The sequence below is a fragment of the Vulpes lagopus genome, chromosome 24 (assembly GCF_018345385.1).
Source record: "Vulpes lagopus strain Blue_001 chromosome 24, ASM1834538v1, whole genome shotgun sequence".
Lineage (NCBI taxonomy): Eukaryota > Metazoa > Chordata > Mammalia > Carnivora > Canidae > Vulpes > Vulpes lagopus.
Genome location: NC_054847.1, coordinates 6,948,855 through 7,020,943, shown reverse-complemented (window position 1 = coordinate 7,020,943; position 72,089 = coordinate 6,948,855). Strand labels below are relative to the sequence as shown.

At 35.9% G+C, this 72,089-nt stretch overlaps 1 protein-coding gene across 1 annotated transcript; it reads right to left on the bottom strand.

The window, feature by feature from the left end:
* Positions 1 to 13,434: 13,434 nt before the first annotated feature.
* LOC121482114 (synaptosomal-associated protein 23-like) lies at positions 13,435 to 49,848 on the bottom strand. The gene is made up of 2 exons (XM_041739951.1): positions 49,528 to 49,848; positions 13,435 to 13,797 (listed from the first exon to the last, which is right to left on the bottom strand). Exons 1-2 carry the CDS (start codon positions 49,846 to 49,848, stop codon positions 13,435 to 13,437), a joined length of 684 nt encoding a protein of 227 aa, XP_041595885.1.
* Between the last annotated feature and the right edge of the window lie 22,241 nt (positions 49,849 to 72,089).

Here is a 72,089-nt window from a genome sequence, read left to right as displayed (position 1 = left end):
AGTACAATACCTGGCAATTAGTAAGGCAGAGATTAAATTCTTAATGAATGCATAGAGAAGTGATAATTCCTGATAAAACTTATTTGTTGAAACTCAGCTCAGAAACCAAGATTAGCTTTAGCTCTCGAGTGGAAAGTCTTTGAACATTTATTTGATGGAGCTTACATGGGACAGGAAGTTGGGGGGAACTGCTTAAAGTTTGAAGCAGTCATAAATAAAAAACATTTTAGTATGAATATGATGAGTAGTTATATAAACACCTTAAATTTGTGCTGTCCCTTTTAAACAATTAATTAGCAAATATATTTGTTGAATACCTGCTTTGATAAGTCACTAGTAGCACATTCACTGCAGGTTATGGGCTAATTTTGTACTGGTCAAATAGCTTTTGTATTGTTTTTTCTTGCACATTAAGTCCCTTGCATCTTCTAACATTGACTCCTCTGGCTACATACCTCTGCAGACAAAAATAATCATATTTCCAAAATCGTGCTGATAATGTAGTGGTTGTAATGTACTTAATAGCCTCTGATTTAAACATGTAGAGCATTAAATGGACAAATAAAAATTCACATGCTAGGAGATCACTGTAGAAAAAGCAGGAGAAAAGATTAAAACAGAATTAGGTAATAGAAATTGCCTTTGGTGTGTGACTATCCCAAGGAAAGATGGGGATGGGGAGGTGCCTACTTATCAGAAGATATTCTACATGCTTTGTAAACATGTGCATGCATTGCTTTGATTATAAAAATACAAAAATAAGGGTGTCTGGGGGGGCGGGGCTCATTCAGTTAAGCAACTGCCTTCGGCTCAAGTCATGATCTCAGGGTCCTGGAATCGAGCCCTGCAATGGGCTCCCTGGTTAGTGGAGAGTCTGCTTCTCTCTCTCGTCCCTAGCTAATGCTCTCTCTCACTGTCTCTGTCTCTCAAATAAATAAAATCTTTTAAAAAGTATAAAAATAGATACATTCAAAAACATTAGACACATATAAATAATTATGCCAATTTTCACCTACTTTGGAGGTTCTATGACCACTTTCTTTGTGGAAAACCGATATGTTCATTAATATTTACCACTTAATCACAATTTATCTTGTCATTTCATTTTCACTAATGTACATTTTTAAGATTTTTAGCTCCTTTACTAATATAGAGAAATATTTAGAAATCTTTATTAATATAGAAATTCTAAAGAATAGGACAACAAATACCCATTTAGAGCAGGTCGGGTGGCTCAGTGGTATAGCGCCGCCTTCAGCACAGGGCATGATCCTGGCGACCCCAGATCGAGTCCCACATCCGGTCTCTGCATGGAGCCTGCTTCTCCCTCTGCCTGTGTCTCTGCCTCTCTCTCTCCCTGTGTCTCTCATGAATAAATAAGTAAAATCTTAAAAAAAAAAAAAAAAAACAAATACCCATTTATCAGTAACCTAGATTCACCAATTGTAAAGTTTTACCACACTTAATTTTCTTCCCCTTCTTGGGATCCCTGGGTGGCTCAGTGGTTTAGTGCCTGCCTTTGACCCAGGGCATGATCCTGGAGTCCTGGGATCAAGTCCCACATCAGGCTTCCTGCATGAAGCCTGCTTCTCCCTCTGCCTCTCTCTCTCTGTGTCTCTCATGAATACATAAATAAAATCTTAAAAAAAAAATTCTTCTCCATCTTTACACATATAATTTGGTTTTGGTGTGTGTGTGTGTGTGTGTGTGTGTGTGTGTATGGTGCTTTTTCTAAGTCATAGATAATTACAATTCACCTTTCATACTTCCTCATGTGCCTTTTAAGAATAATTTCCTACATAATCACAATAGTATTATACCTCTGACATTACAGTAAAATTCTGTTATCACCAAATATAAAGTTCATGTTCAAATCCCCTCAATTGCTCCTTTCAGAGCTTTTATTATCTTTTTTATTTTGAAAATTCATCCGGTTAGGTTTACATATTGTACTTGATTATTGTCTGTTTAATATCATTAAATCTAGAACTCTCCTCATAACCTTTCTCTTAATATTGACTCTTTTAAGGTATTTAGGACCATTATTTTGTGTAACTGATCATTTTCTGAGTTTTCTATGAATATTCATTTCATAGAAAATCATTTCATATTAAACATTTTTTGGCCAGAAAACTATACCAATGATAAAGAATGTTTTTTTTGTTTTGTGCCGGAGATATGTAATTTGAAAATGTCCCAAAACTATGATGCTAAATTTAATGTTAGTTAACTTAGTAAACGCCAAATATCTTCATTTTATTTTGTTTTATTTATTTATTTATTTTAAAGATTTTATTTATTCATTCATGAGGGACACACAGAGAGAGAGGCAGAGACACAGGCAGAGGAAGAAGCAGGCTCCATGCAGGGAGGCCAATGTGGGACTTGATCATGGGTCTCCAGGATCAGGGCCTGGGCTGAAGGCAGGCGCTAAACCACTGAGCCACCCAGGGATCTCCTTCATTTTAAAAGTATATTGTCCCTTTATCATTCAATTTGTTAGCAATTTGTGATGTGACATTTTGAGACAATGTGTTTTATTCCCTATTTTCACCAAATGATTTTGCATATATTATGATTCTTGCTAAAATATTACTTTAGTGATAACAAAATGATGATTTTCTTATGACAGTATGTTTTCCTTTTAGGCATAACTGCATCAGTCTTTGAGAACCTCCTTGCTTTCTCATAAAACAATGCCCTTTCAGCTGATACTGTATTTTTCCAAACCCAGACTCAAAATAAGTTATTTTTGTAATAGTTCAGTGACTTTTTTTTTTTTTAGTTCAGTGACTTTTAAAGGGAATGGTATTCAGAATAAGCATCTCTGTTAGATGATTGTTCTAAGATGTTTCACTGCTTAGAATTAGAAAAAAACTATGTATTTATATTTATACTTATAAATATTTGAGTTCATGTTGACATTCCCAATTCAGATTTACCACTGAGAAAGTTTCTTTCTTTACTTTAAAAAAATATTTGCAGTGCTTTTCTCTTACAGAGGAAATCTAGGTTCCTACTACTATTAAAATATTTACTTACTTATTTCACATTATAATGCTCATAAAATAATTTCATAATTATAATACCAATATTCTAAAAATAAACAAATTAAAGTTTAATATTTCTTTCTAATTGTGTTTGCCCTTAGAGTATATCCCTCTAAGGATATGAAATTATTTTGCTATTTTAAAATTTTAGTGGAGAGAATGTTTTCACCCCAGAGATGTAGAGAGAGTAAGTGAAAGCATTCCCTTCAACTTACAATAAGAAAAAAGCTGGACAAAATGCAAATCAGTTTCCTTTCTAGAATCCATCAGAAAACTAAGGTTGAAGTATAAACCAGTAACATGAATTCTGAGGAGAATCACTAACCTGCAGGGAGATATAGGGTCTAAGGATTTGTTTTGCTGGGGCAGAATTACATAAGCTAATAAGAAGATTAAGCAGCAATTTTTAATGAGTTGCCAAAGGCCTATTATTCGCTGGCTAGAGACCCTGGACACAGAAGACTCTGACTCTCTAAGCTCTACCTCATAGGGAAAATTGGTGAAAATGTTGAGAAAGTTTCTCCTATGATTAGGGTTGGGAGAGGATTATAGCCCCAAATAATCTTCTCTTTTTTATCTACATAGCAAAAGCCTTACTCTGCCGAGAAAATAAATAAAAACAGCAGCTTTGGAATCTGGTGGAAACCCATTGCAGTTAAGGCATGGGGAATAGGGAAATAAAAATTTTAAAAACTCTACCCATGGGAGCTACAGGAATATATGTTAAGACTAGCACCCCAAACAAAAGGAGGAATGGAACACAAAGAAGTGCCTGCTTCATTCTAAGACTTCATCAAAATACCAAAGAAGGTTTCCCTGTGCCACATCACTATGTGGACAAGGAATACAGAGAATAATAAGAAAAATTTACAGCAAATGCCACATGGAGGGTTAAAAAAGGATAGATTTCATTTGAAAAGAAATACAAAAGAAAAATGATATTACATAATTTTTCAAATGTTTTTACAATTTGTGTTTCCAAAGCAAAGCTAAGGTGCTCAAAGGCAAAAAGGAAAAAACTTTCATAAAAATTTGTAGACCAATTGTCCAGAAACTAAACACAAAGTGAGCATAAGCAGAATCTGACTTGTGGTGCACCCAAGGTAATGTTACCAACCTCAAACTTTATACTCAGCTCAACTGCTGATTATATAAACATAAATTCCCACATAAAGCCCTAAGAGAAAGAAATCCTTGCTCATCTTCAATCGTAAAGGTATCTAATGCTCTATACAACATATCCAGCTTTCAATAAGGAAAGAAATAAAGAAACATTGGGAAAAAAAAAAAAAAACAAGGGAAAGCAGAATGTAAAAAAAAAGCACAATCATCAGAATCAAATTTATAAGAGGAATAGTATTAGAAGGGATAAAAAAGTATAAGAAAGTATATATATGTGTGTATATATACAAAGCCCTATAATGTGATGGTCCTATGACAGGATTTTCAGTAGACTCAAGATAGTCAAGAATAGAATTGTTGAACTTATGGTAGGTCTTTAGAAATAACCCAGCTTGAAAAATAAAGGTAACATTGGTGAAAACAACACACAAGAGCTATTGGACAATAGAAACCATTTTAGAATGCATGTGTTTGAATCCCAAAAGTAGAAAAGGAAATGGAGAAGAAGAAATATTTAAGGAAATTAGGCCAATTTTTTCCCCAAAAGTTAATGACAGGTTTTAAACCAAAAATTCAGTAAGCTAATAGAACACCAAACAAAATAAAGTTTTATTTATTTATTTGTTTGTTTATTTTCACATAGACATATTATATTCAAACTACTGGAAAACATAGAGATTCATGAAAGATAATGGGAGTGGGCCCATGAGCTTCATAGGAAAGAAATAAGAGATGACTCACAGTTACAATTCATGCAAGTGAGAGGAACAAAATAAATGCAGAAAAATACTGTCAATCAGGAATTATATATTCAAAGAAACTAGCTTTCAAAAATGAAGGAAAAATAAGGATTTTATAAATTAAAAAGAAAAAAAAAGACTTCAGGTGTCCACTGCTAACAGGCTACAAAGAATGCCAGAGGAAGTTCTACAATGAGAAGAAATGTGATATAGATCAGACACTTAAACTCACAGAATGGAATGAAATGAAATGAAATGATACATTGATAAGGAAGTAAATTCTCCAGGAATATGTGACAATACTAGGTTATTCTTTATACCTAACAACCAAGCTTTATATATGAGACATACAGATATTAAAAGTGTTATAGATATATGCACAGCTATAGTTGGAGATTTCTTTTTTTTTTTTTAATTTTTATTTATTTATGATAGTCACAGAGAGAGAGAGAGGCAGAGACACAGGCAGAGGGAGAAGCAGGCTCCACGCACCGGGAGCCCGACGTGGGATTCGATCCCGGGTCTCCAGGATCACGCCCTGGGCCAAAGGCAGGCGCCAAACTGCTGCGCCACCCAGGGATCCCTAGTTGGAGATTTCTATACTCTTCTCTGTGTGATTGACAGAACATCTAGGGAGATATACATCTCTGTGTGAACATCTAGGGAGATATACATCTCTGTGTGAACATCTAGGGAGATATACAGTAGATTATACAGACCCACACAAAACTGTTAGCAAAATTGACAGGTATAGAACACTCTACAAAGAACAGAAGAATATAAAATCTCCTTATTTGCACAAGGAACATTGACCCAAACAGCCCATATTGTGGGCCGTAAAATAAATCTTAGCAAATTTTAAATGAATATTAATCATATTAATTACCTTCCAGTTCATAACTATTATTTTTTAATATTTTATTTATTTATTTATGAGAGACACAGAGAGAGGCAGAGACATAGGCAGAGGGAGAAGCAGGCTCCATGCAGGAGCCCAAAGAGGGACTTGATCCTGGACTCCAGGATCATGCCCTGAGTTCCTAACAATATTAAAATAGAAATCTGTTAAGAGAAATATTTCTGGAAAGTGCCCAGATAGTTGGAAATTAGGTTACCATACTTCCAAATAACTCCTAGATCAAAGGGGATGTCTTTAAGGAACTAAAACTTAGTTTGAACTGAATAGGAATGAAAATGCAACATTTCGAGCTTCTTAAGGTTCAGGAAAAGCAGTGCTTTGGGGAAACATAATGTAAGTTATTATAAAAAAAATTAAAATAAACCATGTCTTTAACAAACAAGTGAAAGAAGAACAAATTAAACTCAGAGCAAGCAAAAAATAAAGACAAGCATAAATAAATAAAATTTAAAACAAAACTATAAAATCAACGAAGCAAAGATCTGCTTCTTAATGAGAGTTACAGTACAGAGAATATAGTCAATGGTATTGTAATAGCCTTGCGTGGTAACAGAGGGTAGCTACACATATGTTGAACATAGCACAATGTAGAGAGTTGTTGAATCACTATGCTGTATACCTGAAACTGATGTAACATCTTCTGTCAAATATACTTAAAAAATGGATTCTTTGAAAGAACCAATACCATGTATGAACTCCTATCAATATTGGCCATGAAAAAAGGTAAAGACAGAAATTTCAAATAGTAGAGAAGACAGGAAGTGCTATCTTATCTTTCCAATGTCTGAACCCACAGACATTGGAAAGATAAGAAGTGAATAATGAAACAACTCTTATGTCCATAAATACAATAAGTTCAATGCAATGGACCAGGTCCTTAACATACATGAGCTAAAAAGACTTAGTCAAGAAGAAACAGGTAGGGAAGCCTGGGCAGCTCAGTGGTTGAGTGTCTGCCTTTGGCTCAGGTCATAATCCCGGGGTCCCAGGATCAAGTCCCACATCGGACTCCCTGCAGGAAGCCTGCTTCTCTCTCTGTCTATGTCTCCGCTTCCCTCTCTGTGTCTCTCGTGAATAAATAAATAAAATCTTCTTTTTTAAAAAAAAAAAAAAGAAGAAACAGGTAACGTGAATTGCCCTATAATTATTTTCAAAAGTTGATTTGTAGTTTAAAACATAGCCAAGGCCATATGTTTCACTATCAATTCTACCAAACATGTAAAAACATAATAACATTCGATGCAATATTTGAAAATAACAAAGAGGATTTTTTTTTTAAATGGAGAAATGTACCATATCTATGGAATGGGAGACACAATATTATTACTAGGTCAATTATCTCCAATTTGATCAAAGGAATTAATAGATTCCTATTTAAAGTCTAAAAATTTATCTGTTTTAAAAGGCAAATAAACTACAATTACCAAATAATTATATAAAGAAAAATAAATATTTAGGACTCACACTACCCTGCCACAGGTCTCAATATAAAGCTACCATTGTCAAGACTATGTTTTTGGTGAGAGGGTAGACCCAGAGGTTAAATGGTACAGAATAATGAGCCCAGAAATATACCCATGAAAATATAGTGAATGGATTTATGACAAAGGTACAAAGACAATTTAACAAAGAAAAGATACTATTTTCACCAACTAGAATACAATAATCAAACATCTACAGGCAATGAGCTAATACAAATAAAACAAACAAATATCATTGGCTTATGTCTCACACTTGTGCAAAATGTAACTCATAAATGATCATAGACATAAGTGCAGGACACACAACTATTAAAACTCTCTGAGGAACTATAAGAAATAGTCTGATGATCTTGAGTTTGACAATAAGTTATTATATTAAAGGCATTATCCGTAAAAGAAAAAAATTGTAAGCTAGATTTATCAAACCCAGGAGCTTTTACTCCTTAAAAGAAATTGCTCTAATTGAAAAGAAAAGCCGCAGAATGGGAGAAAATATTTGCAAATCACATATCTTCTAAAAGACATTAAACGGAATAGTTTTTAATCCCTTACATTCCAATAGGAAAGTAAACAACTCAATAAGAAATAGAATATTGGAACAAACAATCTACCAACAATAATACTGGTGCAGAAAATAAGTATGTTAAATGATTCTCAGCATCATCTGTCATTAGAGAAATGCAAATTTAAACCACAGTAAGATGCCATATTACATCTATTAAATGGCAAAAATAAAAGCAAATAAAGCAGACAACAACAACAAAACACTGACAATGTCAAATGCTGGGAAGAATGCAGAGCAGCAAAAACTCTCATTCATTTCTGATTCCAGTGAAAAATGTCACTGTCAACTTAAAAAAATAATCATATATGCACTTACCATAGGATTCAGTAATACTGTCAGTAGATTTTTATCCAAGTGAACTAAAATCCATGACACCAAAGCCTATATAAAAATATTTATAGTATTCATGATCAAAAACTGCAAACAACCTAAATGTCCTTGGATAGTTGTGTAAACAAACTATGGTACACCCATACAATGCAACACCACTTAGCAATATAAAGGAACACATTATTGATTTTTATTCGTCCACATGATGGATTATAAATGCATTTTAATAGGTGAAAGAGCAAGACCCAAAAGCTGTTTACTGTGTGACTCCTTTGATCTCCTGTTCTGAAAAGGTAAGGCCATAAGCAACAGAAACAAAGATCAGTTGTCACCCAGGGTTGGGGCACTGGAAGCTCAGCTGACGAGGAGGGAGGCCACATAAGGAGATGTGAGTGTGATTGAACCATTTTTATGATACCACGGAGGAGGATACATGACCGTTTTTTCCAAACCCATAGAACTGTATATGGAAGGGTGCAGAAAATGTATGCAGATAATTTTAAAATAGGAGCATGCTGTGGAAATCCAGAATGAAATGTGAACTCTGACAAAAGAATGCGCTCTTTTGCAAATGTATAGCTTTTCTGCTCCAAAGGAGATAAGTAAAAAGGGGATGGCCTAATGACTTTGGAAAGCTGCATGTTGGGTCTATTCTGTAAGGCCCACAGCAAAAATAACTGTACATACTCTGCTTAATTAATAACTTAGTTTGCCCCAGGGATTTAATTTAGCAATTTTGGAAATACTTTGCATGATGCTAGAATAGAACACGCAAGTAAATAGATTACAGATAAAAAGGAGGCAGATTTCTTACTACATAGAAAGAAGTTACAAATCAGCATGGAGGAAAAGACTAGAAGAAATACTGTGGTACTGGATTGGAGTTAGACATCAATATGAACTCCAGTTTATTTTATCCATACAGCTAGAGAAATAAATATAGATGAGCATCTACACGGGTTATGACACCTGCATATATTTCGTAGTTCTCTCTGCTCAGATAAACTAGAAACAGGGATGCCACAGTATCAGTGAGCAAAACCCAGTGCACAGATCCAATTTCTGAGCACCATTCAACAATAACAGGAACTGTATATATGTATACACCCTGTCTGATACAATGCAAAGGGTATTTCATATTTGTGGTGTTCTTCCCCAAGTCCATACTCCCAGTTGTATCGTGAAAAGATCTCAGACAAATCTAAATTGAGGCTTACTGTAAGGAAGACCTGACTGGTACTTTCAAACCCAACAGGGTCCTGGAACACAGGGCAAGACAAAGAAACTGCCATATGTTAGTGTCCAATAAATATAGAATTGTGAAGACTATCTGCAATGATATCATGCATTGGATTTTGAGAGAAAAAGGACATTAGCAGAAAAGCCTATGATATTGGAACCAGTTTGTGAATAGTGTTGGGCCACTATGAGTTACATGGGCTTTATATATAAAATAGTTTTGGGCTACTGTGAATTTCATGGGCTTTATACATATAGCATAGTTAGGTAACATTAGGGAAAGTGGGGGACAGATGGTACTGGCTTTGCACTTTCCTATACCTAAAATTAGTTTTAATTTTTGTGTTTAAAATATCAGGGAGACAATGTGGTTGAACTGCTTTTATATTCAGTAGTTCTTTGTCAGCCTTACAGATACAGGTCACCATTTGTAATGTAAGAGTACACTCTAGCTAAAGATTCATTATTTTCATCTTCATGATTATTTATTTATTTTAAAGATTTTATTTATTCATGACAGACAGAGAGAGAGAGAGAGAGAGAGAGAGAGGCAGAGGGAAAAGCAGGCTCCCTGCAGGGAGCCCTATGCAAGACCCAATCCCAGGACTCGAGGAACAAGCCCTGAGCCAAAGGCTGGTGCACAGCCGTTGAGCCACCCAGGCGTCCCTCATCTTCATGATTTAATTTTAATTTTGAAATTATAAATAATTTACAGGCTTCAAAACCCAAAGCTATAAAAAGTAATATTGGATAAATCTTATGTCTAGTTCTCTTTCACCCTGTTTCTACTTGTCCCTGAATGTAATGATTTTTATTACTTTTCAGTTGATCTTTCAAGTATTACTTAAAAAAAAAAGACTTTTGTTTTCTGGGGTTTATTTTTGTATTTAGAAAATCTAAGTTTATAGGCTCATGTTTAATGTTATACTGAACCCCTTATATTATAAAACTAAAGTTTCCCTTGGCCACCTGCTGATGGGAAAGGCCTCTTCTGTTAGACTTCTCAGAATGGGTTAATGAATATAATATCTCACAAGTTCTTGCATGTTTGAAATTGTTTTTTTATAACCTGGATTACTTAACTCAATTTGCCTGGATGTGACATGTATTTTTAATTAACTTCATTTCTTATGCATCTTTCCTCCCAATTTCTTGTTGGTCCTTTAATAGGCAGATCATAAAGTAACACAGTGCAGAGCAATCACTTTCTCCCTGAAAATCATTGAGCTAATTGCCTGCATTTCACTTTTGTTGTACTGAATCATGTGCTGCAGGATGATCTTTTATGTTATTACATGAAAGCATTACATTATGCAAAAAGTTATTATAGACAACTACCATGAGGGGAGGCATTACACCATGTGTCCACCACTCTATCTCTTGTAGTTTTTTTTTTTCTTTCCTTCCTATTTCTCCACATTCTTACTTTAAAAATATATACTTTTCCAAGGCACCTGAGTATCTCAGTAGGTTAAGCCTCCAACTCAATCTCAAACTCCAGTCTTAATCTCATGGGTTCAAGCCCTACATTGGGCTTCACACTGAGCATGGCATAAATATATATATATGCATATATACATACACATATATGTATATATGTTACACATATATATGTGTATATATGTAATAAATTTATTTATATATATATAAATATATATTTATATTCCTTTTGTGTCATTCTCACTTTTTCCTCCTGAATTCCATGGTTAGAAATTTATGTCACCATAGTTTTGTAATGAATTATAATGTTCAAATTATGTTGTTGTTTGATCAGTATTAGTTGTCCTCTGGATGTTTGCTATAGGGATCAAGCAAATGCACAATGATTCAGTTAATCATTCAGTGAATTACTTAATTAAGAAACAAAGGTGGTGGTTAAATAATTCACCTTGTTTTTACTTTAACACATGGATATCCTCCACAGGGACTCAATATGGAGCATCTTACACTTCATTGGTAACTATCAAAAATATCTAGCTAATCTCTTAATTAGTTGATGCATATTTATTCACCTAGTCAATGAAAATTTTATTTTGATTTCTTAATATGTTCTAGACCCAGGGGATATAGCAGCAAATGGAAAGAAAAAAAAAAACAGAACAAAACAACTCTTACTCTACATAGAGAAGCAGCACATCTCAAGAATGGAACCAGGTGAAGTTGGCATTGAGAAGAGATTTAGAGGCACAGACTATATATTAAGTTCCCATACAGGTTCTTGTACACAAAAAAAGTGAAGAGGAGAAATCTCAGAAAAAAAGGACTGGGATTCTGAAATATGAGTGTGTGTGGAAAGTAGACACCATATAGCATAGCACCTTAAAAAAGGATGTAGATATCATGAAGAACTACATGCACTGATTGCACAATAAACAAATATTTAATTACACACTTCTATCTTTATTGATAAGCCAGTGCACTTTAGGTAGGGCCACTGTTTTTGTGTATACACACATATATTCATAAAATTATATGAATTATGACAAATTCATAGAAAGTTACAAATACAGTATAGAGAGTTCTCATGTACTCTTGACCCAATCTCTCCCAAGGGTTACATCTTGCATAATTACAATACAATTTTAAATCCAGGAATTTGACTTTTATATATTGTACATACTTAATTCTATTTTTTATTACATTTGATGTATAGTCACATGACGCCCACCACACTATGCAAATATGCAGAGTTATTTTATCACCAGAAATGTTTCTCTAACTCTCTCTTTATTGCCATATGCACATCTCTTTCCAAATCATCCCACAACTCTGGCAACAACTAATCTGTTTTCCATCTTATAATTTTGTTGTTTTGAGACTATTAAATAAATTGAATTATGCAGTATATGACCACTTTGAGACTGGATTTTTTTCACTCATCACAATGTCTTTCAGATGCTAAGTTGGTAGGTGCGTCAAAAGTTCAGTCTAAAAAAAAAAAGTTCAGTCTATTTTGGGGAGCCTGGGTAGCTCAGTTGGTTAAGTATTGCTCAGGTCATGATCCCAGGGTCCTGGGATTGAACTGTGGGTTGGAGTCCCTGCTAGGCAGGAAGCCTGCTTCTCCCTCTCCCTTTACTCCTCCTCCACCCCACTATGTAAAACTCAAAGCAATCTAACTATTTTTCTACCTGAGATCAAAACAAATTTCTTTTTTTCCTATCTAAACATAATTCTTGGCATTGAGGTAAATCTGAAATTCTCATGTTACTCATGCATATTTACACATTATTCTTCAAAGATTAATGACAAGTTTATGAGGTCAATAGGCATGTAACAGGACCAGGATACCACTAATACTGTGGGGGGAAAAAAGCCATGCATTTATACAAAGAGTTCCTGGTCAGAGCAATATGAAATGGGATCACAGAATCTATGTACATACATGAATCACCAGAAGTTCAGCAATTAAGCTCACTTTAAGAAAATTCATTCTATTATTTGGAACGGAGGTTGCCAAGTTGTTATACATAACAAAAATATTGTATATAACAGACCAAGTATTAGCCTAAATTGACAATAACAGCAACTTAAAAACTAAACCCAACTAGCTCCTTATTGTGGTAATACCCGTTTTACTTTGTGGCCTATAGGCTTTCTTGAAGGAACAGCCTCTTATCTCTTGCCTCTCCTCCTTGTGCTCCCCCTGCCTCCAGCTCCCTTTTGCATGGCTGTCTTTGGCAATACTTCTAAAGAGCAAAAGAACCTGCTGAAGAAAATGAAGAGGATGAAAAATTTCACTATATACAATGTACAAAAACCAATCTAAAAGTCCAAACTGAGAAAAACAAACACTAGAAGGAAAGCAGAGCAGTAGTATACCCTCAAGGGAAAAGAGAACATTCAAAAATAAGGTGTGTGTACTACAAGCCCATCTTGCACATTATCTCCTGGTTCAAAGAGCATGGGATCAAAACATCAAACTCTGAAAGAATAATGACTTTGATGGGGCAACTGGAGAAATGAATACATGATAAGCACAGCTGCAGCTTTAGCTAGCGATGAATTTCTTTGCTCTGGCACTGGCAAAGTCAATACGGTCTTTGTTGATACCAGCCTTTTCTGTGATCCAGTCTATTTGTGGATCTGTAGCCTCAACCCCACTGCCCATGTCCAGAGCCTTATTTTTCCAATGTCCTAGGATACTGCCCACTTGAGTCAGGTTCTCTTCTATTTCATCATCTCTGGCATCATTAGTTCTAAGTTGAATGGATCTGCTGTTGGCTGTTCCAGTAGTTGCTTGTTGAAGCTGACCATTTGTCACTCGACCTGGCTGGCTACATACCACATTACTAAGAGTGTTGTCTTTGCCATCTCCCCATGTTGCCTTGTAGACATTACTGGACTCTGAGTTCTTTGTTCAAGCAGTTCCAGGTACTCCTCTTGTCCCCAGCAGTTCAGATATCTCCAGACCCGACCCAGAACTAACTGGGTCCTCCTAACTCCTGTCTGAGCCCTGGTATTGCATCTTTCCTTTTTTCTTTTCTTTTTTTTTAAAGATTTTATTCATTCATTCATGAAAGAGGCAGAGAGAGAGAGACAGACAGACAGAGACACAGGCAGAGGGAGAAGCAGGCTCCATGCAGGGAGCCTGATGTGGGACTTGACCCGGGGACTCCAGGATCATGACCTGGGCCAAAGGCAGGCGCTAAACAGCTAAGCCACCCAGGCGTCCCCCTGGTATTGTATCTTTTTTCTAGATTCCATATGTTCATTGCTAGCATATAGCAATATAATTAATATTTCTATATTTATTTTATAACTTGGGGCTTTTGCCAGACTCAGTTAATATTCCTTGAGGTCATTTTCTAAAAAATATAGATTCTTTAGGGATTCTTGTGTAGACCACTTTCCAATTTTAGGTCACCACTGATACCATCCTGACCAGGAAGGGCAGAAACACCTCATTATTGCTCCCTGTATAGCCTCCATTGATACCATGGGGAAAGTAGCATTTTCCCCATAAAGCAAGGCGAAAATTTGGACTCTCCACTAGTTCTCCTGATACCACCCTAAGCATCTCTCTGAGCACACAAGCTTCTTGTTCACCATCAAGGACCCTTTTGTGGAATCCACTTCTCTGGACGGAGGGGCAGGCACCTAACTACTCACCAGTGATGAAAGTGCTGGCTCCCTCCTACGCCTTCGCCTTCTCTGACATGACCCTGATTGTGAATCTGGGGGGCCTCGCTGCGCCTTGGTAAATGTGTAATTTCAGCTTTCTACTTAGTTTTTGCTGGTGGAATTGAGAGTGGGGCCTCAATTTTTTCCTGTGGTATTTGAAATAGGGTGGTTATTCCCAGAAATTTCTGTCCTGCTAGGCTGCCTCTTTTCTGGTCCTTTGGATAAGAAAGCAATCTTTTCTGTTTGTCTGTTATTTATTTATTTATTTGTTTGTTTGTTTGTTTGTTTATATTTTTGCTCATATCTCTGCCCAGTGATGTATCTGGATTGCTGGCTTCTCCAGTATTTAGTCTGAGACATATGAGACAAAAAGGGAAACCCAGGTACTTACTACCATGCCATCCTTCAGTTACCAATGGTACTAGCTGGGCTGTCTACTTTTCTCACCATTTAGAGTCTATAAGTCTGTTGTATATATACTATTCAAGACTTGTGCTGCATTTGCCAGGAGAAAGAGGGAAAAACATGTCCTATGCATCTCACCAGAAGTAGAAGTCTCTAATATATTTTTAATCAAACTATTTATATAGACAGAGATCCCAGAAAAAAAATTTGCCTGGAGCCCTGAACAAAATGAGAGATGGCCTTGTCCAGAACTGTGCAATACTGCCATACCTAGCAGCCAGTTGGGCTAGAAGAAAATGTATTTTTAGCAGAGCATAATGCCGCCCCAATTAGAACTAGGGCTCTCTTAGTACAAAGAGAAAACGAGATTTTAATAGGCAACCTGCTGTGTCTGCTATACATTTCTATTGTTTAACAACTTATTTTAAGATAATCAGTGCTGTGGGAGACCCCAATGAGTTTTCAGTTGAAATTTTAAAAAATAAATATATATTTGTGACTAAATATGCTTATATAAAACAGGTTAATGATATGCTGTCATGTGGAAGAAGCCAAACCAAAAATGTTGGGAAAGTTCAACAGGCCTGTTGCTTCTAAGAGAGATCGAAGCAGCAGGAATGCCACAGAGGATCTCAGTCCCAGAGTCCAGATGAGTTAGACGGAGAGATACACATGCTCTGTGCAAGGTCAGTTGGCCTGATAAGCCCCAGAAATCCTCACTTCGTTCAGGTGCAAAATAGTCACAAAGGAAGCAGAGGATATCATTCTATGGGCTTAGCAAGCTATGGGGGAAAATTAAAGAATGTTGGGAATGTCAGAAAGTTGGAGAGCTTGATAAATATATTGGCTTGATTTAGGTCAATAAATTTTTCTGAAACCTTAACAAAGTTATGAAAATTCACCAAGGATTTTGGAAGGCTGATGACAAGATTAATTGACTAATCTTTGGAAAGACCTCCTTAACTAAATGGTATTAACGATCAACTATGTTGCTCAAAAAAAAAAAAAAAAAAAAGATTGGATTACTACTATTATATTACATTTTACACCAAAATATTCTGTCAGTAACATTTTCCCACATTATGCTTTCAATCTCTAAATATGCTATTAAAATTCTAAATAGACAATGTCTATAAGGGGTGGAAAATATTTTTTAAAATTTACAAATCTCCCTTTTATTTATGTACCTTGGCAATTCAGTATCCTTCTTCAAGGGTAAACAATGTTTATTTTTTTCACTAACTTTCCAGAAAAATCATGTATGTGTGTTATGAGTGTGTATTTCATTTTACCCAAATAGCAGTATAATCAGTATGATCATTTGTGTCTCTTATAACTTCATAAACAATGTATCTTGAAGGTTTTTTCTTACCACGACAATGGTAAAGTCTTATTTTTTTAGTACATATCTAAGATAAACTTTATTTATGTAGGTAGTGTAAGATAATACACACAGGGAAATTGCTTTTACTTTCTACCTTTACAACTAGTTGTTTCTGTTATCATACTAATGTTTTAACAATTATTGTGTCATAATTTCATAACCTGGTTATCATGTAATTACATATCATTTTCCCACTAAACTGTCTTTCCACTCAGTTCCTTGAGTGTCAGTACAGTGCTTTTATTGTGGTTTATTTCCCTAGCATCTGACATAATACCTAGAATATAATAATGACATCAATTTCCATTTATTGAGATCATGCACTAGAAACATGGTTATGTGTTTTGTAAATGTTATTGTATGTAACTTGCTGAATGCATCTCACAGAAAAGCAAAGCTATTGTTTTTAGAGCTGATGAAAATAAGGGTTTACATGGGTCAAATCATTCTTTGTATAAATGATGAGTATTTGTATGATGTAGCTTTTTTTCTGTGAAAGTTTAACCCTAAACCCTGTTCTATCTGGAATTACACTGCATATGCTTCCTGCATCATTTAAAAAACAAATGAATAATAAAATAGATTTGTGGAATGGGTAAAATGTGGAAGATCTAGAATCAGTTGTTATCAAATAATAAACATACTATTTAAAACATGGCCTTCATTTATCATATGTATTTTTTAGTAAAGATAATTTAAAAAGGTTATATGTGTTAAATATTATGATAGTAAAATTTACTCTGAAAGTTCAAATAGAAAGTTTTTCCATAGATTCTCATAATATCTAGTTTATCTGTGTCCTAATAATATCATTTCCCAAAAGATTTCCATTTTCTCCAGCACAATGCATTTCAATTTAAATCTCATGTTTTACATTAAATTTATGGAAAGCTTATGTATTTAGTTTACTGCATAAGTACAAAGTCTTGTATGGAACCAAACATGGCATGGACATGAGTTCACAGTTTTTCATTTTGTCACGAGTTTCCTTATCACTACAGGAAAAAGCCACAAAATTATGTTCCTTTCAGCCAGGTATGCCCTCTTCAGCCATCTCTCTTGCAAAATTGACAAGATTAACTAAATAGACAAAATGCAAAAAATAAACTACCTGAGAGCCTCAAAGCAAGTTCTAGGGAAGAGTGAAAACTCAGAGAGTCAACCTGGATGTGGATACAATTCTCATATTTTGTTCATTTGTTTGTTTCTCTTGCAGCTTTATCTTGAAAAAAAACCCTCAAGTCATGAGCCTATGTTAGCTGTAGTTGTGCTCCCAGCTAATCTCCAACTGAAACCCCATCTTTCTAGCAATAGGAATCAGAAAAAGAAGGCTGCATACTCCCAGGGGCAGGAAATATCCATGTATGTTTTCTCTGTCTTCTCCAGGGCATTTCCAAGGGTAAGACTCAGACAGAGAACTCTATGACTTGGGTGGCACAGGTTTGAGTAAATATAAATTTACATAATATTGAATATATAAATAAATGCACATATAATAATTATATAAATATAAATATAATAAATATAAATTGAGTATTGTTTTTGTAGGTTCCTTAACATGTGCATGAATATTTTTTTTTTTTTTTTTTTTTTCATGTGCATGAATATTAACAACAAAAATCGCCATGTTGTCAGAGGGTTTTTGTTGTATATAAATTTAATATATGACAACTACAAAATAAGGGAGCATGGGGATGGTAAAGTCTTAGGTGTTTTAAAGACAGCTAGGTTCAATGTGAAGTACATAAACATTAAACCAAATAGGCTGTAATAGACAAGGCATATACAATTGCAATTCCTGGAGCAACCACTAAAATGATAACACAAAGAAAATAGCCAAAAAGCCAACATATAAATTGAAATGAAATTCTAAAGCTTATTCATATAATCCAAAAGAAGAGGGAACAGAGGGATAAAAACTAGACAGCACAAATAGAAATTGAATAATAAAATGATAGACCTAACTACAATTACATAAATAATTGCATGATATATAAATGGCCTAAAGAGCAGTCTAAAGAGAGATATCTGGTTTGATAAAGAATAAAAACAGTTTGGGGCACCAGGATGGCTCAGTTGGTTAAGCATCCAACTCTTGGTTTTGGCTTTGGTCATGATCTCAGCATTGTGTGATGGAGCCAGCCCTACCTTGGGCTCCCTGCTCAGCATGGAGTCTACTTGTTTCTCTCCCTCTGCTCCTTTCCTTCCGTGCACTCTCTTTCTCTCTCTCTCTCTCTCTCTCTCTCTGATAAATAAAATCTTTAAAAAATAAAAATAATTTGACTACATGCTGTATGAAAGAAACCATTACAATTAAAGGCTTACTGGGTTAAGAGCAAAAATATTTTAAAGATATATAAATAATAATCAAAAGAAAGCTAGAATGGTTATATTAATATGAGACACAGTAGCTTCAAATTAATACTGTCAACCAGTTGAACTAAAAATACAAGAAAAAAATCTAATGTACATGGGACATTTACTAATATAAGTCATATTCTGTACCATAAAACAAAGACTAATAAATTATAAAGACTAGAAACTGTGTAAATTATTTTATCAAATCACGAAGACATTCATGATACCAATAAAAAATGGTATCTGCTATGTACCAAAATATTTGGGAATTAAACAATTCACTTCTAAATCACTGCAAGGTTGAAATGGAGGTCACAAGAGAAATTATAAAGCTTTTAAGAATGAACAAAAATGAAAATTCCGTATTTCAAATACATAGAACATAACAAGAGATCAAAAGGAAATTTATAGCATTAAATGCTTTACTTAGAAAAGAAAAATGAGGTTAAATCATGATTTAAGCTCCCACCTTAAGAAACTAAGAAAAAACTAAATACAAGGAACATAGAAAAGAAAAGAAAAGAAAATATTAAAATAACAGAAAGTAATGAAATTAAAAAAAAAAAAAAACAGAGAAAACTGATGAAATATAAATATGATACTTTGAAAGCCAGGATAAACCAACACTCTTTTATTTTTATTAAAGACATACACTTTAAATAAATTGTTCTCCCAACTTCTATTATCTAAAAAATGTAAAATATTTTTAAAAACTAGACTTATTAATTGTTAATATTTGTTCACTTTTCTCATATTCTCTGTCATACACACACAGGCAGACACACAAATATGCACATGCACACACTTCATTCATTCATTCATCTTTGCTGAACCATTGGAAGTAAGTTGTAGGCATTAGGATGCTTAAAAATGAAACACATCAGTGTATGTCTACTAAATATAAGGCTATCTACATAACTGCAGTTACACTATCACAGTAAAATTTAATTTTAAATAAAATATTATCTGTATTAAATAGATATTTATATGTATATAAAATATTATATATATATAATTCATATTCAAACACTTCTAATTTCCCAATCTTGTCCTTTATAGCTAGTCTATTGGAAGTTCAAAATTTAATCCAGCTCCCACCCCATAGGGTTAATGAGGTTGAGACTAACAAGACATTGCAAACTTAATTTTCAGAGACCTATTGCACCCAATCAGCTCTTATTTCTCTTCAGATCCCACTAACAAATCCATCAGTGATCTGCACAGAAAATTAGACCAACACAGATGAAGGTCACTGATAATGGTTCCAGCCTATGAACACACAAGGTCCTGCATTCCTTATCTGAGATAACCCCCAGGCCCCATCCAGTTTGTACCAGCCCTCAGAACATACCATAGCCTTCTTTCTTGTCCTACAGATACCTCCTGATGTCGGGGCCCAAAATAATAAGTCTCCACCCCAAAGTGAGCATGGGATGTATGTTACTATATGTTTGCTCAATGTGCATGCTTCATCTTTCCTCATGAATAGTCATAAGCTTCCCCACCCTTTTCTTCAGTATGTATGTAATTTCAACCCCTATGATCATAAAAACTTGTAACCTCATTTGGATGAGGCAGATTTGAGGTGACTGGCTTTGCTTTGTGTTGGGCATACAAACTTGGGTCAGTTACAGCCACACGAACGCACCATTGTTCACGCAGCCAGTCTCTCTACATAGCTATTTAGGTTGTTTCCAATATTTTGGATTTTTTATTTTTATTTTTATGGGGATATATTCATGATAAATTCCAAAAAGTGGATATGGTGGGCCAAAGTGTCCTTTGTAAGTGTTGTTAGGTTTTGCCAAATCCTCTCAAATGTATTATATCACTTTGTACCTTCACCAGTAATGTGGAAGAGGTTTTTACTCAGATTTGCCAAAAGAATGTGTGGTCAAGGTTTTGATTGGTGAGAAAGGGTGCCAAATTGTAGTTTCAGTTTATAATTTTCTTATTATCAATAAAGTTCAGCAATGTTTTATATTTTTAAAATTCATTGACTATCATTTTTTAAAGAAACTTTCTATGTATTTTGCCCATTTTTCTATTGGGCTTTTTCTTTGCTGGTTAGTAATTTATTATATGTTAAAATATTATCTTTTATCTGTAACATAACTGTAGCAAATATTTATTTCTGACTTCTTTGGTCAGATTTTGCTTACATGTTTTTTTTATGCAATGCATTAAAAATCTACTTAAATTCGTCAGTCTTTACTTTCCTTGCATTTGAATTTTGAGTTACAGGTAAAGACTTCTCTGTACACAAATAATGAAGAAATTCATTTCTCTTTTCTTCTATTATTTGTGTTGTATCATTTTGTCACATTTGTATCTTATATATTTGGACTTTATTACAATGTATGATATGAGTTATGGACCCAATTTTACCTTTTTCTGAATGGCTATCCAAATACCCTAGCATCATTTACTAAAAGTCCAACTTTCCTCCAGTGCTTTGAAATTTGACATTTATCATATAAGAAATTTGTAATGATTTTGCTTCTAATTCTAGATTTTCTTTCTCTTTCTTTCTTTCTTTCTTTCTTTCTTTCTTTCTTTCTTTCTTTCTTTCTTTCTTTCTTTCTTTTTTTTCTTTCTTTCTTTTTTCCTTTCTTTATTTCTCTTTCTTTCTTTTTTCTTTCTTTCTTTCTTCTTTCTTTCTTTTTTTTAATTCTAGATTTTCTATTCTGTTTCATTACCCTCTCTCTCCAAGCGCAAAACCACACTGTCTTAATGGTGGGGCTCTTTAAGACATTTATTTGTAGTGGGGCCGGGTTTGTTCTAAGTTCAGAGTTTTTGCAGCTATTTTTAAAAGTCTATTCCTCTGAATGAATAGGAGAATCATTTTGTCTCTAGAAACAAACAAAAAATTCCTCATTAAAAATATTTTATTCCTAATTTAGACAAAATGGCATTTCTGTAATGTTTGCTCATCATATTCAAGATTAAAAAATAGTGTCCTTCCATTTAAGTCTCCTTTTGTGTCTTTCAGTAGAGAATGCTCTAAAGTTTTCCTCATATAAATTTAGCAAACTTCTTGTTCAGTTTATTCTACAATACTATATATTTTTTTCTTTTGATGTAGCTATCTTTTTTCTTTTTTTTTTTTGATGTAGCTATCTTAAATGACACTTAATGTTTCATTATGTTCTTTAATTGGTTGTATATATGAATGGTATTGATTTTTGTTAATTTTATGTTCTTTTTTTTTCAATATTTTATTCATTTATTCATGAGAGACACACAGAGGGAGAGGCAGAGATACAGACTGAGAGAGAAGCAAGCTCCCCACAGGGAGCCCGATGTGGGACTCCATCCTGGACTCCAGGATCACTCCCTGTGCCTCTGCTGAGCCACCCAGGCATCCCAGTTTTATGTTCTGTTATCCAACTGAATTGTTTCATTATTGATATCATTCACAAGTGGAGATCATTTTATTTCTCCTTTCCACATTTTAATGTCACCAATTGTTTTCTCTGGTTTAATTGCTCTAATTCATCCAAGAAAAAGTCAAATAGAAATGGCAATATGTGCATCCTTATCATTTTCTTGACTTTTGGGGATGGTTTTGGGGATTCCACATTAGGTAAGATAAAAGCAACATATTTTAATGATTGCTTAATATTTCATGATATGTAGATATAATTTTTTAATCAACCATATCCTTGGAAGCCTGAGGAATTTTTATTCCTAGTTATTGTGGAAATTGCTAAAAGGAAATATTTTCTCATAAGCCATTGGATATTATATGAATATGTATATAGAAGATATAGCTGAAGTGCTGGAACAAGCAATGTCTTCCAAATTTTGGCAAAAGTTTCCAAATTGGTCTCAATATAATTTTGCATTTTTCAAGCAATGTATGAGATTCTCTGCTTTTTCACCCTTGCCTACATGTTGTATTATCCAGTGCTGCTTTTTTTCTTTTTTTCTTTTTATTTATTGATTTGAGAGAGGAAGAATGAGAGAGAGGGTGAGAGAGAGATAGAGAGAGAGAGAGAGTGAGTGGAGGGGAGAGGCAGAGGGAGAGGGAGAGAATCTCAAGTAGACTCCCCACTGAGTGCAGAGCCCCATGCAGAGCTGGGTCCCAGGACCCTGAGATATTTACCTGAGCTGAAATTAAAAGCTGGGCACTAAACCAACTGAGACACTTATGCACTCCTACAGTTTTTTTTCTTTTACCTTTGATTAAGTGATAGATAAAAAAATATAGTATTTTGTTGTAATTTCTCTTTTAATTTAATAGAAAATGTGCAAAGAATGTGAACACTTTACAATAAAAGAAATTGACATGGAGCAAATACCGAAAAAGCATAGTCAATGATCTTCATTAAAATAATGCTTATTTATTTGAGGAAGCACTATATTTATTAAATACTTTTTGCCCTTTACAAAGTATTATCAGTTTAACTTTTTAAAACTTTTTTGTGGTTATTTTGTGATGCACAAAACTTTTTTATTGTGTAATACATTTTGTCATTTTATGTCTGGGTTTTATGGCATAATGGGAACTGTTTTCTACATGCCAAGTTTATTAAAAATAAATAAATACTTCAAATATTTCTACTTGGGAATTTTTTTGATTTATAAACATTTCCTTTTCTCTCTATATCCTCCAGTAATTTAAACAGTGTTATAATATTGTGTTCAGAAAAAGAGTAATAGCTTTTATATATCACTTACTATGTGCCGTAGACTCTTCTAAGACCTCTCATCTAAACACCCGTCATGATAAGCTCTGTTATTATCCTTGTTTCACAGATGAGGAAAGTAGGGCACAGAGTGATTAACAATGTGTCCAAGTTCATCCAATCAGTAGGGATGATGCTAGGATGGAAACTCAGGCACTTCCAGCCTAAAATCTCTAGGTAGGCTTTTTACTACAAGGTAATCACTGAAAGAATTTCCCTGTAAATTTGCTAATGTGCCACTTAGTTTGGAAAGCTGTATTATACGGACTTTCTCTGTGATTTGTAGTTGTAGGATCCTCCCACAGGATTTTTCTTAACCCTCTTTGAACACTGCTTTATTTAGGAACTCTTCTGAACATCTCATCAGGGCTGATGTCATGAGCACTGTGCCTGTCCGAGAGCACAGGTCCCTGAGCTTAAAAGGGTTGGTGTTTGGTTTAGTGCTATTCTGTCATCACAGGGATAATCATTTTCAAAAAGGGTCTCATATTTTCATCTTGCCCTGGACCTCACAAATTATTTAACTGGTCTTGTATATTATGTCTCATGGGTACTCCCAGGTCTTTGTTTTGTGAATGCTAGGAATCTGGTTTTCCACTTTCTTGTTTCTTTTAGATAATTATGGAGATAAAAGAAAAAAGCTGGTAATTCTGCCTTACCATTTTAAATCAAATCCAAAAAGTTTAAATAGTTTTTCTACAGTCGCAAAATCATAAGTGATAATTCAAGCCAGAGTGCTTTATTCCAGAGGCCTTGCTCTTTCCACTTCACTATGAAGCTGCTCTAAAAATAAAGATCTTATAGAATTTTAACAAATGGCCTTTTGGAAACATTAGCCAAATCAAAATAATATATAAAATGGAGTCATGATTTTGGGTCATGACAGTCTGAATAAACATAGATGTCTTTCTGCCCCACAAAACTGAAATATTGAATACATTAAAAGGTCAGAAATGATTACGCTTCTGAGCTTGAAATATAGACAGACAAAATCTTCCTATATACTAGAGAACAGAAGAACTAGCAGCTATGCAAGTAAGTGATACCTGACACTGCCCAGGTTCAGGATGTTGTCAGAATACATAATGAGGCCAGGGAGAGAGACTGGGATCCTACCCCTGGGAGAGGAATCTCAGATGGACTACTTAACATGAGGAAGCTCAGGTGCCTTCTCAGCACCTGGAGCCTCAAACAATATTCAGTTCTCATGGACCACAAAATCCTCATCTCAAAGCTAGGGAATTGGCAAGGAATCTTAACCCTGTTCTAGAGCTTTGTGTAGAAAAACAAAATGCTATCAATAAGAAACAGAAATCTCAAGCAATTTTACATTAAAGTTTGTAATCCCAATTTACAATGATTTTATTATGCATGAATCCTCAGGTCTCCAAATACCCTTAACAGATTTGGTTTAGAAGGAACATATTTCAACATAAGAAAGGTCATATATGACAAACACACAGCTAACATACTTAATGAAGAAAAATAGAAAGCGTTTTTTGTTTTTTATTTTTTGTTTTTTATAATCAAGAACAAGACAAGGGAGCCCACTCTCACCACTCCTACTCAACAAATAGCGTAAGTCCCAGTCAGCACAATTAGGCAAGACAAAGAAATAAAATGCATCCAAATTGCAAAGGAAGAAATAAAAATATCACTATTTGCTTATAATTGGATCCAATGTATAGAAAAATCCCAAAGAACCAGTCAAAAATCTGTTGGATTTAATTAAAATATTTTAGTAAAGTGTCAGGACACACAGAAAAACTGAGGAAACACAAGCAGAAAAATTAAATTGGATCCTTTTCTCACACCACTCACAAAATTTAACTTGAAATAGACCAAAGACTTACTTAAGCAAAGAGACCTGAGAAACAAAAAACCAACCTAGAATTTCACATTTAGCAGTTATCCTGTGAAAGAAACATAAAGATAGCTTTAAAAATTAACCAAAAAAACTGAGGAAATTGGTTGCTAGTGTAATTCTTTTATAAGAAATATTAAAAGAAGTTCTTCTTAGAAAAGGAAATTGTAGACAGGTGAGAAATTTGTATATACATACAGAAAGGAGGAGCGTTAGAAAAGGAATAAATAGGGATCCCTGGGTGGCGCAGCGGTTTAGCGCCTGCTTTTGGCCCAGGGCGTGATCCTGGAGACCCGGGATCGAATCCCACATCGGGCTCCCAGTGCATGGAGCCTGCTTCTCCCTCTGCCTGTGTCTCTGCCTCTCTCTCTCTCTGTGACTATCATAAATAAATAAAAAATTAAAAAAAAAAGAAAAAAAAAGAAAAGGAATAAATAAAGGTAAAATAAAATCTTATTTTTCTTATTCTTCATTAATATAAAAATTAAGTTTTTTCAAATAACAATTATAACAATGTATTTGGTGATTACAGCTTGTGGGCAAGTGAAATGTTTGACAGCAGTGTTATAAGGGATGGGAGAAAGAAATTGGGAATAACATGACATGTATACACTACCTGTGAATTTGTGTGGTGTTATTTGAAAGTGGTTTTAGGTTAGTTATAAATAGATATTGTAAAATCCAAGCCAACCACTAAATATTTTTCTTTCTTTCTTTTTAAAAATATTTTATTCACTTATTCATGAGAGACACGGAGAAAGAGGCAGAGACATAGGCAGAGGGAGAAGGAAGCTCCCTCCAGGGAGCCTGATGTGGGATTTGATCCCAGGACACGGGGATTACAACCTAAGCCAAAGGCAGATGCTCAACCACTGAGCAACGCAGGTGTCCCAAATATTTTTCTTACATGAGAAAAATTTTTATGACAGGAAAGGGAAGAATATTAAATTATATTAAATGGCCAATTAAAACTATAGATGGCATAAAAAAGTGGAAAAGGAAGATGAAGAACAGGGACAACAAACAAAAAATAGTTGTAAACATGATAGGCACTATTTATGAATAATCACTTGAATGTAGCTAGCCTAAATGCATTAATTAAAAGACAGAAACAGTCAAAGTGAATATAAAAAAAATACAAGTTTAACTTTTTCCACTTTAAAGATAGAGACACAGGGACACCTGGGTGTCTCAGTGGTTGAGCTTCTGTCTTTGGCTCACAGCCTGATCCCAGGTGCAGCATCTGGTGCAGGATCCAGTCCTGCATTAGGCTCCCTCTGCCTATGTCTCTGACTCTCTCTCTCTTGGTCTCTCATGATTAAATAAATAAAATATTTTTTTAAAGAGAGAGACACAGAAAAATTAAAAATAAATTGATGTAGAGAGATATACTACACTGTTAATTAAAGGAAAATTGGAATTACTATTTCAGATGAAACTGACTTCTGAGCAAGGAAAAATATCAAGGATAAAGAGGGACATTATCGTGATAGTAAGGTCAATTCTCCATGAAGATACACATCTTTGATGTCTACGTGTTAAACAACAGTATCAAAACATATGGGACAAAAACTAATAGAATTTCAAGATGATGTATACAAATCTAATATGATTAGAGACTTCAATACCCTTCTATCACTAATAGAGGGATTCAGCAGTCAGTAAGGAGAAAATCAGAAGAGATATAACTGAAATGAATGGCATCCTCAATCAATTGAATTTATTTTATATTCATTATATTTATCTAACTACAGTTGACACTCTCATACTCATCAAAATAGACCATAATCTGGCCATTAAAAATAACAACAACAAGACCTTAACAAATCTAAAAGAAAATAATTCATGAAAGTACTCTTAGACTACAGTGGAATGAAACTAGAAATTAATAACAGAAAGATAACAGGAAATTCCCAAAATATTTAGAAATTAAATAACACATTTATAAATGATAACAAATGGGGCAAGAAAGAAGTCTCAAAGATCATTTCAAAATGCATAGAACTTAATAAAAATGAAAATAGATTGAACTAAAATCTATGGGATGCACTGAAATAATGCTTGGAGGGAAATTTATAGCATAGTTACATATATTAGAAAAGAAGAAGATCTAAAATCAATAATCCTGGCTCTCACCTTGGGAAGCTAGACAAAATAGCTAGCAATATTTTAATCCAAAGTAAGCAGAAGAAAGAAAATAATACACAGTAGGCATGAAATCAATAAAATTAAAATAATAAACAATAGAAAAAAGAATCAAAATAAAAACTAGTTCTCAAAAAAACAGTAAAAGTGGTAAATCTCTAATCAGCCTAACCAACAGAAAAAGAGAGAAGACAAAAATTACCAATACTGCCATTGACAGAGGGGTACCACTACTGATGTCACTGACATTAAAATGACAATAAAAATTCAACATTTGAAAATCAATTCATGTAATCTATCAAATAAACAGAAGAAAGAAGAAAATTCATATAAGCATATCAATAAATATGGAAAATGCATTTGACAAAGTTAAAAGCATTGATTCATGTCAAAAAAAGGCTCTCAGTAAACTAGAAATAGGGTGTAAATTCCTCAACTTGATAAAAAAAAATCTACAAAATCTGTATAGCTAGCATCTTATCTAATGGTGAAAAACTAGATTCTTTTTCTTCAAAAGGTCAAGAACAAGGCAAGCTATTCCCTCTCACAACCCGTATTCTGTATCATACTGGAATGTTAGCTAATGTAATAAGAGAAGAAAGAAAATATAATTTATACAGATTTAGAAGGAAGAAATAAAATGGTCTTTGTTCACAGATCACATGGTTGTCTATGTAGAAAATCTGAAAGAATCATCAATGATAATAACCACAGCTCTTGGAACTAATACCAATCATAGTAAGGTTAAAAAATGAAAGGTTAATATATAAAAATCTATTGTTATCCTATATGTACTAGCAATATGCAATTGGAATTTGAAATTGAAATATACAACATCATTTACATTAGCACCAAAAAGTAAAATATTAGGTACAAATCCAATGAAATATGTGTAAAAACTATATGATGAACACTATACAACTCTGGAAATCTGAAAAAAGAAACCAAAGAACCAAATAAATAGATAGTCCATGTTCAGTGATAGGGGGACTCAAAATCGTTTAGTTGTCTGGCCTCCCAGCTTGAGCTATAAATTCAACACAGTCCTAGTCAAAATGCCAGAAAGTTATTTTGTGAATATTGACAAGCTAAATCTAAACATTATACATAAATGCAAAAACCCTGAATAATCAACATAATATTGAAACAGAACAAAAATGAAGGATGTAATTAATCTAAAGACTTATTATAGATAGTGTGTTACTAGTGAAAGAATCAACAAATCGATCAATAGAACAGAATGGAAAGCTCAGAAGTAGACCCACACAAATATACTCAATGAATCTTTGACAAAGGAGCAAAGGCATTTCAATAGAGAAATAATAGTCTTCTTTTTTTAAAAAAAATAAAAATTTTATTTTTCCTTACTCATGAGAGACAAAGAGAGAGTCAGAGACTAGGCATAGGGAGAAGTAGGCTCCTTATGGGGAGTCTGAGGTGGGACTTGATCCCAGGACCCTGGGATCATGACCTGAACCAAAGGCAGGTGCTCAACCATTGGACCACCCAGGTGCCCCCCAAATAACAGTCTTTTAAGTAACAATAGTAGAATATTTTAGATATTCTAGAATACTAGGATATCTTTCTACAAAAAAAAAAATTGATCTAAGCACTGACCTAAAATCTCTCAAAAAATTAATTTAAATGGGCCACAAACCTAAATGTAAAATGTAAAACTAAGAAAAATACTGGAGACAACATATAAGCAAACTTGGGTATGACTTTTAGATACAGTAACCAAAACATTCTCCACAGAAGAAAAAGAATAGTAAGAGTTAATTATAGTTAAAATCTTCTGCTCTGCAAATGTCACTGCTAATGGAATGAAAAGACAAGTTATAGACATGGTAAAATATATGCACAATACATATCTGATAAAGGTTTTTTAAAAAGGTTATATTTATTTATTTGAGAGAGAGAGAGAGAGAGAGCTGGGCAAAGGGGCAGAGAGAGAGAGAGAAAGAGAGAACGAGAGAGAGAAGCTGACTCTGCTCAATGGAGAATCCCACAGGACCCTGAGATCATGACCTGAGCTGAAGACAGATGCTTAATTGACTGAACCACCCAGGCTCCCCTCTGATAAAGACTTTATCTATAATAGCAAAACAAACAGTCACAAAACCTCTTAGAAATATACGCTGATAGGAAAACCTGACTAAAAAATGGACAAAAGATCTAACCACCCATTTCACCAAAGGGGAGGGATAGATTGTAAGTAAATATAAAAAGAGGCTAAATTGTCCATGCCATTAGAAAATTGCAAATTATAACAAAATTTGATATGACTACTCATCTATTAAGATGCCTAAATCCAAAACATTGAACTAACCAAAGCTTGAGAGGATGTGGAGCCACAGGAACTCCCATCATTGCTGATGGGACTGCAAAAGATACAGCCACTTTGGAAGGGAGTTTGGTAGTTTTTTTACAAAGCTAAACAATCTAAATACCTGTTATACATTGAATTGCACCCTTCCCCCCAAATTACGTTGAAATCTGAAACCTCAGTACCTCAGAATGTGGCCTTATTGTGAAATACAGTGTTTATAGAGATAATAAAGTTAAAAGGAGGTCACCGTATTAGGATCTAACCCAATATGAGTAGTGTCTTTATAAAGACCAACAGACAGAACACATTAAGAGGACAGTGAAGTTGGAGGGTCGGAGTGGCTCTTTTACAAACCATGGAGCATCAAAGACTGCAGACAAACTACCAGAAATTCAGAAGAGCCAACAAGGATCTTTCCCCTGAAGGTTTCAGAGAGAGTACATCCCTGACCCACCATGATTTCAGACTTGGAGCTCCCAGAATTGTGTAATAATAAATTTCTCTTGTCCTATACCACCTGTTTCATTAGAATAGAATTCAAGAGCAAGTCTAAATAAAGACATATTCTGGAAAAGACTGTATGTAGGTTTACCTCAGATAGACTCTTCCTGAAAGAATTACTAAAGGATCTATATTTCAATCAAAAGTGAATTGAACCCAGTAGGCAGGAGTGGGATGCATGGAGAAATGTGCCTAAATATTAGAAACTCTCTAAATCAAAAGTCTCAATGTTTCAAGCTTGTTTTCTTAACATAACAGTAGGAGCCCTTTCTTTTGTGTTCTTGTTCTTTCAAAGTAATAAATCCAGTGTTTCATTATTAAAAAAAAAAAAAAGGCAACACAAAATTTTACAGGTCTAGAATTTATTGGTCCTTGGACATGTGAATATAAAAACTTGATAAACCAGTGGTTAGTTTCCTATATGACTAGATACTATCAAGTTTATATTAAATTTCTTTGAAAAATAGAAACTATCCAGGACATTTTATTTGAGAAGTTTTATAAAGCCCAACATTGGTGTCTCATTTTGTGATAAATCCCAGTTGCTTTTGATTTAATCTAGAACAGGGAGATATCGAACAAGGCAAAATATCATTCAAATATGTGTGTCCATTCATGGATACTGTCACATCATGCCTGCAATTTCCGCCCCGACTGGCTTAATGTGACAAACTAGGGATGGGTCCTAATTGTCTGGGCATACTAATGATAGCAGACAAGGTACTCAACTTGGGTCAATTGGGCAGCGTGTTGACTCATTTTCTTTGGCACAACAAAAGACTTGTCACGAATTAACAGAAGGCAGTCATAAAGAGGCTTCTTCACAGATGTGCTTGCATATGGGTTGAACAGCACACATTTAAAAATACTTTAATTATTATCTAGCACAGCAAATTAATTGCTCTGGAGCCATGAGGACATCTTGGAGGCGGAAAATGCATGGTGAGTTGTAAAATAATTTGCAGTCCCCCTCCAGCGCTTCCCTAATGAAGATGCTTTCGCAGGTGCCCCTATAAATCTCCGCTTCCTAGTGGTTACTTCAAAATCAGCCCTGGTCTGAAAAGGGTCATATGCTCATGTGCCAGAGATTTGTTTTTAATCTAATTTATTTTAAACCAATTTAGCCATTGTAAGCTCACATTATCAAGATTTATCTTCAAAGTCTGAATGAGGCACTATAAATTATCTCTTAAAGGTCTAGGAAGAAAGAAAATTAGGAACAAAAACACGAGAAAAAGAAGAGGAAAAAGTGCGATGGGTTTTGCAAAGGTCACCTGTTTGGAGACGTGATTAGTTCTGGCTCCACTATTAAGTCTGTAGTAACAGTTCCCTGGAAATACCTCCAAATTTCTTTCTATTCAGTCTTTGTATGATGTGTCATGAATGAATAATACCACTCCCTTAGCCATTCCATAGCAGGGAGTTAGTAATCAAAGAAAAACACTCTGGAAGTACACAGTATCATATGAAGATTATCATTGTAATTATTTTGCTAATTAATATATCTCTTAAGTGTTTAAATTTTCCAGTGGTTTCATAGCAATAACAGCCATCATTTTTCATTATTTGATTTCAGTGAATGCCTTTCCATTGTTTGCACAAGGGCTCCCACACAAATACAAACACACAACACACACAACACACACAATAACATACACAATAGCTTCCCACTCTCACCAACCCATTAACTCGCCTCCTAGCTTGCTCTGTAGAGAAAGTTGGTATTTAGAAGGCAGAAAGGGAGAAGTTTCTTTAACCAATCAGATGAGAAAAGGCAGAATTGGAATAACTGTACAGAAGGCAGAAAAGTCAGAGAATAAGACAAGCTGAAAAGCTGATGGTACCTAGTGAAGAATTGCACGCCTCCTTCACTTCGATATCAGCAAGGTTTCATAGAGTAGAAGTCATGACTCAAAAGACAGAAAAAATGGGCACCTGGTGGCTCAGTCGGTTAAGCATCTGCCTTTGGCTCAGGTCAGGATCCCAGGGTCCTTGGATGGAGCCCCATGTCTGGCTACCTACTCAACAGAGAGTCTGCTTCTCCTTCTCCCTCTGCCCCTTCCCATTCACTCTGCTCTGTCTCTTTCTCTCTTTCTCAAAAAACATAAATAAAAAATCTTTTTTTTAAATGGCAGAAAAATTATCCTATACTGACTTATTCTTGGCCTTAAAAGGTTCAGAAAAATACAACTGTATCAGATCTTAGCAAAAGTACTTAGTGAGCTGACTGTGGCAGTGGTCAGTGGTGGAAGCAGAATTTCTGCAGGAGTGTGGGTTTGGGTGTTGGGGAATGGAGTTGTGAGGTAGGGCTTTGGTGGTAGGAGTTGAAACAGTTTTTAGTAGAATGTTAGATAAGATACAGAAAACATAATCTGTCAATGTTAAAGAAAAGATGCATCTCAAAATCTGAGATATATATATGCAGGCAAGGGGGGTTAGGAGGTGGACAGGACATTTCAGGGCCCTGGAGTCGCACAGAAACATATCTATGTTTCCCTGTAGTTTGCATGTTTTTCTTTTGTCAAAATGATTAAAGAAGACAATTTAGATACTACAAACATTGATGCTTCATGAAATGTCAGTCTCATAGAACTGTGTGGCAAGCTTTTCTAGAAAAAATGAATAAGGAATAAGGAAAAGAAAAACAGAAAGTGAATAAGACACATGGAAGAGAAAAATGGAAAAGAAATAAGGGACAAGGGAATAAGTATGAAGCTGAGAGTCAGCTTGGCCTTCAGGGATTGGCTGATGGGGTATACCATGTGGTCAGGTCAAGCACAGCATTTATAGGGGCATGAAAATTATATAAGTTGCAGTTTACTGATGTAGCATCCTGGGCAGGAGGGGTTCCATCTAGAGTCTAGAAATTTATTTCAACACTTCCAAAGTCCTTATACCTGGAACTCTTCCTTGAAGGAAGCCTTTCGTTTCAGGAGGCCTCTGCCAATGTGTGCAGAGATTGGAAACTGACCAAGAGTATATGTCCCCGGGGAGCAATCCTTAGCCAATGACTGAGCAGCAGCAAGAAAAAAAGTTCACTGATCATGCCTTACATCAGGTCACACACAGCAGAGCTGGATCTACCTCTGTACACATCAGCCAACATCTACCCTGGCTTGACTTCTTTCTCTTCCCTGTTCTGCTCTCCTGGTCCCCCAAGAGTTTCTCCTTCAAAAATTCCACTAGCAAATCTCTTGCTCAAGGATTGTCCTCCTGAGCATCTCCTTCTAGGTGTCTGAACCTAAGACAGAGGTGACATTGCTCAGTTTCTCTCCTTGGAGCCTCTACTGTTCTATACAGGGGATCTCCTAACCACATCCAAGATCACACTCCGTGTGCTAGCCACACTAGTGTCACATCATCTACGGAACTGGCAGCAGACAGGACCTGTGATGATAATCTTTATGTGTCAACTTGGCTGCACCACAGTATCCAGATATATGGTTAAATGCTATTATGAATGTTTCCATGAGGGCATTTTAGGCGAGATTAAGGTTTATATTGAGGCACTTTGTGTCAAGCATATTGCTGTCTCCAACGTGGGTGGGCCTCATCCAATCAGTTGAAACCCTAGATAGAACAAAGACTGACCTTTCTAAAGCAAGAAAAAATTCTGGCAGTAGCCTGCTTTTGGATTTGACCTATAACATTGGTTCTTCCAAACTCTTACAAACTGCCAAACTGCTTTGTAGATTTTGAACTCTGGATTTTAGATTTATCTTGAAGGGCCCTATTACAGAGCATATAACTGTTCAGTAACTTCGAAATTAGTGATGCCTCATGGATTCTTTTCAGTAGGAAATAATTTATTAATGGGCAACACAAACAATATTTTCTCCATACAATGAAATCTGACCTTCTGTAGAGAATGCTTGTTTCATATTTTAAATATTTTGAAGAATTCTAGAAAATCAGAAATCAGCAGCCCTGGGTCTGGTTGTCTGCGGGAAGTTCATGAAGGTTAAAAAAGAGTTTATACCTATAGATGTGTCTTCTTCTTAACTATGAGATTGGCTTTTCAAATACTTTTTGAGGCTTATTCTTCCAGGGTTTTCTTAATATCTTAACACCTTAGATATATCCACATGTAAGATTCCTCTTCTAAGAGCTTCTCCCGAAATTACTAGTAAATTGGGGAAATCTTCCTTAGCCTTATTGCTTCTTCTCAACATCTTCCAAAACCCATTACCTTCTGGAAGCACCAGGGGCTAGATTCCCCCCAGGAATGTCCACTATAGGCAGGACACAGATTAAAGGAAATTCTGAGCTTTTGTCCCTACAAGGATTTCCTTACCTCTTATTTGGTTATACAGAATCATTCATTTTACATCATCAGAGTTTATCTTAAAACAAAGGCAAACAAATATATCATTAAGTGTTAAAGTTCTAACACTGCCTCGCTTCCATTCCACACCACATTTCCCAATACAAGCATTATCATTCAGTCTTCTTGAGCAGGATGTACAAAATCCTTAAATTGTAGTATTTTAAAGGTCACTAAATATCATTAAAACTGACTCCTTCGTTTAAAAAGGATTCTCGGGGGATCCCTGGGTGGCTCAACGGTTTAACGCCTGCCTTCAGCCCAGGGTGTGATCCTGGAGTCCCAGGATCAAGTCCCACATCAGGCTCTCTGCATGGAGCCTGCTTCTCCCTCTGCCTGTGTCTCTGCCTCTTTCTCTCTGTGCCTCTCTTGAATAAGTAAATAAAATCTTTAAAAAAATAAAAATAAATAAAAAGGAGGCTTAGAAGTGTTCCCTGACTGGAAATTACCTAGCTAATTAGTGGAAATTACCTAGCTAATAAGTGGAAAAACCAGTAGAACTAAAGTGATTATCTTTCCAAGAAAAATTTACTTTTTTCTAAAATTTCTGACTTGCTGAGGTATAGTTGATATATAATAGGAAATTCCAGTGTCCTAACCTATCAAAATGTCAGCTTTGCTTGTTTGCTTTTCTTTTAAGTGTATTTTATTCTTCTATAAAAGGATAATTATCTTAAATCCAATAGTGGGAACATTTTAGGCTGCAACCCCCACCCCATTACAACCATCATGAACCTTCATGCTTCCGTGTGATGTTTCATAACAATGAGTAGAAATGAAGCAACTTATATCAAAAAAATTCTCAAAGGATTCACTTTCAGTGATTTAAAAAAAAACACAAGTTAATCTCTGGCAATTAAGAGACCTTTAAAGTGCAGTTAATTGAATGATAAGCTTTGTGGCCAATTAACTGTTCACAGGTATTTAGGCAAATTGCCATTTTAATGTCCTTCAGGTTCTAATACGTAGTCACCCACCCCATGTACACACAGGAACCGTGGTGATCAAAGTCTATTTCAGCATTTTGGACAGTCTTGCTCTTTAAGAATTGCTAGTTCTTTGAAAAAGGAGTGAAGAATTTATCTCACTGTTTTGTTTTCCAGACATAGCCCTCAGTCTGATCTCTTACATACTGAGGTGACAGCCACCCACAAAATACGGAGATGAGTGATTGATTAGCTATAGAGACTGCTCCCCAGAGTGAGCAAGGCAGCTAAAGAAACTGAACTAGACGGAATCCGTGATGAATGCCAGACATGAAAAATATCCATATCTCTTTTCTGGCTGATAAATCTAAAAACTGTCCACAGAGGGAAAAAAGTGCAAATATTTAAAAAAAATAATAAGTCTTAAGAATGTAAATTTACAAGAAGAGAAATATTACCACACAACTAAATGTATTAACTTCATGTCGTTCCTTCATATCTGCTTATATTTTTTGGGGGGATGACTTGACAATATCCCCCGCAGCCCCCAGGCATTACAGATGGTAATGGGAAGGGATCTTGTTATGTGGTTCCCACATCAAAGCTCTGGGTTTGGTGAATATCAATTTTCTTTCACAGGATGGAGGTAAAGATTTAGGCAGAAAGATGTTTTATTTTGGTCATCAACACCTGCATTGTGGGTATAATACACTCCAACCAGACCTAACTGAAGCTGTGCTAGACCTGACAAGTGGATCTTTTGAACTGTGAAGATCATAATTTGGGGAGATTTAAAAATACTGTTACCACGTGGCAAAGATGCATACCAATTTGTAGCAATTGATGCCAAATCTACAGATGACAAAACTCATCTGTTCCAAAAGTTAAAATTTAATCTGATTTTATCATCTAAGGTCTATTTGGGAAAAAAGGGTGATGAAATACAACCACTAACTTACTGTTTGTTAATGAAACCCCATGATTTATTCTAAAAGAATACATATTTCAGCTTTTCCTTATGTATTTATTATAGGTCTAGACAGCAAAGACATTAATAAAATCCAGTGCTACTAAGTGCCAATTCTAACCCCTCTCTACACTGGGTACAAGAGACAAATACAAGGGCACGCTACATCTGAAAGGGGACTTTCAGAAACTATTGTGTTAACAGGAGAAAATGATCAAAGAGCTCATCTGAGTAAATTTTCAGTTTTCTCCAAGTATTTATATATTTTTTCAAACTGAGACTTCATTAAATTATCCTATTAATTGAAGTCTTTAAGGTAAAATGATAGACCTAAAGAGAAGCAAGTGTGATATTTTCCTAAGGATTGTCATTATTAAACCAATATTTTTACTGAAGAAAAATTAATTTAAAGAAACAAGTCCTGGATTATCTTAAAATTTTATGTTATTAGAGAATCATAAAATAGTGAAATTAATAAATATGCATTAAGAAGGCCAACTTCATTAATAGACATGTTTTCCTTAAATCCTTCATAGTAGGCAATCAGTGCATATTTCTTGAATGTTAATATATATTAACTGTCTTTACCACTAAGACTTCGGCTGTGTGGTCGGGAGGCATATCTCACAAGTTATATAAAATATTGTCAAATGAGGGGGAAAAATGAATTGGGAGAGCAGAAATGAGTGTGCATTCCTTACCAGATGATGTAATATAAGCCCTATGGACAAGACGTAACTTGAGTTGGACTAGAACCCTCCGGTTACAACTAAAATAGCTATTAAGAAATGAAGGGAAATCAGAGAATATTCTGTAAATTAAGATATAAAAATATATTTCAAATTTATTCATTTATAAATATGAATACTTAGAAATAATGGCTTAATTAAAAATGCTTCCTAGAAATTCACACACTGCTATGTATATACAAACATTAAATTACATGTGTGAAATGTAAAAGAATAATATCTTTCTGTAGCTTTCCTCTGAATACACATTCATTTTCCTACAAGTAATACCCTGAATGAATGTAAATAAATGACACTTTCATCCATCTGCTAATTTGAGCATTCATAGGAAAAGGAAAGAAAATTAAATTTTATAGAACTAGTGCCAATGAATTTCTGTTGCCGTTCCCATTTCAGTGGATGGCTGACAGTCCCCTCAGCCAGCTATTCTGGGCTGAGGATACTAATCCTCTAAACACCTGCATTTTTCACACTTAAGTTAGCTGAAAGATCTAAATTTGAAAATTATTATTCCTGAGCAGAGAAAATATTATTTCTCTATTTTAAAAGCCAATGATTTTTTTAAGGTAAGGATATGGATACTGTTCTTTCAACTGCCCTTAAATTTAATGCTGACCCTATACTCACCTAATAAATAAAAGGTATTTATTTAGTGGCTGAGCTGATGGCCCCTGAATCATGGATAAAGTAGGTGATAACATGTGCAAACATCATCATTGATACAGCCCCAGTTATAGCACCAGCTGGGCTGAATCGCAAATAAAGCCTTCTGAATTTAAAAGATCCTGGTGACCCTTCACAAAACACACTAACATATTCAATTCAGTGTATTGTTAGTAATACCTACCATGTGCCTGGACCATGCAAATTCTGGTACAAGGAAAGGTTACAACACAGGACTGATGCACTTCACATTTATAGAGAAATGGTGAACTTAGGAAGGAATCATATATCTTCTACTGCTCTGTCCCTCCCTACACATGCACAGCATCTGTTAAGTATAGAAATGGTGCTTGCCACAATCATGCAAAATAATATACAAAAATACATATGTGTAGATATATGTATTATCTATATTAAATATGTATTAAGCAGTATGTATGTATATATATATATACACACCTCCTCACCTGTGTGAGGTGTGTGTGTGTGTGTGTGTGTGTGTGTATGTATATATATCCTCACCCTCTATTATTCCTCTGGATCCTGCTGCCCTCCAAAATCTAGGCTTCAGAAGAGCTGAATAGCATGTACTTTTTGAAAGTGCAAAATGTTCTATGTGTTCTGTCTTTGGCATGAACTGCTTTTAGTAGGAGCAGCAGGAGCAGCAGAAGCAGCAGCAGAGTTTATTGATACACCTCTCCACTCCCTCTGCTTCACTCGAGTAACTGCTGCTCTCATCTTTCAATTCGACTAAGGTCTAGGTTTTATTTTTGTCCAATGTGATTCTCACCCAGAAACAGGTCAGCATCCTTAATGTAGCATGTGAAAATTCAAGGATACATTATTTGTTGGCCCAATGATTGGGGAATGCCATTGCCATTTAGTAAGCATGGAGCAGAGCTGCTAAATGCATTGTACTGTCCTGTACAACAAAGAACGGCCTCTGGATGTGGCCGTTCCACAGAAGGACCAGCATCCACAGACCTCTCTCGGGCTGAGACATCAAAATGAATTTATCCTGATCTCCTTTACTTCCTGGCATTTAGTTGACTTTCACTAAATGTGTGTAGAATAACCCAGTAAATGGAGACATTTTCTGGCCAACCCAGTCCTTCATAGTGTGCTGGGTGTCTTAGACTCTACAGGCATGAGGTGTTTATCCTTGTAGTTATCTCTCTCTCTCTCTCTTTCTCATCTATCTATTAAGAGAGACTCCAGAGAAAAAGCAGATGCATTTAGGGATGCATGTACTTTGTACCTGAAATTCAGAAATGTTTCTTCAGCACTAATTCTGCGACAGACACTTTTTCTAAGTACTTGGGAGAGCCAATGACAAAGCAGATAACATTTGAGATCAGTATTTATGCATCTTGTTTGATTGCTGGGCACCATAAAGAGCCAAATATTACAGTACTGCCTGAGCTTCACTGAACTCTTCTCTAATTATTCAAGTTTGATGTAAATATCTCACTTTTGAGTCCCCACAGCACCTCATGCATCCTCCTGTCACAGAGTTTCATATTTAAACTGTTTCATAGCAGAACTTCTTTATCTGATGAAATCCACCCTTATATCTTGCTGTGCTAAGCCAGTCCTCAGACAATTCAAGCAGTGGGAGAATAATGAGTTCTTTACATATGGCAAGGATGGGGGGTGGGGGGAAGAGAGGTTTGGTTCTGTCTTGTACAATTGACTGCAACTGTATTAAAATCTTCACTTATGAGTCCAATAAATACTTTGTGTCCCATCAGTGACCTAAACTAAACTGGATTTTGCCCAATAGATTTTCAGAACATTCCCTATTTTTGACAGAAATAATTAGAGGTCAATGTGATTTTAAAAGATTTCTGGATTAGTAGACTTTAGAGTTTCCCAAACATGTTTTCTGATATACTCTGTAGACTTTAGAATTTAGAGTCAAGTAGATTTGGGTATAAATTATGATTCAGATCTTGGCTTTGTGATCTTGAACATATGATTCAACCCAACCGATGAGTTTCTGTTTATGTAAAAAATGTGAATAATGTTTCATCATTGAAGTAGGCTGGAGGTAGTTCTTGGCTTTAGGTTTTAGTCAAGCTAAGACTTCACAGAAAATATAAACTTGTGCATTAATATCTAACATGCCACATTATTCTTAAGGCTGTGATTGATTGATAGAAATAACTATGAGCTGCCTTGAAATTCTAAAATGATATTTATATCATTTTATATAGCTAAATGACAAAAATATCTAAAATGATAAAATAATATTAGCATTATATTTAAGCCATGCTGTGGAATAAGTCATGAAATAGCTATTTAGGAGCTCAATTTCTTGCTTAACTTTGTTTTTTTATGAAATACTATAAGATCAGTTTCTTATATACCTTTGAGATACACAATGGCCATAATTGCTGACTTCACTGACCATTAGAAAACACTTTTAATTAAATATGACTAAATATATATCCTAGTACCTGAGTTAACTTCTTCATGAAAAATGGAAGCAACTGTTTGTATATATATATATTTTTTCCATATATATATCCTAGTCTGACCAAGTCTGAGTCATGGCTCTGTTAATCCTAGTTGTGTGATGCTGAACAAGACATTTAATCTCTTTGTGCCTCAGTTTCCCTCTCTGTCAATTGAGGTAATGACAGTAAGTAGCTAAATCATAGTATGCTGTTAGAATAAAATACAGAGTACTTAAAAGAGTACCTGACACATAGTAAATTCTCATTACTTTCTAATGACCCCTCATTTTGTGGTCTTTCTGCAAATGTTTTAGAAAGATCCACAAATGCATTTTGGAAATCCACAGTCCTCATAGCCTTTACTTTGCCCTGATTTGACTTGCTTTGGTCTAGGTGCAAGTTATCATCAACAAAAATAAAGAATACATGCTTTATTTGTGTGTTCTCAAGATCTAATGAAAACATTATTTGAAGCACATAAAATAGTGCTTTATGCATCAGGATTATACACTTTTAAAAAAAAGAAAGAACAGAAAACCAATTTCATCAATCCCCTCTTTCTTGCTTGCTTTCGACATTTTCTCATTAGACTGGCACAGCCTCACCACTGAATGTCGTTCCATTTTTCTATTATTCATTTTTGACCATGCCCAGTGGCGGATACTGATATCTACCCAGTTTATTTAAGAAAGGAGACAGAGGTCAGGAAAGTGCTGTGCTCAATAGCATAGCTGGATTATTCTGAGGGCCCACCAGCACCCAGTTACTTTTAGGATAAAAGATTTCTCTCCACTTACATGTTCACTCTTAGTCTTCCACAACAACAATACAACATGGGCAGGAAAGGGTAGGGAAGAAACAATAGGAACAGATGGGTCCATGTTCCTCTGTTTTCAGTTTTTGCCTTGGTTGATTTTCAGCGTTCCAAATCTAGAAGTTGTTGGGTCAAATTTTTCATTTAAGCCATTGAAAAGAAATTATATTGAATAACTTTACCCTCCTACTATGCCTACCTATAAGACTGATGAGGAGTGGGTGAACTGAATGCAGAACTTTCTGGTAAGCATATACCTGTGTATATTCAAGCTCAGAGTGGAGAAGCTACATGATTGACTTCCACTAGCAATTCATATGGTGGAGCAGTGGGTTGATTTGCTGTGATGTGGTCAAATAAAACATGTGTGATTTAGGTAGGCAGACCTGTCAAGAGAGAAAACTAGTTTGGAGAGATTTAATTGCTGTCAGGATTGAGTGAAAGAACAGAAATGAGCAGGTGTTTCACTGGCTTAGAGAATGCTTTAAGACATGCTATCTTTACTGCCTGTTTTCTGGAAAGAGGAAAGTAGGTCCCATGGGTTAATTGACTGGCTAATCTATCAACTGCTAATCCCACTTCTTTTATCATCACCCTTTTTGCATAAGTCCCTGGTTAGAGATAATTGAAGTGGACCAGGCAGGCACTTGACAAAAACTAGAAAGGAGAATTCCAAGTGCATTAGTCAGGGCTGTTCTAGTTTGCAAGTGATAGAAACCCAACTTGAACTAATATAAGCTAAAGGGAGAATTTACTGGCTCATTGGGTCTGTGCTGGACATCTTATATGTGCCACACTTGGTTCATCCCTGCCTTTTTCTATCTGCTCTGTCTTTAGGATGCTGACCCATGTGAATTGTATCAATGAGACTCCGTGTTCTTTGGCCTCTTGTTTCGACACTGGCAGGATATTATAAAGATAAGGAGAGTGAGGTCAGAGTACTCCTTGCATCACCTGGTTTTGGCTATATTCCCCTGTGCAAAGGTTATAGCTACTGCCATAAAGCTTTCTCTATAAAATTTTCTTTCTGCTTTCTGGTGATCTTTCCCTCCTTTTGCTCCTTCAGGACTGAATAAGAGAAGCAATGGTTTTCCCTGCTTACCATTCCATGTCTTGTGCTTTCCCTGGTCCCTTTGTAAATAGCCCCTTGATTAAGATTTCCTCAATTACCTACCTTGAAGGAAGGATATTTTACCTGTTTGTATCTTAACTGGTATTACCTTCAGGTAAGAATCAAACAACTCGAACAATTGAAAGTCAGGGATATAGTTGTGCTTTGGAATATCTACAGCCAGAGACCAAAAGTTACCAAAAATTGAATTGTGTTATTTCTCTTTGTGGTACAGGCTTCATTATATTTCACTGGGAAAAAAAATAAAGCTGGACTTTCCCAAGAAGGAGAAAAAAGAAACACCAATGTTAAAACTGGGGTCCCAAAGTCTTGCAGCTTCCTTTACTAGTGTGAGTGGCTCTATTTCTGAGCTCCATTTTGAAAAATACTGAGTGACAGAGTGTGAGGTGACCTCTCTATCTTTCTTGATGAATCAAATTTGACATGGCTCCATATAGATCCAAATAGGACTCTTCCCAGACCTAATGACTGGAGTAGTGGCAAAAGCAATACTCAAAAGAAAGTAGATGTTTTTTACAAAATGAAAATAGCATATAAAACAAAAGACAACCATTATATCAAGGGTACATATTTTTCTCCTGTTTGGGGAAGAAGTCAAACGTAATAAATAAGCTTTACTAACAGGCAAAAAGTTTACAGGGAAAGGTGTATCATGCTCCAAGTTGCAGGGCCTTTCGTTCTTGGGCCAAGAAATAAACAAACAAACAAACAAATAAATAAACCTATCTTTCCATTACTATATATATTTATAATGCCAAAGATACAGTGGAAATGATCAATATCAAAGTTCTCTATGTGGCTAAAGTACAGCCAATAGGTGACTTTACTCTCTCTTTATTTTTTCTTTACAGTTATTAGAGAAGCTAATATCTAAATTAGCCAATGAATAGATGGCTAGAGGCCATTATGAATTATAGTATATTGCAAGTACAGGAAATACAAACCAATAAGCGACTGTTGATGGATTCTGTTCTCACCTGGAGAGCACAAATTGAGATTCCATCCTTGCTCATACTTGCACAGTCGTATACTTCTGACTAGTGTAACAAAAGTGGCCATTGGTAGGTATTTGATGAGACCTGAGAATCTGCCAAAACAACATCTCAGGGATTCCATATCTAATGGCTAGACACCATTGTTATTACGAGGGGTAATATAGACTCTCTTTTTTATGGAACAGTAATATTTGCTTTTAGCAAAGCCATAAAGGAGAGAAGTGATCACATCATGTATGGGGAAAATATATATTAGGAGAGAAATGATGACATCTGTCTTTTGAATAAAGATGGGCCCCTGTGCTAACACATAGGAAGGTACAGAAATCCATACTAAAGCTCTGCATTATCATTTTAGTAAGTCCCCGCAATTCAGCTGGGTCCTGTGCTCATCTTAGAAATGCACTAGGAAAGACCAACCAAATATTAGTTCCTCTTTTGAGAACTTATAGGAGACATCTTATTAGTCCTTATAATAGTCCTGGAATTTGAGTATTATAACTATGTTCATTTTCTATATGGGGAGCCTGAGGCTTTGAAAAATTAAGTAAATAGTCAAGTTCATATAGACAGTGGTGGAGCTGGGTTTGGACTCATTCTTTTTGATTAAAGAATCTATTTAAGAGTCATACCACTTAAATGCTATATATGATTCACACCATGCATAGCAAATTAGTTTTAGGTTAAAATTACCAAGATGATGCCTCTCTTGGGATACTTCATGGTAAATAGATAATACACTCACCTAAACGATTTATGCAGCCCCAGAAATCTGATTTTGCTTATTCACCTGGTGCAGATGCACCTTTCTCTATTATGCTAATAATATCTTAGATTCTGTGATTAATATATAAATTCAGAGTGCCAATACATTCGTTTACAATGAAAAAAGTATTGTGTTACGTGACCTTGAAGATACACAGCCAAATAGTAATAAGAAAAGTGATGTTGACCATGGAATTAGAATTATATAAATTATAAAGAAAATAGAATGTTTATTGATACACAGATAAAATAGTCTGATTAATCTATTTACCCAGTAAAGTGATTTTTCCAATGACACTATTTTTCTATAAGCTTATTGGATAGATTTGGTCAATATTCACATATGTGGCTCTTTTTCACAGTTCCTATGGTTAAACAATCCTCTACTATTGATCTATTTTATATTATACTATATTAATTAATGTTTAATCAATCCAAGAGATGAAACCATTCAATGTCTTAAAGAATTCTAAGCAATTACATTTTCTGTCTTTCTTTCAGTGTATATTTTAACATTTCAAGTTCCAAGTACAGATTTCTTGTTAAAATCAGTGGATCGAGGGATCCCTGGGTGGCGCAGCGGTTTGGCGCCTGCCTTTGGCCCAGGGCGCGATCCTGGAGACCCGGGATCGAATCCCACGTCGGGCTCCCGGTGCATGGAGCCCGCTTCTCCCTCTGCCTATGTCTCTGCCTCTCTCTCTCTCTCTGTATGACTATCCTAAATAAAAAAAAAAAAAATCAGTGGATTGGGAAGATGAGTGAGAACATAGCCTCCATGTACACCTATAAGTGATGATTAAGTGTTTTAGACTCTAAGAGTATTAGGGAAATTAAGATGAGAGAATTGAGGGTCATAAAGGAATGTTTGACACATAAGGAGGCTCTTAAATTTGCGACTTGAAGTTTGGCTAAGTCTCAGAAAACAGAGATTTACTGTTATGCAATTTGTGTTCAACATCCCCCACTCAGATATTCAACCTTAATTTATCAACACTTACTATGTTCTGGGCACTGTGCCAGGTTTGGGGAATATAAGCTGGATCAAATGTGGCCTCTGTGACCTCTTGGTTCACAGAGTAGAGACAATTATAAGTCAATGCAGTAAATGTAGTGATAAAGATACACAGAGTGTGTTTGGGGACATGGAGAAAGCACTAAATCTAGGACATGAAAAAAGGATTAGTAGAGAAAATTAGGCTCTGCAGAATAACAAGTAGGAAGACTCAAAATAAGGAAATCAATCAATGAAATATACCATATCCATAAAATGGAAGGTGAAAAAACAATTACATGATCATCTTAATTGGCATAGGAAAGGTGCTTGACAAAATCCAACACTCAGAAATCTAGGAAAAATATGTCCTAACCCCAGGTAACTATGAATGTGAACTTATTTGGAAATGAGGTCTTTGAAAGTGTGATTAGGTAAGTGAAGGTGAGGTCATAATATATTAGAGTTGAGCCCTAAATCCAATGACTTTGGTCCTTATGAAAAGGCCGTATGAAGATGCAGATATAGGGAGGACATACAACACAGGCATGATGAGGGTAGATGCAGAAATTGTAGTGATGCAGCTATAATCCCAAGATCTAAGGATGGCCAGCAATCACCAGAAACTAGAAAGAGGCAAAATAGGATGCTTCCCTGAGGGTTCTCTGAAAAAGTATTGTCTTTCTGAAACTTTGATATGGAGCTTTGAGCTTCCAGAAGAGAACAAACATCTGTTGTTTTAAACTAGTTTGTGTTATTTTGTTATGGCAGCCCTAGGACACTAATATATACCATGACATATTATTAAACCATACAACGGAAGGGATTACTGATAAATGCTTCAGTGTGGATGAGCCTCAAAAACATTGTGCTAAGTGAAAGAAACCAGATATCACAGGTCATTAATTACATGGTTCTATTTATATGAAATATCCACATAAAGTAAATCTATAGGGACAAAAACCAGTTTAATGATTGCCAATGGCTAGGACACAAGAGCAATGTAAAGTAACCACTTATTGGGTACACAGTTTTATTTGAGTGACGCAATATTTTGAAATAGAGAGAGATGGTATTTGCACAATGATATGAAGGTAGTAAATACCAGTGAATTGTTGTTCACTTTAAAATGATTGCTTTTATGTTATGTGAATGTCACTTCAATAAAAGTCAAGATGTTGGTTTTACATTGCAACTATAAGGAGTTAAAGAAGAATAAGCAAGTTGCAGACAAGAGTTGGTTGGTAGGTGAGTTACCAGGTACATACATGAGTTCTGTCTTGATTCCCCCCACACGATATATATTTTCTATATTTAATTTGGATGTATCTAAAAGCATTCCTCTTTTTAAAATATATGAATACTAGAATATATTATAATCAGTCTTTAAGTTTCAATCAATATCTAGAGACAGACATCACCTGTAAACTTATATTCTATTCTTTGGTGGAATCCATCAGATTCCAAAGTAGCATGGATTCACAGTCTGACATTGGGTATCCTCAAAGACTGTGATAAATGATCATTCTATGTTTTCAGGTGAAAGTTTTCTGAAATATATCAAGTTACTTAACACAACCTAAAGTAACATAACTAATCAATGGAGATGTCTATGTTTGTTTTAGTTCAAGAACTTATACATGTGAATTCATGCTGATTATTGATGAATATTAAATAGCTTAAAAAAGAGGTTTAGTCTAGAGGAAGAAACTTCAGCATATCCCTCATGATTGACTTGATTCCTTCAACAGGCTTAATGGGTAAGTGTTGTCTCTTTGCTTTTAGTCTGACAACAAATATTTGTAGTGGGCAAGGACTCACAGGTAGCTTTATTTGTAACTATGGGAAGGGATCTTCAAAGCTGGAGGTAGACTCTCCTTGTTCCAATGGTAGATGTGATCAAGAGCATAGGATTCTAGACTTCTTACCAAGTGCACTTCCTCTTAGGTAATATTCTTCTGGATATTTGGTATTCCATATATCCAACCTCAACAACTGGATATATATCTGAATCAGCAGCAATGTCCACAATAGCCAAACTGTGGAAGGAGCCTCGGTGTCCATCGAAAGATGAATGGATAAAGATGTGGTCTATGTATACAACGGAATATTCCTCAGCCATTAGAAACGACAAATACCCACCATTTGCTTCAACGTGGATGGAACTGGAGGGTATTATGCTGAGTGAAATAAGTCAATTGGAGAAGGACAAACATTATATGGTCTCATTCATTTGGGGAATATAAATAATAGTGAAAGGGAGTAGAAGGGAAGGGAGAATAAATGTGTGGGAAATATCAGAAAGGGAGACAGAACATAAAGACTCCTAACTCTGGGAAATGAACTAGGGGTGGTGGAAGGAGAAGAGGGCGGGGGGTGGGGGTGAATGGGTGACGGGCACTGAGGGGGGCACTTACCAGGATGAGCACTGGGTGTTATTCTGTATGTTGGCAAATTGAACACCAATAAATGAAATGGTAAAAAAAAAAAAAAAGAATCAGATAAAAGCTTGGAAAACTTGATGCTTTTGTTATATTTGATTTCATGTAATTAAACAGAAATTTCTGGGTGAATGGGGAAACAATTCAGGACTTAGAAATGTCAAACATTTTATATTTTCTTTAAAAGGATATAAAACTTATCTCAATTAACAAATGATCTTTCTTGGTGTATTGAAATAGGAAAAAGAATATCCATAAAGATCATATGAATCCCTCTCTGGGTAGAAACTCATTACACCAACCAACACTTCAGTATTTGGGGATCAAATATTTTTGTCTATGTATAATATAGCAGGGATGAGAGCTACCAAGGGAACATCTTCTGGGATGAGAGAATCAAGTGCAATATCAAATCAAGGCCGGGGAAGACAGAATGAGATGCATAGGAATTAGAGGGCTGCTTTACCATTGCACTTAGTGTCAGGAGGTCAGGGACCATCTAAAGGGAACTAAGCCTCTGGCTATATTTTGAAATGTGTCTACTCAGGAAGGATGTCTGTTTAAGCTATCCCTGCTTTTATTGCTTTACCCACGTCTCTTGGGAGAGATGTGCTTTCTATATCCCTCACTTATCCCCACAGATTAAGTTTATCAGAAAATCTTGAGACCTTTTAAGTTATAGCACCTTGTGTGAGAGCAGAGGTTATTAACATCATTCAATGAATTAAAACATGTGAAACATAAAGAATGGTAATAGCATTAAAATATAAACTTAAGAAATCTTAGTTATTTAATATTAACTCATGAATTATCCAGAGCTTCACATTCAGCAAGAAAATGACCCAATGCCTGCATCTGTCATTCAAAACATTCTCATATCTAACACCGTTCTGTTTTTCCAAATTATTTCTCATAGATTAATTATAAGAGTTCATCTCGGGATCCCTGGGTGGCGCAGCGGTTTGGCGCCTGCCTTTGGCCCAGGGCGCGATCCTGGAGACCCGGGATCGGGTCCCACGTCAGGCTCCCGGTGCGTGGAGCCTGCTTCTCCCTCTGCCTGTGTCTCTGCCTCTCTCTCTCTCTCTGTATGACTATCATAAATAAATAATAATAAAAAAATATTAAAAAAAAAAGAGTTCATCTCATCAGCTGTATTAGTTTATAAGAAAATAGAAATACATAGTGTCCTTCATCACAGCCTCACCTTTGCCTGTGTCATGTCACCTTTGGCTCTGTGGCCCTGTTTCCTTCAACACTCCTTATTAACTGTTATCTATTGTCCCTGGACTGGGTTGGATCCAACATTTACCTGACCATTCAAATCACAGTGTTGCCTCCTGCTGAGATTTTTCCCACACTTGTTACATGGACAGGTCTAATTTCCACCAATGTTATGCTTTGAATTATCCATCTCTTTATGTTCATCTGCAAAGCTAAGATATTTGGGTATTTGAGTAGAAATGAGCTATTTGTATTTTTGTCATATTAAACCTTCCTTATATTGTACATCTCTTAATATCTGCTGATGTGTATTAGTGATCCATCAATATTTACTGACATGACTTGAAAAATTGATGCATGTGACAGGAAAAAGAAAAAAAAAGTTACGTAGGAACCTAGTCTATGCACTACTCCCTATTCCCAGTGAGAAGCCTTGGCGGCTGCTGTTATTCCTCACTTTCATTATGCTGTTATCCCACTACATCATCAGAGTCAGCTCACTCGCCCTTTCTTCTAGACCATGAGTTGACACCTCCCCCTTCTTCAATCAACTAGCACAAACACCGCCCTTCTCATCCTCAGCTGACAACCTTGTTCCTATCTCAAAATGGAAGCTGTCTGAAGACTTTTCACAAGCCCCCACAAGAACACCTCTCCAGTTTCCCCAATAAGATTCCCCAAAGCTACATTTGAGGCAAGAACCTCAGCAATTGCAGAAACAGGGAAGTTCTGGCTTCTCTCTACTCCTGAAATCAGATAAAGCAGGTGGCTCTGATAAAACTACAGCCTTGGGAGTGGACTTTCTGGAAGGTATCTGAAGAGTCTGGGTGACCCACCTTCACAGTGTGGGGCATCCGTCTCTTGGGAAGGAGTGTTGTCAGAGGAAAGATAGGAGGTGTGAGGGAGCCTGAAGATGCAACCTGATCCTGTCCTCTCTTTAAACAGTTATATCTCCCAGTGGATTCACAGGGCCTGTCTGAAGGACTTGCCATGGAAACAAGCAAAGGTGTGTGTTGTCTTAAGACTGTACCCAAATTGCTGTTGAACCACTTTGCATTTGTATTTGTTCTTTTTACTTCCCCGACTTCATGTCCCATTTCCCCTCCTGCTGCTATCCTGAGACTGCTGGACTCATGAAGCCTTGGCATGAAGGACATGCCTCGAGCTCTATTTTCTACAGCTCCTGCTCTATGACTTTCTAGTCTATTACCAGCATTACTGGGACATGAAATGGAAAAACTAAAATACGTAACTTTAACAGAGAATTGACAGCATACGGATTGTTCCATACATTGACAGAATTTAATGTTGGCAGTACTCTCTATGGTGTTATTGCCTTTTGTATATGAGAAAAAAAAGTCTAAGAGAGGTAAAGGGATTTCCTCAAACACCATAATTTGAATCCAAGTCTCACTAGTCTCTGACACACTTCATTGCAAACACTATTTCCATGATGTAGAAGATGAAACTCTCTCATTACTCACATCACCACGGATGGCATTTTCAGGGCACAGAGCACTCATATTCTCTCAGTGAGGCAGGCCTCCTGGATTACATTCTTTCCCAGGGGCCAGAGGGCAGCAGAGGCCATTTTATACAGCCTTACATGTGTAAGCTATTGTCTAGCAGTTGGGTAGGGTATCCTGATATCACCCTTCCCAGCACCCTAAGTTTCCTGATTTTGGGCCACACTTACAAACTGGTTGATCTGCATGCTACATGGCAAATCTAGAGGCCTGCAAAAATCTGGATATAATGTGGCATATAAGTTCAGAGTTATCTCTACTCTCCCCTCCAGGCCGTTAAAAATTTCCAAATCGTCACAGGCGTACTTAGCCCTTTATGTAAGATCTCAGGGGAAGATGACTTCAAAGCTTTTTTAGTAGCTAATTCAGAGGCTAATAACTTTTCTAGTCAGTTTTTCCTCAAGCTGAAACTGAATTTGTGACAATCAAAACTCATTTCTCTTTAGCATCTCTGCTGGGACACAGCACAAACTTGCAAAGTATTATAATAGATTATCTGGCAGATGGATTTCAAAAACACCAATAGTAATAGACTTATAATTTAATAATAAGACCAAGAAAAAAATAAGTACTTGAAGCAACAGTTTATGAAAAGCTGCTAATTGAAGCTTTTGTGCCCCAGAAGGGATCAGTCAAAATGGAAAATGTGCATCACTGAGCAACAGAGCATGGATGGGGGAGGGAAAGAGAAAATAGAAGAGAAATATTGCTACAAATAACAAGAGTTCATAGCTGCTCTGGGGCTGACACAAGAGATCATAGAGAGTAAAAAATTTGTCCAAGATACCTCTACTATATATACACAGAAACACTAAGACTCTCTTCCCAGCAAGAGTGCCAAGGTGAAGTACTCCATGACCATGCCCTCAGCAATTCATGATGAAGAAAAAACAAGAAAGTTAATTAGGTCAATGAAGAATGAAGAACTTGGGGTCAATTGATCATTTTTTGTGACATATACCACTCCAGACATGACAGGACCAAGGCAGACACTGTTGGGTACCTGGGTAACAGTTCTCCTTTTTCCTTTGAAATAGAACCTTAATTGTTTACAAGTATTGGGGAGAGAATGCATATGCTTCAGGTAAGGCTGTATCCATTCACAATCCCAGGAAGTAGACTTTGATTAATCTAAGACAACTATAGTAATTCTACCCCTCACCCCCCATGGCAGTGAAAGGATTTGGAATTGATTTGGGGTAAAATTCTGGCCAATAAGACAAAAACTGTAGCCCCCTGGAAATATCTCTGTCCCTCTTAAAAGCCAGTGGAGGGAGACACTTTCTCTTCCTGATCTTGCTCCTGCACTTGGTTTTATGAGGATATGATTACTGGGAGAGTAATAGCAATCATGCAACCATAGGAACACAAGCCTGGATATCATGCCAACAAGCTAAGTAGGTGGAGTGGAAATATGGTAGTACACTTGCAGGTTTATGAATTAAGTACCCTGGAAATCACTGACCTCCAAACTGAGGAAAACTACTTTGAGTGTTGGGTCTGTGACACATGCTTTCGTAAATAAAGCTAATGGGAAAATTAGCTATTTTTTCTTTTCCCCTTTTTCTTTCTTTCTTTCTTTCTTTCTTTCTTTCTTTCTTTCTTTTCTTTCTTCTTCTTTCTTCTTTCTTTCCTTCCTTACTTCCTTACTTCCTTACTTCCTTACTTCCTTCCATCCTTTTAGTGGCAGATAAATGGTAGGGCAAGGAATGTGAATATACTGCAGCAGCTCATCCAACCCAAAATATACTTTCTAACAGTGAGAAAGAGAGATAATTCAAATAAAGGAAGCAGAAAGAAAAAGTTAGCCAGTGGTTGAGCATCAATGGAGTAGAAGAAAGATCCAGACAAAGCGAGCTTCTTTTACATAGAATTTATGCTTATTGACATGGAGACTTGAGAATCCTTGAGGGACACACAAAAGCACACTCAATGAGATGAAACACAACTCACTTATGAATCAATATGTAGGAAGACAGAAAGATGGGGTGAGAAAAAGAACCAAACTAGGAGGAAGGAGTGATCAACACTTGTCCTGTTTCTTTCATGCAATCGTAGTACAAGGAGGACAGAGCCTCCTCTCTGAACAAGGGGATAATAATGCATGTTCTAGTCATTCTCAAAGTATTCTTGTTGTTAAAATAAAATAATGATTGTGAAAAAGCTTAGAGAAGCATAAAATAAATCATCACCATCATAATAACATGGTTATAGCAAGAAGTATATTCCATTTATGAAATACTTAGCTCATGACATTGAAACTTACATTTCTGTAAGAAGATATTATGCACATCATTTTGGATAAGAATATTGAGGCTTAGACAAATTCTTATTTGTATAAATGTGCATAGCTAATCAATGGGAGAACCATTTCCAATCCACAGTTTCATGTATATATGCAAACTTAGTGATAGCATCATCTTTCTTTTTATTCACTCTTTCCACTTATGTTAGATTTTCCCCAAATAGCTGTCTATTTTTTCATTTACAATAAGGTAGAGACTGGACATAGAATTTACTTCAACTTATCCCTTGTTAAAATCAAGAGTGATTGACTCAATGGAGGTTCATAATCACCAACACATATTTATTCTTTTATCCCTCAAGAGTAATGAGAGATCAGAACTTTCAAACACACCAGATACATTGCATGTTCAAGTAGATCAGAGTTGTCTTCTGCATGAACTCCTCCATACATTTGTAGAAATGCAATTCTGTTCATTATTAATCTTATGATATGGAAAGTAGTTCATTTGTATGGAAATAGCTGCATTTGGATGATGTGTTCCATGTTCAAAGTGAAACACAAATTTCTGATTAAAAGCCAAATCATTCTTTGAAAAGGTCGAAAACAGTGGCTTCAAGTGAAATTATTTCAGCTCCATTTTGTGTGTGGGTCACTGATGAAACACCCTGCCAAAATATGAACACTAGTTCTCTGATGTTTCTAGGTAATTGCAGATTAAGAAAATCCTCTTCCACTTAAAGTTTTAAAAGTAGATACATGTTGGATACTAGATATTTTATATGTGCATATTTTATGTTTTATAAATATATATAATTTAAATACATCAAATACTACAAAATAAATTACATGTGAAATTGTGATCATAAACTATCAGCATTAGGGGCAGCCCAGGTGGCTCAGCGGTTTAGCTCTTGCCTTCAGTCCAGGGCATGATCCTGGAGACCCGGGCTCCCTGCATGGAGCCTGCTTCTCCCTCTTGCCCGTGTCTCAGTCTCTCATGAATAAATAAATAAAATATTAAAAAAAATAAAGTATAAAAAAAAAAATAAAGTATAAGCATTATAGAACAAAGGATTGTGTAGTTCAGAGTCTGTTTTTTTTTTTTTTTTAAGATTTTATTCATCCATCCATGAGAAACAGAGAGAGGCAGAAGCAGGCTCCATGCAAGGAGGCTGATGTGGGACTCAATCCTGGGTCTCTAAGATCAGGCCCCGGGCTGAAGGTGGCGTTAAACCACTGAGCCACCCAGGCTGCCCTGTAAATCAGTCTTGATGGGCATTATATACATCACCTAGTAAAGCTGAACATGTTACTTTATAATCCAGTATTTCTTCTCAAAATGTACGGGTGCATATCTATAAAAAATAATATATATACCCTCAAAAATGTGTACAAAAATGCATGTTAAAACAATTTTCATAACTAAATAGTAAAAACAATCCAAATGTCCTTTAACAGTAGAGTGAGAAAATAAAGATGGATATTAAAGACATGATATTGTAAAAACAAGTCAAAAAACAAGAGAACATATATATTATTTCATTTATATAAAGTTTAAGAACAATTTTTACCTATAATGTTAGAAATTAGAAAGTATTTTAGAGGAGGCTTTGGAAATATTACCTGATAGAGGTAAAGAGGAAATGTCTGGGCTGCCAGAAATGCCCCTTTTATTGATCTCTGTACTGCATATATTTGTAAGAATTCACAAAGCAGTGAATTTTAAATTTGTGTGTATTACTGTATTAACTGAACACCTAATAAAGATAACTCGACCAGAACTCCTGATTGCATAATTCTATGTTTGAGAGAAAAATTGTACAAATTTTGTTTTAACCAGATCTTTTAAAAAGCTTATGAATGGGCAATCCCAAGTGGTCTGGTTTATGTTTTCTGTGACTAGCTCTGCAGTGACTAGTAGAACTGGAGTTTTTAGCTTCCTGTTAATTGCCAGCAGTCAGTTTGAAACTAATGTTTATTCAGATTTATAATATGAACTCTTTTTACATTTCACTTCAATAGTTTTCCTATTGAACAAAATACACATTTACCATCGACTGCATTAGAAAAACTCTATCAAGTTATTTCTGTTACTATAGGTCTTCTGTATCTGGAATGGGTTTCCAATCTACAATTATACTCCCACAATAATAATGATTAAAATAAGACTATTTATGTATAATTATTGTTACATTGCTGGCTGCTTTTGTAAATTTTATAGAGAGAAAAACATGAATCCTTTATGACCATTTATGGAAACATTGGCTTTTATGCACATTATTTTGTATTCTTGGTTTGTCATGCACAGTGTGCACACAGATCTTTGAACCAAGCAGTGTTTCACAGTTTCCTTTAAATAGCTATGCTTTGAGGGATAATGGTTTTATTTAGGAAGCTATTTTTAAATTATTCCTTTTACTTTCACACCAATGTCCTTAACTGTTTTTTTAATGATTTTGATTTCCAGATAATGATATTCATTCTCACATACCAGAGAGCTCCAATTTCAACCAAATATTTTATTCATTCACCATATCTCACTGCATTATCTTTTGATTAAGAAAGAGGGTTTTTTTGTTTGTTTGTTTGCTGTTGTTTGTTTTTTAAGCCAAAGAACATGGACTCTTGATAATCTAAGGGCTGTCAAGCTAGCTTAGTTGACTGGAGTGTGTACTAATGAAGTTAAGTTTAGAAGTTCCATTACTGAAGGGGAAAGAATTTTTTCTCATAAGTCAGATGAGCTGTCCTATAACTACCTCTCAGGAGCCCACGGACCTAGATGTCTGGATTCCTTCATCTATAAATGAATGGAGGGATAGATAGATAAAATTTAACTCATTTCTCAGTTGATGAGAGGCCTCCCTGAGGATACCTGACTTTTCAGAATTTCAGTGACATTGACAACATATCTCTTGCCAGTGCAATACGTATTATATACTTTTCAACCTATCATTCCAAAAAGAGAGTCCAAACTAAGAGCCTAAAATATGGCAGGAAGTGTGCATGGTGCTTAACAGGTAGGGACAAATATGACACAGTTGAATATCTCAGGTAATTCTTAGCTAATTGAGGAAGGGGGCTGTGTGTGTGAAGATGCATTAATCTAGAATTAGCATTTCGAGTGCACTAGAAAAAATTACACGCAAGAAGAGATGACAGAAAGGAGGAAGGGAATAACTTTATAGGTATACGCATGGGCAGGTGGGGAAGTCAGACAAAGCTTTTTGAGAAACTCAATCTTTTCATGACAGAACATGTTCCAATTTCCCCACTTACCCTTTCCATACTGCTTTCTGCATGGGAAGAAGTATGTTTATAATCTCCTTACATTCTTTAGTGTCTCCTCTCTTTCCCTCTCTCTTTTTTAAGACTTTATTCATTTGAGACAGAGAGATAGAGAGAGAGAGAGAGAGAGAGAGAGAGAGAGAGAGAGAAGGAGAACATGAAGGAGCAAGGGAAAGAAGAGAAAGAAGAAACAGACTCCTCACTGAGCCAGGAGCCTGATGTGGGGCCTGATCCCAGGATGTGGAGATCATGACCTGAGCCGAAGGCAGACACTTAATCATCTGAGCCACCCAACTGGCTCTGCATTGACTAGTTGAACTGGAGTTTTTAGCTTCCTGTTAATTGCAATAGATAGCCAGCAGTCAGTTTGAAACTAATGTTTATTCAGATTTATAATAATGAGCTCTTTTTACATTTCACTTCAATAGTTTTCCTATTGAACAAAACACACATTTACCATCCTTTCTACATGCCTCATTTCTATATGCCTACAGTCCACCTTCCTTTTTCAAAATGTACTGGATTTTCCTTTAATCTGGAAAATTCTGTTTTCTCATACCCTTAAAATAATAGCAAAACACTCTCTTATATCGGCTCTTGACTTTGTTCTCTTTAATTCTTTCTTTCCCAAGAAGTTAAAATTAGTCTGTACATTCAGTTTCTGCATCTTCACCTGTATTGTGGTACAGATGCTGCCTTTACTAAGGTCACCAGTACACTGCATTTCCAAAGTCCTTGAGACTTGCCAAAGCTTGAGCATTTTAGCCTTTTCAGAACTTCTCTGCTTTTTGCCAGTGCTGGCTCATTCCCTCTTTCTTCAAAGAATCATTTTCTTGGGCTGCCTGGGTGGGTCAGGTGGTTGAATCTCTTACCTTTGGCTCAGGTCAGATCTCTGGGTCCTGGGATTGAGCCCCATGTCAGGCTCCTGCTCAGCCAGGAGTCTGCTTCTCCCTCTCCCCCAGGCTCTCCCCCTGTTTGTGCTCTCTCTCTCTCCTTATTTTTTTTTTTTAAGATTTTATTTTTTTACTCATGAGAGACACAGAGAGAGGCACAGACACAGGCAGAGGGAGACACAGGCAGAGGGAGAAACAGGCCCCACACAGGGAGCCCCACATGGGACTCAATCCTGGGTCTCCAGGATCACACCCTGGACTGAAGGCAGTGTAAACCTCTGAGCCACCAGCGCTACCCTCTCTCTCTCTTAAATAAGTAAATAACATCTTCAAACAAACAAACAAACAAATAAACAAATAAAAAACCACAAAGAATCCCTTCCTTTAGCTTCTAAGCCAAGAACATTTCTTGGATTTTTTTCTTCTGCCTGAGAAATTCCTGTCATTTTCTCCCAATGTTTTTCTGTGTTTCTTCCTAAATACTAGTAAAACACTTTGTCCTTTTCTCTTCTCAATCTATATATTCTCAACTTAAATTACCATCTCTATGAGTCTCAAAATTTATCTTCAATTTATGCATCTCCACTTATCTCAGACTTACTTTGCAAAATGTTTTTGAAGTGCGCACACGCACACACACCTACACGGTGGAGGAATGTTGAAACCAAGTTTTGAAAGGTAAGTACAAAGTGACAGAAGAATGACGAAAGAGAAGTATATTTAGCAGAGAAACAGCATATGAAAATGGAGTCAGCCTGGAAGCACGAAATGGCGTTTTTGCATTGAAGGACCACAGTTTGCTTATTAGGGTCAAAAAATTAGGGGATATGGCAAGAAAAATGTAATCGAGATGAGGAGAATCAAATTAAAACAAAGCAAAACAAAACAAAATGTGGATAGTATCCTTAAGAATTTGGATTTTTTTTTCTCCTGTAGGGGACACCATTTGTGAATACAATTTTAGGAAGAAAACAAATATAATATGCTCTGGTAAGCTATATGTGCCAGGAGGTGAGATGTGTGCTAGATGGAAAAAAGACAAGTATGAGTGAGTCTAGAAACAGTTGCAAGGTGCTCTGCCTCCAATGCTATCTTGTTCTGCCCAACAACCTCCTTGTGAGGACCATGGTGTTGTCTTCTGAGTCTTTTATACAGTTCATACGGGGTTTCAGTCTCAGCAACCATTCCCTATTTTGAGAATAGTTACTAATCCCCCAAATAAACGGTCTCCAGACTTTTGGATAGCATGCTTGTTAGTAAAACAAACCAACAAATACAACTTTAGGATATTCCACGACAGGCATATTTATTTTATATTATATTGTGAAAGAACGTCCCCCAATGAGTAAGCATTGGTAGGAGAGTCCTGCAAAACAGCACCAGGAGGCAGTTGAGAAAGCAGGGCCTCTGCACAGCTTCTGTTTCAATTCTCAGAACACCATGAACTTTTTGACTTTTGTCAATTGCGATTTGTCAATTGCAACCACCTCCTTGAACATCTCCTTCTACTTTAGACTAAAATAGAGATAATGTAATATCTGTTAGCTAAGTAGCTAATCCTGTATTAGTTAGTCAGTTTAATTTTGCCAGCACCAATCATAAGTCTTTTGAAACAATTTATGTAACCTTGTGGGTTTTGCCTTGTAAGATTACACTGTATACTTGCAATTCAGTGCACACTTTCGATTTCAATGGATTCTGTGTCTCCTGGATTGCAATCCCTAAAATCCCAAATAAATGTTTTTGGTGGCTTTACCACCTTATAGTCTTCTTGGTCAATAATATGCATGACCTTTTACACTAATACACAATAAAACTTACAAAGTATACACAAGAGAAATTTTAAAATGATAAAGTCAAAATTAAATGTTTTAAAATGATTAATGTCTTATAGTTCAAAAGTCCTTTCAGGTGGAATGTATATGTGTATACACAGTGATTTCATATATATTTGAACATATATGATTATCCACATACAAGTGACACACATATGCATATGTACATATATATCACTGTTTATGCTCAATTATTTTTGAAAATATTAGTTTCACGTTTTTAGTATAGCATTTCAAAGAGCTGGTTCTTTTTTTTTTTTTTTTTATGATAGTCATAGAGAGAGAGGGAGAGAGAGGCAGAGACATAGGGAGAGGGAGAAGCAGGCTCCACGCACTGGGAGCCCGACATGGGATTCGATCCCGGGTCTCCAGGATCGCGCCCTGGGCCAAAGGCAGGCGCCAAACCGCTGCGCCACCCAGGGATCCCCAAAGAGCTGGTTCTAAACTCAATTTATTTTGATATAACTTTTAATGATTGTCAAATATGAAAAATACACCTCACCAAGGCATAATTTATACAATATCCTCTTAGGCAAAGTTCTTATTAATAATGGTGGCTATGGATTTGTAACCATCTTTCAAGTCAACTTTATTATTTTAAATACTTTTGTTCAGTTATAGAATATAAATTTTTATTAGATTGCCCCCCTTTTTTAGCCTTTATGTTTCAAGTGGCAAGTTCACATTAGAATTAGAAGTGTCAGCTCAGCCAATTTTTATTGTTGGCTTAGCTTGGATTATGAATATGATGTTTAACTTGCAGTTTCCTGGCAGTTATCTTTTGCAGTTATATGTCTATCTTGTAAGAGTTATTTTAGTTGAAATTATATTTTATAATTATACATTTATTTAGCCAGACATATAAAAGCTGCACTGTATTGCAACATGCTAAAAATAGATACATGAATGAACACCATTTGGAACCCTTTGTCCTTTGCCCTTCTGATTAATAGACCCCAGGTAAAATGAGTTGTTAATTAATTAATTTGAGAGAGAGAGAAACAGAGAAAGAGAGAGAGAGCAGGGGGAAAGGGGGAAAGGAAGGAAAGAATCTCAAGCAGATGCCCCCCTCATCACACTGATCCTGAAGGGGTGCTCTACCTCACAACCCTGAAATCATGACCTGAGCCAAAATCAAAAGTTTGATGCTCAACTGAGTCACCCAAGTGCCCCAAAATAAGAAATTATAAAGTATAATTTCAAATGTTAAAAAAAAGCTTCTCCTACAAGTGCAAAATAAAACTTGTCAAAGATGTTATTCAACTCATTAATTAATGATGTAAATAGCAGAAAGGAAAGGAAGTTCAAAGAACAGTTAAAGAGCTGAACATTTATAGACAATTTAATAAAGTGTGAAAATAATATAAAATCACTCGGTTACATATCTTATAGGACGATAAGCCATGTCCCACAGAATTATCTCTTGCATCTGGCATCTGCATTTGTAACAGAAAAAGTTGGGACACCTGAGTGGCTCAGTGGTTGAGTGTCTGCCTTCAGCTCAGGTCGTGATCATGGGGTCCTGGGATTGAGTCCCACACTGGGCTCCCCACAGGGAGCCTGCTTCTCCCTCTGCCTATGTCTCTGCCTTTCTGTCTCAGGAATAAATAAAACCTTTTTAAAAAAGAAAAAGCTAACAAATTAACATGTGAATCCACTACGTTTTGGCCCTCTGATGAAAAATAGTGATTTGAACAAAGTAAATTCCAGTAAATGATAATTCATATGTGTACCTATGTCCCATGTTGATTACCTTTAGTCATATTTCCAAGCTAAAATTATTTTTCTTAACACTCTGAAATGTGTTATTTTCAACACTTTCATAGTAAGGATAGACTGCATGAACAAAACTGACCTAATCTAAAATACCAATGCACAGTATGGCACAATCAGAATCACTAAAGATCAGTGTTCTATTTCCCTTAGGGGCTGTTATCTGCATCAGCATGGTTACAAAAGATACTCTGTAGCATGTGTTCTTGAGACAGACAGAAAGAAATGCAGTGTGCAATTGTTTTTATTACAACAGTCATAAGATTTGACTGTGTGCCCTCTATAAAGCCAACACCTTTATCTTCTGTACAGAAATATAAAGACAACAGACAAATGAACAAAAGAAACCCCACATAACTCCCTAGAAAACAAAGCAGGAAGCACAACGAAGAAAAGTTGAGACAGTGTATAGAATTCTTTCTGATTTCTGTTGTTTTATCAACAATTTCTTGTAGACCCTTTTTTTTTTTTTAGGAAACATTTCTCTGTGTCTTTAATATGTGTCATTACTAGTTTTATTTGTATTGGGGTGGGGAGAGGAGCAAAGGAAGAAAGGTGTAGAGGGGACACAATACAAGTCTGTAAGTTTCCAGTGTGGCACACAGTAGAACATGGGCAAATCTTCCTGGGTGTGATGTGTTACGAATGGGTTCACAAAAGAGAGGACAGTTAAGCTTTCAATCTTGAAGGCTTAGAAAACATTTTCCAGGTGGACAAGAAGGAGAAAGGCACGCTGACTGGACCTGGCTGTGTAGACAAGTGTGGGATTCTAAAGAGCATTATGAGCTTGGGGAAGTGGATATGGATGTGGGTGTGAGATGGAGTTCACAGAGGACAGAATAATGAAGATTTTCTAAACCACAAAACATATTTTGTACTTTATCAATGATGAACCCATTGTAACATACTTCATGCGTTGGTTGTGAAAAAATGGAGAAGCCAAAGTAGCTACTTCCATTAAAATCCCTGGTAGATTTCTATTATAATGCCCTCATTGACCTTCGGCATATAGGTCACTGACAATGCTTTTACTTCGGATCTTTCTACCTTCCTATCAATTTTAATCAGTAATGATCTTCATTATTGCTGTAAGCTGCTGGGCAGGTTAAAAATTGCGCTCAACAATTTCTACATTTTATGCCCTTAATAGCTGAAAATTGGTATTACATGCTCTCGAGGGGTTGCTATGGGACAGTGTGAGAACAGTGCTTAAAAAAGCATCATTTAAAAAAAGCTGGATTATACTCCACACTTAATCACTTTGCATGAATCATTCCATCTCCTTCTGTAGTCAGTTTCTTCATCAATGAAATGGAAGTTAGTAGCTGTGCATGGAGGACATCTTTCAAAGCCCTTAGAAGTTAAGGGAGTTAATGTGAAGGGAAAGTGCCTGTGGAGAGTCAAGGTGGACTTTATTTAATTCTTTTTTTGGGGTGGACTTCAATTTAATGGATAACAGCTAGCTATTTATTTTTTAATTTTTTTAAAAAAGGTTTTATTTATTTATTCATGAGAGACACACACAGAGAGAGAGAGGCAGAGACACAGGCAGATGGAGAAGCAGGGTCCATCAGGGAGCCCGATGTGGGACACGATCACAGGACTCCAGGATCACGCCCTGGGCGAAACGCAGGTGCTAAACCGCTGAGCCACCCAGGGATACCCCCTTTTAAAAAAAAAAAAGTTTTATTTATTTTTTCATGAGAGACGCACAGAGAGAGAGGCAGAGACACAGGCAGAGGGAGAACAGGTAGCTATTTAGCTAAAAGCAAAACCATTTCAAAATCAAAAGAAAAGGCAAACAAAGGGTAAATCAATTTTAAGAAGCCAAGTTGCCACGTACCTCTCCAAAGACCATCCAGGAAAGATGAGGTCCCCAGGGTGAGTGGAGGCATCGGGCCCGCACAGACTGAGGCAGGCAAATATTTTAAACATACATCCATTAGCTTTTGTTCCAAAGCCTCGCTTACACAACTTTGAATTGTAATGTGACTTCTCAACTCTCATTCTCCATGTGGAGAGAAAAAGTATAAGCCCAGGGATAGACTTTTAAATTTCCAAAAGTTACATTTCTAGTGTGCAGTGACAAAAGTGGCAGTTTGGCCTTAAATGGTGGCCCCTTGTAAGCCTAGTTACGTCTGCCCTTCTTTGAGTCCACGTTGTGAAACTGATCCCATCTTGCTATATTATTGAGGTAACATCTGTGTGCTGGTTATTGAAGGCTAGACCATTCTTGGTAAATTTAAACCACATAAATTTTGCCGTGAATTACCTTGGTGGCAGGCTTACCCCAAAGACTGCAGAGACATTTTCTTTCATATTTCAGGAGCGATTACATCTGTGTTCATTATTTCACATAATTGATATGAGGTATAAATATATTGAAAAGTAACATATAAATGAAGTATTACTCCCACTGGCTTTCAAATGTCACCTAAGATATTATAATTAGTGCATTACAATTAGTGCACCTATAGCCTCTAACATCTAGGCATCCATTACAATTTAAAAGAATGAATGATTATCCTACTACTTTAATGAATATTTATTTATTAAAGAAGTTTCCAGAAACTAAAATACTAAAATTAAAAGAAATAATTCTTCTTTAGAAGAATAGACTAGTAGACTAGTAATCACCAGATTTGGAATTGATATGAGAAAAATAAGTCACAGGATGCCTGGGTGGCTCAGTGGTTGAGCATCAGCCTACAGCTCAGGTCGTGACCCCGGGGTCCTAGGATCAAGTCCTGCAATGGGTTCCCTGCATGGAGCCTGCTTCCCTCTCTGCCTGTGTATCTGCCCCTCTCTCTGTGTCTCTCATGAATAAATAAATAAAATCTTAAAGAAAAGAAAAAAATAAGTTACAAGTTCAATACAAACTTGATATAGTTAATAGTTTAACCCAAATTCCATCCAAGTTCTGCAATCTTTTTCTTTCTTTCTTTCTTTCTTTCTTTCTTTTCTTCTTTTTCCTTCCTTCCTTCCTTCCTTCCTTCCTTCCTTCCTTCCTTCCTTCCTTCCTTCCTTTTGCCTTTCTTTCTTTCTTTCTTTCTTTCTTTTTTTTCTTTCTTTTTTCTTTTCCTTCCTTCCTTCCTTCCTTCCTTCCTTCCTTCCTTCCTTCCTTTCACCTTTCTTTCTTTCTTTCTTTTTTTTTTTTTTAGAGAAAAAAGGTCAGTTAAGTATCTGACTTCGGGTTTCAGCTCAGGTCATGATATCGGGGACATGAGATCATACAGTGTCTCAGGCTCTGAGCTAAGCCAGGAGTCTGCTTAAAATTCTCTCTTTCTCTCTCACTCTGTCCCATCTCCCCACTTGTGCTCTCTCTCTCTTTCAAAAATAAGAAAGTAAGTAAATAAATTAGAAATAAATAAGAAATATAAATAAAATAAAAAATAAAAAGATTATATCCCTTGGTAAATCAATTTGGGGATTAAGGATTTGGGTTTTTTTTGTTTTGTTTTGTTTTTTTTGTTTTGTTTTGTTTTGTTTTGTTTTTTTGTGGGAGGATTTGGGTTTTAGAGTAAGATATATTAGATGAAAGTCCTAGCTTGGGTCTCTTTAATCATGTCAATTTGGGTGGTTCCCATAACCTCACCAAATTCCCAGGCCTAAATATGACACATAGTGAGAACAAATACCTCCTTTGTTTGTTGTGAGGGTTAAATGACATGAAACATTCAAAGTTCTTGGCAAACACTCACACTTGTTCTTATAATGTACATGTAATAAACAATTGCTATGATGGATTGAGCTGTTCCATAATTGCAAAAGGGTGGGAGAGGACAAAGCACCCACTTATACATCTATTGCTATAATAAGTAGAATAAAATTGTCTGTGTTTTACTGGAGGATTCCCCCATCCAATGGCAGTGAAATTGGTAAAGAAACATTTCCCGTTTCTTTAATGTGCGAATTGTTGAAATGGATTTTCTTAAGTGAAAGATTTCTACTCCTAAATCCTTTTAAGTATGTCCTAGTTCCCAGAAGACTGGCTGGAAATTGCTCCCAGGCACCAGACACACATTTCAAAGTGCAATATTCAGTGAACCCTTCAGAATCTACTTCATAATGAACCCTTGTGTGTTGGCATGAGGCTAATATAGTTGATATATTGATTATAGTCCTGCTGAAATATGAACTTTTTCTGCATAACCAAGTGTCCTCAAGTAAGAAATGTAGACTCTCTGCCTGGACCAATTAGCAGGTGCATGAATTTGACTTGTCCTATTACCTCCCAAAGTTAATATTAATAAAAGAACTGGAGATGCTCACTGAATTTTCCTTCCTTTCTCCCTCTCTCCCTCTCTCTTTCTCTTTTTTTGCTTTGCCCTTGTGAAAATCAAGTAAAGAATAAGTCACCAAAGGCCAGTAGCCGTGCCTGTGATTAATGGGTGACCAATACTTAGAAGGGCAGTGCTAATCAAAGTAGGGACAGAGCTCAAAAAATAATTTTCGACCCAGAATAGAACAGATTATGGTCAGGAAGAGGGACAGAAAGAAGGAAAGAGCAAAGAATCATTTGTAGAGACTGTCATCTCCACGCGTAGAGAGGTATTTTTAACCTAAAATGGTTTTCATTTACTACCCAGCATGTTCCTAGGCTTCCTCCTTTTACTGCCAGCTGGTGTATGTGCAAAGATTGCTAACTCTAGCCTTATCCTAAGATGAGAGCAATTAGGAAGGTTAGCCTGCCATTGAACATGCGCATGTGTGTGGCAGTGAGGGCATACACCACTGAAGATACTCAAATAAAAAAAAGTACTGTATGATATAAAAAAAAAAAATTGCCAGAGTGTGAATGGGAATTAAAAGAGACAGACACTATTTTATACTATATACTGCTCTATACACTCTATATGATCTGGTTTACCTTAAGGATCTCTTTAGACTACCTAGGCACAGTTCCCTCATCGGTAAAATGTGAATGCTACTAGCAAAATGTGCAGGGATGTTGCTGGGACTATGTAAGAGCAGAAGTGTTGAGATGAGTCAGTAAGCTAATGGATATGAACGCACAGTTCCTGACACTGAGTATATAGCTAATTGATGTCAGTTTCCATTCCTTAATCTAAGTGAGTGCTCCCTTCTAATTAATCTTAATTAACCCACATTATTGTTCCCTAATAATTAGCATAGACCTTACTGCAGTCTTTTGTTGTGTATTTGCTCCTTGTAAAAAGTCTCCCAAGATGTTTGGCTATCTGAAATACCGAATTCTGCCTTAGATACTCTCAACAAGGAAATATTTCATAAGGCAGTAATGAGTCTCTCTAATATTGATGACTTTCTTGCCTCTTCTAAAACAGGAATGTTTCTGGAAGTACCATCATCAAGTTTATAACAGCTATAGTTTCTAAAATCCCTAGCCTCAGATGGATATAATTTTTGCTTTTAAGGAAAAAATTTAAGCTCAATGTTACATGAGGAATTGAGAACCAAGTAGGGTATGGCCCATTGGAGAATGCTCCACCAAGCAAATTCCCTGGCTCATCAATGAAAAAGGAATTGTACATTTTACAAAGTCTTCTGCTAGACGTACAGAATGCTGGGTAAAGATTATTCGTTCTACTAGAATATATCTGTCATGAATTAGAAAAAAAATCACTTTCCTCTGGAGGGCAGAGTTATATCCATACCAAGGCACATGATTTGGTGAGCAGAACCTAGGCTGTCTTTACTGCCATGTGCTCTGGGCTGGCATCTCTGTGCAGGGCACAGTCCACAAATCATTTAATAAAGAGTCTCTGGTTTAGTGTTGCTGTTTCACTGAGAAGTCACCTATTTGACCACATTCCCTTTTCTTTTGAAGTGTTTGTATTAATTGGCCTGGAGAATAAAAAAAATAAAATCATCTCAGATATGGGAAATCCATTTCCAATTAATGTTATTTCCTTTTTTTCATGAACATAATACAATGAACATCCCTTTTGAATTACACTGGTATGCTTCCCTTTGGAGTGAACTCAATGTTTGCTGTTTTTCTCTTTCTTCTGTTATGCCTACTTATGGAATATAAAGCAGAACTCTTCTTATTGAAATTTAATTTTCCTTCCAAAATTTGTTTATAAGTATCAATGAATTTCACTGAGTGAACACACCTGTGTAACCAGCTCTCTTTGCCCCATACAGATCAGTCATTTCTTGCAGTTCTTGAGTGAGTAATATGTTTCTTGATGCAAGCCTGAGGGATTTTTGGCTTGTTTGTATTGCATTTTTATTAGAGAAAAACATGACTAATACACTAGTTAGAGAATACAGATGTTCTGTCTGAATGAAATGCTGGTAGCAGGTAGAAGAAATCTTGTACATGTCTACAACTCTATTCATGGATGGTCCTTAAAGATAGTAATGGAAGCATGTCCACCAAGTGAATGGAAAATCAGGCAATATATCCATTTGTCTACTTTTCAAGGAAGGAAATAGGGTCTGGGTACATGGATCTACCCTGATTCATAATTGTCTACTGGATCAGGAAAAACAAGATTGGAAAATAGCTGACAAGGGATTCTGAGGGAATGGTATGTAAATAGACTACGTAGAGTGAACATAGCTTCTAAAGGTACACATGCTCCTTGTAAATGTCCATCAGAAGGCATTCACTATAGCAGAGGGTCCCACTTCCAGAAGATGAGCCATCTTGTGAATGTCTATTGGCATTTATTTATTCATTTCCAATTTTAATGAGATGTAATTGCCATCTAACATCATGCAAGTTTAAGGTGTGCAACATGTTGATTTGATATGCTGATATATCACAAAATAATATCCATGACAGCATTAGCTAATACCTCTATCACATCACATAATTATTACTTCCTTGTTTTTTTGTGAAAACATTTAGGATCTACTCTTTCAGCAACTTTCAACTATATATTAGAGTATTATTAACTCTAAATGAATACCCTGGTGCTTGCTGACAGGGTCCATGGATAAAATGGCCAAGGCATCTAAAGTGGAGTCTTTCATGAACTCAACAGCTTGGATTCCCTGCACTGCAGTTGCTTTGCTAGACTCTACTGAGTGCCTAAACTCCCAACAATAGAGGCCAACACTGAGCCCCCCAGCTGATCCTATCCTGTTATAAAACTACAAAAGCCACTTGAGAGAAGTTGACTATTTTGATTACCCCCCCCCTTTTTTTTATGGAGAAGACATTGATTTGTCTTTAGGGAAATATGAATTTATTTTAAAAGTGATTTTGTGTTCATGATGCAGGACTCCTGCCATTCTGTACTAACATTTTGTTTCATGAATTGTCATGGAATTCTACATATGATCACCTCTTTCTAAGGTATTCATTTTATGGACAAGGAGGCTTAGCAATGGAATCAAATCTATGGAATTCTTGGATATGTTCTTGTCATGAACAGATCAGTGAATAGGAATCAAATTGGAAGACAACATCCCGAGATAGTAAGAGGTTTTCCCAAGTTACAATATAAATTTTAAATCAGCATCTAGAAGACTGGAACTGTTTCCCCACACACTAGAAGGTGCAGGTGGGAGTTCTACATCTCACTATTAAATCTTATACAACATGTTGGAAACTGTTTTGTTTCTTGTTTCCTCAAACATTGGCTTGATGAGTTCAAAGTCCTGATCCCTAAGAAGGAATCCTGCCACCATTTGAACACAGTCATGGTTTCAATAAATTGAATTTGGGGACCGAGATATGACCATTTGGAGTTCTTTGTGCTGCTGAATTGAGAGGCAGAGAAGGAAGTGTCTGAAGTGGTTGAGACTATTGATCATGATTATTATGGAGAAAGTGGTTGAGTGCTACACAGTGGGTACAAGAAGGAATATGTACATATCCTGAAAGGTTTATTTCAGCACCTTTGAGTGCACTATATTAGTAAAAAAGGCCAATTGGGAGAACAACTGCAAAACACTTCTGAGCACTTGTATCTTACCAAAGTAGAATCGTCAGGAAAAACTTCTAAGGAACCAAGTTTTTGGAAGAGGGTAATGGTAGAGGTTATTCAGTTCAATTCTAATAAGATATTATTAGATACTTATCTATATACTAATTAATCACATCAGTATGAATGACCTGACTTTGCATGTCAGTGTGTCTGTGTGTGTGTGCACGCATGCACTTGCATGTGTTTGTACCTTAGATTTTTCTTCTAAAATCAAAAAGGAGATTTGAGCACTTTCTAAATGCCTAGGAGAAATTCTGTATTCAGTCACTCACATTTAAAGAAAAAGTCAGGGGCACCTGGGTGGCTCAGTTGCTTAAGCATCTGCCTTCAACTCTGGTCATGATCTCGGGGTCCTGAGATTGAACCTCATGTCAGGCTCTCCGCTCAGTAAGGAGTCTGCTTCTTCCTCTCCCTCTGCATCCCACCTTGCTCCTTCTCTCTTTCAAATAAATAAATAAAATTTAAAAAATAAAGAAAAAGTCAATCCTCCATTCTATTTTCACAAGATCAAGTCTTGAGTTGCTCTCAACTGTTAAAGACATTAGTTATCCCTCTGTTCACACCACAGTTCCAAGCAATACTAAGACAGATAAGAATAATAGGCCTGAACTTTCTTCTTCAAGTTGCAAGGATAAAGAAGTGATTCAGGTAGTCGGCTATAACAGAGATACACTTTGGTGAAGGTCCTAATATAAACAATGAGTGCTTCATGTTGACAAAGAGAATATTTTCCTGATAGAGGGATATATCACCAGAAACTTCATTGTAGTATCTACAGCACATCAAAAAAGAGGTCATTATATAGGAAAGGAGTTTAGGAGGAAGAAGGGTCAACTGCTCAGAGAGAAAGGGCAGCAAGTGTTCTAGGAACAGTAAGTAGGCCCTGGTCTGGAGCCTCACTGAATGTGCGGAGCTGGCAGGGGAAGGAAAATGACTCCAGGTCTTGGAGAACTCCGTTTGTTCAAAAGAACGGTCTTGGTTTTTAGAGTTAAAGCAGCAAAGACCAGATAGACGTGATAGTAGACAAATGACATCATCTAAGTAAGGTCTGAGGGTTTACAGACTCATTTCTGTTGATATTCTTTAAGCAACATGTGCACTGTAATAGCTAATTCCCTGTTCTTCTGATTGGCTGTTGACATTCAACCAGGGAAAACACAATTATCTGTTCTATTGTGAATATGAATTCTCAAAGAGGAGAGGAATTTACCCCCAGCTACACTCTGAAATTCTTGTGTTCAAAGCAATTATAATTATTATTGTTATTTTGCATTTATATGGCTGTATTTTATTTACAAAGAGCTTTACAACTGTGTTTGTCTGTGTCTTTCTGTTTGCTTTCTTGCTCATCAGCCCTGTGAAGTATGTCAGGGTTATTGGCCTTATTGTGTAGATTAAACATTTGAAGCAATTAAGATTTGAAGAGAGTTTCAATTTATTTTTGGCTTTGGAAGAACAGTTCACAGGTAACAAAAGGTCCATTTTAAAGTGCAAAGGATGGGTTTACAGAAAAGAAAAACAGATACATTTTGTTCCTAGTATATTAGGATAAGCTCATTTCACATTAAAGGCATTTTTAAGCACTGAAGCTTCTTTTCCATTAATCAGGAGAATATAATGCACTTGTTTAGACCAAAGACTTTAAATGTTAGATGTGCTCAAATTCTAACACCGTCTTTTACTTGCTGTGCAGTTCTGGCAAATTTACTAATCTCATTGAATACCAAAGTAAAAAACAGGGCACATAATCTGTTTTTAATTGGCTTTTCATTAATAGTAATATCATATTTACACAATAGCTAATGGGTATATGGAACATTGTAAAGAAAGAATTCATAGGATTCACTACTACATAATTGTTATCTTGACCAAATGTTTATACAATTTTAGCTTTAGTTTCCTTATCAGGATAATACAGGCAGTTATGCAAGAAAACATTCTATAACATTTTAAGAGATTATGTGATATCTTTTTATTTAAGATTGGTCATTAGGATTTGTCAATAGCTAATATATCTTAATAATATGTACACAAATATATATGTATACTTATATATACAGTTTTCTCACTTTTAATACTTGATTCATCAAAACTTCAGAACACAATATAATGATACACATCAAATTATACAAATACACACAACAAATATGATAAAAATCTACTAAGATTGTTTTTTGTGTAATCAATTAAAGGCCTCAGATGTCCCAATTTTAGGGAAATGGAGCTATTAAATATCTAGTTCTCAGAAGAAATGCATATATCAATAACTTGGACAATGTGGAAAATAAGACTACAGACTTAGCACTTAAGTATCAGACTTTGTCATGTCCATGAACTGTACTATAGGAGGAATGGGTGGACATGGTAGGTGGCCAGTCATCACTGCATTGCACGCCAGGATTAAGGAGTTTCATTGGTACTGACCACATTTTTCATTGCTTGCCCAAACTGATGGGTAGCCCAGAGGAGCAGCTGAGACCCCTCTGAGGAAATGAGACTTCATGACATTAGAAAGGAGATACTAAACCCACTCCAGGTAAGCAACTTAAATCCAAATTTTCAAACACATCCTCTACAAGCCAAACATATTCACAGGACGGAAAATAAAATGGCACATAACCAACCACTAGAGCTAAGCCAGGAGACACAGAAATCTACAGACTCCAATTCACTTGCAAATAAGTGAATAAAAATTTGAAATTACTGGAATTAGGTTGAAAACACTGCCAGAGGAGAGTGGAGACAGGACTTCCATGAAGCAGGGACATGCTGTGGGGTCTGGGACATGCCCTGATACCAATAACCTCATGCACAGGAAAGGGTCCACTGAAAACATTTCTGAGACCTGATAGATGGAGCACCATCTACAAAGGTTTAGGAAGTGTAATGGAATGGAGGAGGCCCTCTTAGAAGGCAGAGCTTCTGGGAGAAAGGGATTCAAACTAAGGAGAAAGCTAGATCTACAGGCTTGTCAGAAAAGGACAAAAAGAAAAAAAGAGGTAGAAATTAAAGGGTCTACAAAAACAAGCACACAATAGCAACAACAATACAAATGTGAGCCCTCACCCCTGAGAAAAAAAATCACAAAGTCCCATATCCCTCCAAAAACAACATCAAAAATAATTCAGTACATAAACTCCCCTTCGTGATTCCAACACAAGAGGTTGGATCTCAGCTAAGAAAATAAGTTGGGGATCCCTGGGTGGCTTAGTGGTTTAGTGCCTGCCTTCAGCTCAGGGCATGATCCTGGAGACCTGGGATCATGTCTTGCAACAGGCTCCCTGCGTGGAGCCTGCTTCTCCCTCTGCCTATGTCTCTGCCTCTCTCTCTCTCTCTCTCTCTCTCTTTCTCTCTCTCTGTCTCTCATGAATGAATAAATAAAATCTTTAAAAAAAACAAAAAGAAAATAATAATAAGCCATTTCATATTTTTAGCAATTGCTGTAAATGTATCAGTTAGTGCTAACCCAGAATATTTCAAGCATCTATGAAAACAAAGAGAAAAAGACAGGCAAATTTGATAACTAGCCTATCCTAAGGAGAAAAAAAAGAAAATAAGAAACAAAGTATTCATGAATGAAAATACCATTTCCAATGATCAACCACAAACTACACAAAGGCATAATAAAATGGGAATTAAATATCACTAAAAAGCCAATTGAAGAATATTTAAATGTAATATACATTTAACATAATTTATTATAAACAAAATTTAAGGAATATTTAAATTTATAAATTCAAGAACTCAATGGAAATGAACAAAGAAAATTACAAAATAAGATTGACGGACCTAAGAAAAACTGAAGAAAAGGGCTATAACATCTGAGGCATAAAGTCTGAATTACAAAGTGTTCAAACAAAGAATGACTTTAAGTGAAAGCATAGGTTGAAATTGAGAGGATAAATGAAAACAT

What these genes read in the sequence shown, in the direction of transcription:
- LOC121482114 (XM_041739951.1), bottom strand. Translation starts at nt 49,848, where the DNA reads ATGTCCTTCATGCCAAGGCTTCATGAGTCCAGCAGTCTCAGGATAGCA. An exon ending in GGATGCCCCACACTGTGAAG is followed by an intron (nt 13,798 to 49,527) that starts GTGGGTCACCCA and finishes GCTTGAACAAAG; the next exon opens with AACTCAGAGTCCAGTAATGT.